Source organism: Trachypithecus francoisi, unplaced genomic scaffold (genome assembly GCF_009764315.1).
Source record: "Trachypithecus francoisi isolate TF-2019V2 unplaced genomic scaffold, Tfra_2.0 Lachesis_group12, whole genome shotgun sequence".
Taxonomy (NCBI): Eukaryota; Metazoa; Chordata; class Mammalia; order Primates; family Cercopithecidae; genus Trachypithecus; species Trachypithecus francoisi.
In genome coordinates, this window is record NW_022681457.1 from 92,963,890 (window position 1) to 93,030,180 (window position 66,291).

Genomic DNA, 66,291 nt, shown 5'->3' on the forward strand with positions numbered 1-66,291 from the left:
CTCATTTGCTCATACTGATAGAGAGAAAGCCCTAAATCAAACACGCTTCATTAAACACCACTGGAGATAACCAGGGTGCAATTCCTTGTCCTGAGAATTAGCAATGGAAAGAAGGAATTAGGCCCTCATCCTGTCATTTTTCTACTATTGCATCTCAATTTAAAAGCCCTAGTTTATGAGGGAAAGTTCTTTATTAAAAAATTCCAGATAATAAATGTGAAAGGATTGATAGGATTAGAAAACCATATTTTTTACAACTCCTAATAAAATGATGGATTCAGGCAATAATCCCCTATGGATGAAATTATTAACGTGAAAGGTTGACGGAGAATTTCATAATGGAGGGATCAGATTGTCACACCTGAGCCCATGGGCCCACCCTAGCACTGCTCTTGTATCTCCTGACATGAAGCCACGTGCAGTATACGGCCCCATGCAGAGAACAGGCTGCCTTAGTTTGGATTGCCCAAAAAAGCAGACTCTATCTGGGAAAAGGATCGGGGTGCAGGTGATTTATTTGGAAGATGATCCCAGAAAGCATCCATCTTTAAGGGAATAGGGAAGTGAGGCAGGGAAAGGCAGAAAGCCGATAAAAAGTGAATTAATGAGTGGGTCTCTACTCCGGGAACTGGAGCTCCGTTCCTCTGGGGGCCCTCTGAAAGGCTATACAGAATATGTTGGAAACCTTCCCTAGAGAGGTGAGGAGCTGGACTATTTAGCCACCAGTCTCCACCCAACGCTGGTCAAAGGCTGCTTGGGGATGTTAACTCCCTGGCTCTTCTCAGGAGCAGAAAATGCCCTCGGGTTGCAAGACCCAGAAGGTCTGCAGGTGGCCTCCAGCACTGACCCACGGAACATGGTGGGACACCAACAGTGCCTGCTCTGGTGCTTTGCCAGGAGAGTTGAATCTGAGGCCGGACTTCTATCTACGAGAAATACAAGGGATGAAGAAGCAACTAAATGATACTACAGTGAGGCAAGTAGATGCACCCAGGCCGTGGGGCTCCACAGGACCAATGATTCCTTCAACGAGGGTGTTCTCTGAGCTGGTTCCCACTATAGGCAACTGGGCATATCCTGCTGGGGCCCCTTGGAGAAACCATGAGCAATACCCTCAGAATTGTTCCACAGAAGGTCGGAAAGCTGACGCATTTATCCATGATTCCAGTCCCTCATTGTTGAGGGTTGCCCCAGGGACATCAGCTTCCTGAACTTTTACGCTGTGCCTGCTGGAGGGTTGAATGGCCTTCTGCAGCTAAGGAGAAAGCCCGGAGGCAGAAAAGCTGAGGGAAGCTGCAGGGTGCATTTGAAATGGGGTTCAAGCAGGGTGCACACAACGGTCCCCCTGAATGCCCTGAGTCAAGTGGGCCAAGCAGGTGTGAGGAGCGCCCCACCAGGGTCTGTACGGTGTCTCAGCAGATGAGTCCCTGCTGCAGGTGCACTTCTGGCCTTCCTAGGTGCCTCCAGCAGATGTGAGAGCTCTGGCCCTCACCACATACCAGAATTTCTCTGTGTGGGCTGTAACGGATGTGTAGGCTCCCCATGGTGTTTGGGCGTGCGTGTGTGCGTGCGTGTGATATGAAAGTGCTTTGTAGCCCTGCCTTGCTCTTAGAAGTACCCGGTATTTCTCAGAGTAGTTTTCCTGGACCAACCCATTTCTTCCTTGCACACAGGGGCTCTCTGACACTCAAGCTTGGTCATGCCACTTCCCTGCTTAAGGTCATCCAAGCGGCACTGATGGCTCCTGAGTTCCCAGACCCTGAGATGCTGGAGTAGGGCTGGAGGATGGGCCATGGCTGGGCTGCCTGAGTCAAGCACCTGGGCCCATGGGTCTTACGGGGTCTCGAGAGGTTGATGGGGTGTTGAGGTCCTGAAGGGAGTACCATGGAGCTGGCCTCCTCCACGGGCCCCTGCCCCTGTCCTGGTCTCTGTCTCTCTCTATCGCTCACCTCTGCTTCTCTTGGTCTCACTTTTCCCATCTCTCTGTCTGCCTCAGTGTCCTCCTCTCTCCCTCCCATCACTCCTCTGTACTGGTTTCCCTACCCCTGGCCCCTCTTCTTTCTTGGTCCTGGCCCTGCCCTCCACCCGCCTCTAACTCCATAGCTCTTTGCACCCCTCCTCCTCCCTCACAAGAGGGTTTTTTCTTTTTCTTTTCTTTTTTTTTTTTTATGGAGTCTCCCTCTGTCACCCAGGCTGGAGTGCAGTGGCGGAATCTTGGCTCACTGCAACCTCCGCCTCCCGGGTTCAAGCAGGTCTCCTGTCTTAGCCTCCTGAGTAGATGGGATTACAGGTGCGCACCACCACGCCTGGCTAAGTTTTGTATTTTTAGTAGAGATGGGGTTTCACCAAGTTGGCCAGGCTGGTCTCAAACTCCTGACGTCAAGTGATCTGCTTGCCTCCGCCTCCCAAAGTGCTGGGATTACAGGCGTGAGCCACTGTGCCTGGCCCCTCATAATAGTTTTCTGCCTTCCTATTGAGAGTCAGTTTTCAAGACAAAACAAAACAAAACCCACCACAACCTAAAAAACTCTTAGAAACACATTTTAATCACAAACATGCAACACAGAAACATTAAAAGCTGGATAGAGGAAAAAATTCATAATCCCTTCACCCTAACTCGGCAGCTGTGGTCAATTTTGATGATTCCCTTTCAACCTTTTAAAATGACTTTTTCAACATAGCATCCTATACTTTGATTTTACATTCTGCTTTTTTAATCTTAATAATAAATCCCTTCAGTGGCTTCCAGTTTCTGAGCCAAACCAAAGTGCCTTTATGATGGCCTGCAAGGCCCTGAGTGAGGTGCCTACTGGTTCCACCTTCCCTCTGGGGATCTCCCTGGTGTGCCCTCCTCTGAGACCCCCTCCCTCCTCCCTGCCACTCTGCTCCAGCTACAGTGGCATCACTTTCTCAAACACGCTAGGCATGGGCTCCTACTTCCCCCCAGGGCCTTCACACTGGCTATTCCCTGTTCCTGGAGTGTCTTCTCCCAAAAATATGCATGGGCCACTTCTCACCTCTTTTATGGGTCACTCAAGGATCGTGCTCTCAGGCCAGCCTATCATGATCCCCACCTCAACGGCATCATTCCCAACTTTACTCCCAATCCAGTTTTTTGTAACAATGATGTTGCAAAACCATTCTACACACACATGTCGGACAGGCCCCTTTGCTCATGACTTTCTCAACCATCCCCTGGTTGGACATTTTGGTTGAAGTGGAATTGCTGGGTTTAAAAGTGTATACATTTAAAATTTCAATGGAATTACCAAATTGCCCTTTCCTAAGCCTTCACCCATGGATAATTCCACCAATGGCAAAGGAGGGTGCTTTTTTCCCTTTTCTGCCTTTTAAATTTTGCCAATTTGCTAAACAAAATGTATCTTATTGTTTTAACTTGCATTTTTCTAATTAGAACAGTCACCGAACATCTTTTCATATACTTACTAGACATCTGTATTTCTTCTGTGAATTCTCTTTTCCATATCTTTTGCCAATTTAGTTATTAGGTTGTTGGCCTCTTTTTGTTGATTTATAGGAGCTCTTTATATATTGTGAATCACTTTAGCCCGGGTAGATTATACCATTATCTAGTTTTACTCAAGGACAGCTTGCAGGCGGTCTTCACTCCATATTACTGCCTCCTCTGTGGGTATCAAAGATCCCACCCTTGGTTTGGGAGGCTGGTGAATGTCCTGAGCCATGTGAAAAGGGAAGGCATTACTAGGGGTAAGTGTGGATGGGGGTCCTCAGCAATGTATCAGGACATGAGTAGGTATCACGCCTGCTGAGCACTCCAGACAGCTGTCAATGAAGGCCCTCGTCAGACAGTGCAGAGCTGAATGGCTGATATGGTTTGGATTTGTGTCCCCGCCTAAATCTCATGTTAAATTGTAATCCCCAGTGTTGAAGGAGGGGTCTGGTGGAAGGTGATTGGATCATGAGGGTGGACATCCCCTTTGCTGTTCTCGTGATAGTGAGTTCTCATGAGATCTGGTTGTTTAAAAGTGTGTAGCACCTCCCCTTCACTCTCTTCCTCCTTTTCTGACCATGTAAGATGTGCTTGCTTCCCCTTACCTTCTGCCATGATTTTAAGTTTCCTGAGACCTCCCCAGCCATGCTTCCTGTACAGCCTTCAGAGCCATGAGTCAATTAAACCTCTTTTCTTTATAAATTACCCAATCTCAGGTAGTTCTTTACAGCAATGAGAGAATGGATTAATACAATGACTAATGTGGCTCTTCAGCCAAGGTGGCCTGTCGTATCCAGCTGAGTGGCCACAGAAGGGTTGCTGGTGATGGCCCAGTCCCCAGGAAGCTCCTCAGTAGTGGTGACAGAGTGGGCTTAGCTGTCTCTGGGCACTGACTCCACTCCTCTCCTTGGGTCCCACAGGTCCAGTTCCCCATCCTGGATCTCCCTGACTTCTTCCAAAGTCATCTCACTCCTACTGCCTTTCTCTTTCCTAGCTCAGTGACCCCATTTACTTCCCTCAGGGAAACACAACCTGGCTCTTCTCCATTCCCTCTCAATCCACCGTTAAGGCATAAATTTTATCTTCAGCTTCCTCCAAGACCTTCCCTTTTGATTTTCAAGAGCATTTTCTTCTCTCAGCAAAAGCAGCCTCTTGCAAATCAAAAGACTTTGCTTTTCAAAAGTGTGATTTCTGATGTGGGCTTCAGTAGACTATCCGGAAAGTTAAAAAAACAATGACATCTAAACACTGACTGTTTCTCTCTCTTTATATTCCCGCTATAAAAGCACAAATTCTCCTGGAGGTAATTTTAAATTTCTGATTGATGTGAGGAAGTGGGAAAAATAAAAGCAAAATTGTTATTATTTCAAGATATGTTTTTGTTGCATTTCTGCATGTCTATGGTGGGTTTGTTTTCCCCACTTGTTATTTGTCTTTTAACTTTGCTCATCGAGTCCTTCTGTTATTCAGAAGTTAAATGTTTTTATGTAGTCAAATCTGCCCATCTTTCTTACTTTTCTTCTAATGATTTTATGGGCTTTTTTATATTGAGTTCTTTAAATTCGAGGGACTTTGTGTGTGTGTCTGATGGAGGCAGAGCTCAAATTTTCTGTTTTTAAAATTGGAGAGCCATTTGTCTTAACGTCATTTATTAAATAGTTTATATTTTCCTCTTGGACTTGAAATGCTACATTTATGATTGATAGATAGAATTTATCTTGTTTTATAAGGTGTCTTTATTTCTGGCTTGACGGTTTTCTCATTTTTATTCATTAAATTTTTTTTCTTGTGGGGAACGGAGAATGGGGAGTTGGTGTTTATGGGTGCAGAGTTTCGGTTGGGAAGATGGAAAGTTCTGGAGATGGATGGCGGTGATGTGGTTACACATCAGTGTAAAGGTACTGAATGCCATTGAACTGTACACTTAAACATGGTTTAAATGATAAATATTATGTTATATATATTTTACCACAATGAAAACTACTGAAAATTTTTTCTTGGATATTCTATTCTTGTGTATTTTCTTTGTATTTTTTTCCTTCCGGATTAACCTGAAAATCAGCTTGTCAAATTCCATTTAAAATGCGTTTATTTTTTATTTTTTTAGAGACAGGATCTTGCTCTGTCTCTCCCAGGCTGGAATGCATGGTGTGATCAGGGCTCACTGCAGCCTTGAACTCCTGGGCTCAAGGGATCCTCTTGCCTCAGCGTCCTGAGTAGCTGAGACTACAGGCTCCTGCCACCATGCCCATTTTTTTTTTTTTTTTTTTTGAGACGGAGTTTCGCTTCACTCTTCTTGCCCAAGCTGGAATGCAATGGTGCAATCTCAGCTCACTGCAACCTCCACCTCCCGGGTTCAAGAGATTTTGCCTCAGCCTCCCGAGTAGCTGGGATTACAGGTGCATGCCACCACACCCAACTAATTTTTTGTATTTTTAGTAGAAATGGGGTTTCACCATGTTAACCAGGCTGGTCTTGAACTTCTGACCTCAGGTGATCCACCTGCCTGCCTCCCAAAGTGCTGGGATTACAGGTGTGAGCCACCAGGCCCGGCCCATGCCCAGTTAATTAATTTTTTTTTTTTTTGTTTTTTGAGACGGAGTCTCACTCTGTCGCCGGGGCTGGAGTGCAGTGGCCGGATCTCAGCTCACTGCAAGCTCCGCCTCCCGGATTCACGCCATTCTCCTGCCTCAGCCACCTGAGTAGCTGGGACTACAGGCGCCCGCCACCTCGCCCGGCTAGTTTTTTGTATTTTTTTAGTAGAGACGGGGTTTCATAGTGTTAGCCAGGATGGTCTCCATCTCCTGACCTCGTGATCCGCCCGTCTCGGCCTCCCAAAGTGCTGGGATTACAGGCTTGAGCCACCGCGCCCGGCCATTTTTTTTTTTTTTTTTTTTTTTAGAGACAGGGTCTTGCTATGTTGCCCAGGCTGGTCTCAAATTCCTGGCCTCAAGTGGTCCTCCCACCTTGGCCTTTGGAAGCATTGGGATTACAGGTGTGAGCCACCATGCCTGGCCAAAAAATGCCTTTGCTATTTTGATTGGAATCACATTAAATTTGTAGATTACTCTGAAGAGAAATGACATCTTTACAGTACTGAGTTTTTCCACTCAGGAGCATGGCATGTCTCTCCGTTGATTCAGATCTCCTTTTATGGCCTTCAATAAAGCTTCATAATTTTATTCATATCAGCTTATTCCTAGATTTGTGATGGCTTGTGTTGCCACTGGGAATGGAATTCTGAGTATGACCCAGGGACTGTTGCTCAGTTCTGTCCTCTGGGATGCATGACTGGCTCCAAAAGACACCTGAGACAGGAAGTACCAGCTGCAAGAGTCATTCACTGTTGCAAGCCTCGGCAACAGGAAGCAGGTGGATCCAAGCTAGAGGTTTGGCAGCCAGAGGGAGGAGAGAGGCTGGGATAAGCTGAAAGAGCTGGCAAGGTCAAGAGGAGGGACCTTCAGGATCAGGGGAACTAGAGCTTATAATTAAGTGGGTCAGAAAGAGGGAGAATCTGAAATGCTGGAGATTGGGGCTGATGCTCAGAATGAATGCTGATGTAGCTCAAATGCCTCTTTCGTGCTGCAGAATAGATTGTGGCTTTGGAGCCAGGAGACCAGAGTTTGAACTCTGACCCTGTCACTCACTGTCTAAGTCACTTAGTTTCTAGGAAACCCAGTCTCCTCACCAGCAAAATAAGGGTGATTTCTAATCATATGTTTAATTGTTTAATTATGTGTCTGTCTTGCACTGGACTGGAGCTCCACAAGGGCAGGGACCATGTGGGTTTAATTCATTAATGTGCAGGGCTGCAGCCAGCCCATGCAGTGCTTTTGAGGGAATTAGAAAAAGGAATCCTTTGGGGCAGATGCTGCTCTCTGAGCCCACGGCTTGGCAAACGGTCCCTGGGCTGGATCTCAGCCCTACTTGCCCCTGGGCTGTGTTCCCTTGTGCCAGGAACAGCCTGCCCTGGTGTTCAGTGCTTAGCACAGGCTGGCACCGGGGAAGTGCTCACGCAATGTATTGAGTAAATAGATGATTAGATGTGGCAGTTTAGAGAGAGAGACAGAGAGAGAGAGAGAGAAGCCAGGTATTTCTGGGAGCCCTTGAGGGGGTTTCACTCATGCTCATCTACTTCCAGGTGCTGATTAACATGGAATTTTCCAAGTGCTTTATTTCATGTATTTCTGCAAGGGCCAGAGATGGTGTCCACAAGTCCCAAGGCTGCAACAGGAATGGGCTAGTCTGATGACCTGATGCGATAGACCCCCATTTGTACAAGGCCTGGGGAGCCTCCATGAAGCATTCTGCCTAGGGAAGGCGGGACCCTGACTTGGTAACAAAGCCTTGAGCAACCCAAGGAAGTGTTACCCAAGTGCCAACCCAAGGAAGAGCAGAGAAGAACATTCTAGGCAAGGGGATAAAAATCCAAAAGCCCTGCTGCTGCACAGAGGTGGCTCGGCTCTTCGGAGAGCCGAACACTGGGCAGCATGGCTGGGCCTCTGCACATCACTTCATAGGACCTTCTTTCATTTGGTGCCCTCTGGAATTTCCTGCAACCGTCCTCTTCTTTGTGAACTTTATGAAGTTGGGATAACTGAGACATACCCACTGCACCTCTGTATCTGCCAACGCATACTCCAGCTCTTTGTATGGGGCCAGCCCAGGGATTGATAGAGTCATCCCACGAAATAGATAAGAATCCCAGCTCCACATATAGATAAGAATCCCAGCTCCACTGGGTATTTCCTGTGGACTTTGCCAATTCCTCTGAGCCTCCTCTATCTGTAGAAAGGAAATAGGAATATCCACCTTTCCAATTTGTTGGGAAGTTTCTGCCCTCAGTAATAAAGGCAGATAGTGTAAGAACAAAAGAAAGGCAATTTAAAACTCCAGGAAAAACATAAAGATGAAGAAAGAGGGAAATATACAAGCACCTTCCTTGACTCAGCAATGAAAAATATGTAGATGGTCACAGGTCTTTCTTTTTCTGTGCTGGTCTTTCTTTTTCTGTGCTAGTAGGACTCTTCAATACAATGCTGAACAAAAGCAGCAATAGTAGACAAGCTTGCCTTATTCCTGACTTTGCAGGAAATGATTCTAGTGTGCACCATTAGGTATGACTGCTATAAGCAATTGTGGGAATAGCTGCATTCTCACAAAATATCTGAACCTTTTCTCATTGCGAAGGTTTCAAGATATCTCCTTGTCTCCTTGAATTTTCCTGCTTCACTCATTCTGTGGCTCCACATTGCCTGCCTATGGGATAAAGTTTGAGCCTTTTTTTTTTTTTTTCCTCGATTGAGTCTTGCTCTGTTGCCCAGGCAGGAGTAAGTTCAGTGGCACAATCTCAGCTCACTACAACCTCTACCTCCCAGGTTCAAGCAAGTCTTGTGCCTCAGCCTCCCGAGTAGCTGGATTACAGGTGTGTGCCATTAAGCCCAGCTAATTTTTGTATTTTTAGTAGAGACAGGGTTTTACCATGTTGGCCAGACTGGTCTCAAACTCCTGGTCTCAAGTGATCTGTCTGCCTCAGCCTTCCAAATCGCTGGGATTACAGGCATGAGCTACCGCATCCAGCCAAGTTGAAGCCTCTTGAAAGCCCATCGTCCAGGCTCTCTCCCTCTTTCCCAACCATGAGCCTTCAAGGTTTACCCATTTCTCCCATTCCAAACACCTGGACATTCCAGATCCCATCCATGATGACAGCTTGGCCTCTGCCTTAGAATATCTGCTCCATGCCTCCATGCCCACTGCCTTTGCTCATGCCCTTTTCTTTTCTTTTCTTTTTTTTGTTGAGACAGAGTCTGCTCTGTTGCCAGGCTGGAGTGCAGTCGTGCGATCTCAGTTCACTGCAACCTCTGCCTCCCGGGTTCAAGCAATTCCCTTGCCTCAGCCTCCCGAGTAGCTGGAATTACAGGCGTGTGCCACCACGCCTGGCTACTTTTTTGTATTTTAGTAGACACAGGGTTTCATCATGTTGGCCAGGATGGTCTTGATCTCCTGATGTTGTGAACTGCCCACCTCGGCCTCCCAAAGTGCTAGGATTACAGGCGTGAGCCACTGTGCCCGGCTGCTCATGCCCTTTTCTTTGCCTGGGATCCCCTTCCTGTCAGTTACTCTGACTCACCTTCAAAGGTCAACTGATCTCTGCAAAGTCACTTCTCCCCCACCCTTCTTAGCATTTGGTATAAGACAGTTTCGGACACAGGGCCCAACACCTTCTTGAGTCTCTTTTTTTTTTTTTTGAGACGGAGTCTCGCTCTGTCGCCCAGGCTGGAGTGCAGTGGCCGGATCTCAGCTCACTGCAAGCTCCGCCTCCTGGGTTTACACCATTCTCCTGCTTCAGCCTCCCGAGTAGCTGGGACTACAGGCGCCCGCCACCTCACCCGGCTAATTTTTGTAATTTTTAGTAGAGACGGGGTTTCACCGTGTTAGCCAGGATGGTCTCGATCTCCTGACCTCGTAATCCGCCTGTCTCGGCCTCTCGAAGTGCTGGGATTACAGGCTTGAGCCACCATGCCTGGCCACCTTCTTGAGTCTTTAAGAATCTGTTTAAGCCAGGCATGGTAATCCCAACACTTTGGGAGGCTGAGGCAGGAAGATCACTTGAGCGGGGAGTTGAAGACCAGCATGGGCAAACTAGGGAGACCCCATCTCTACAAAAAAGTTAAAAAATAAAAAAAAATTAGCCCGGCGTAGTGGCACACACCTGTGGTCCCAGCTACTCGGGGTAGGGGAAGGAGGTGGGAGGATCGCTTGAGGCCAGAAGGTCCGGGCTCCTGTGAGCCGTCATCACGTCATTGCACTCTAGCCTGGGCAACAGAACAAGACCCTGTTTCAAAAGAGAGAAAGAGAAAAAAAATCTGTTGGATAAATGTGTAAATGAACCCCTAAGTAAAACTCTGGGTCACCATAAGGAAAAAAATCCTATTCTTCCAACAAATCCAGACTGTGTGGCTGCCTCAGCCTCCAAACTTCCCACACACGCTCCAAACTTTTGTCTTTTGCCTTTCTCCTTCAACAGCAGTTTGGCTGAAAATAAAATTCTTGAGTCACACTTTCTCTCCTTGATGACTTTGTAGGTATCTCTCTATTATACGCTAATGCTGGATATTGCTGTGAAGAAGCCAGAGGCCAGCCTGGGATTTTTAAGTGACTTGTTCCTTTATGTTTAGATTCTCAAAGGAATCTTTCTTAACTTTAAAATCTAATAATTTTTAAATAGCATATATATATGTGTGTGTGTGTGTATATATATATATATAGTGTGTGTGTGTGTGTGAGAGACAGAGTCTTGCTGTGTTGCCCAGGCTGGAGTGCAGTGGTGCAATCTCGGCTCACCGCAACCTTCGCTTCCTGGGTTCAAGCGATTCTCATGCCTCAGCCTCCCGAGGAGCTGGGACTACAGGCGCCTGCCACCACGCCCAGCTAATTTTTTATATTTTTAGTGGAGACAGGGTTTCTCTATGTTGGCCAGGCTGGTCTCGAACTTCTGACCTCAGGTGATTCACCCACTTCGGCCTCCCAAAGTGCTGGGATTACAGGAATGAGCCATTGTGCCCAGCCAATATAATATATTTTGATGTTGATCATTATATAATAGAATATTGTTTCAATACCATTATTTGAGTTTCCTTCTTCAGTGACTCTGATATGTGTATATAGTTTTTTAGGGTCATTGTATTTTTAGTAGAGATGGGGTTTCACCATGTTGGCCAGGCTGGTCTTGAACTCCTGACCTCAAATGATCTGCCCGCCTCGGCCTCCCAAAGTGCTGGGATTACAGGCGTGAGCCCCCACACCTGGTCCATAGTGCGTCTTTCATTTCATTTCCTTGAAAGCTCCACATCTTTCCTGCCTCAGGGCTTTTTTTTTGAGACAGAGTTTTGCTCTTGTTGCCCAGGCTGGAGTGCAGTGGCACAATCTCAGCTCACCGCAACCTCCGCCTTCCAGATTCAAGCGATTCTCCTGCCTCTGTCTCCCGAGTAGTTGGGATTACAGACATGTGCCACCACGCCTGGCTAATTTTGTATTTTTAGTAGAGACGAGGTTTCTCCATGTTGGTCAGGCTGGTCTGGAACTCGCGACCTCAGGTGATCCACCCGCCTCTGACTCCCAAAGTACTGGGATTACAGGCGTGAGCCACCGTGCTCAGCCCATTTTGTTGTTTTTAGAGACAGGGTCTCACATTTTTTATCTTATCATGTAAACTTTAAAATTTTTTTCTCATTTAATTTTTCTTTCTTCATTTCTATCTTACGTGTTGCATCAGTGTGTTCTCTTTTGTGTTACTTTTGCTTTGACTTCAAGGTCATGGTGAGCTATGCTTGTGCCACTGAACTTCAACCTGGACCACAGAGTGAGCCTCTTTCTTCTGTTCTTTGCCCTCCAGATCTCAGCTGGAAAAGTCCACTCTCCAGGGACTCCCTGACTCCCCCAAACTCAGCAACCTGGGATTCTGTACCTTTTCTCCTGGTGCCCAGGATCAGGACATATTTTCATCCAAGGACGGACACTAAGGGCACTTCATCAGCCCACAAGGCCTTGCTAGGGTGAAAGCGCCATTTCCATTTGGCTTTTTGAAATACCGATAATGGTACTGAGGTCCCCATGACAGGGCGACTAGAGTTCCTAGTCACCTTCAAAGGAAAGGGGAGCCTTGGTGAGAGGGGTGGAAGAAATGCCAGATGCCTCCCATGTGCTTTAAATCCAATGAAGAAGGACAGAAAATTCAGCAGGGCTGTGTCCTGGGATTGTTTGGGCAAAACCCAGGGCATCGGCCAGGAGAGGGTGGGGTTCTGGTCCATGGAGCTCTCTGGAGGAACAGAGACTAAACTGCCTTCCCGAGACAGCTTTGGTTTTTCTTTTAATTGTGTTTTAATTGCGCAAGTGACATTTAAACAGCACGAAAGGCAATGTTTAAAGAGAAATAAAAGCTATTGGATCACATCCATCTTACACATCTGATGAGTTGGAAAGAGCACGGAACTTGGAGTCCAACACACCAGGGTTGGCACGCCTCTCTGCTAATTACTGCCTGCACCTCCTCAGGCAGGTTTTCTTGCCCTTCTCTTTGCCTTAGCTGCCTTACCTGTAAAGGGGAATGACTCTTAGCTCACAGGGAGCTGGGGAGAACTGGAGGATTCAGTGAGACCGTATGTGTGGAAGCCCTGGGCATGGAGTCTGGCCTATGGGGGCACTCAGTAAGGTTTCTCTTTTTTATCAAGGCAACTGTGTTCATTTTCTTATATTCTCTGCCAAGCTTTTATCAAGTCCAGATGAACATTTCGCACACGGTGATCATGCTTTAAGTTTAATTTTGCAATCTGCTTGCAAACTTTCTATGTCATAAACACTTGTTTCAACATTTTCGTAATTATTTTATGGCGGAATACCATGCCATTGAGCCAATATATCATTATTTATGTAACCATTCTTCTGCCATTGGACATTTCTCAGTTATGGATAGTTCTATATTTAATTCTGCATTCTATAATACTGTTGCTATAATTTGTAGCTCATTTGTGGAAGACTGACTATTCTTCCATATTTTACTTACTACTTCTATTTCCTTACTTAAATTGCCTGCTCATGACCTTTGTACCCATCTGTCTTAGCAACTCAGATTTTTTTATTGATGTGTGTAAAATCTTTACATCATGTAGCTATTAGTCATTTTCCATTTTCCCTGCTCCCAGGTGACATTTTAGTTTTAGTTATTTTTCTATTATACAAACTCTAAACGTTTTATCTTTCCATCTTTGCATTTGTGATTTCTTTGATTGAGTTCATACAACAAATATTAAGTGAACATCCGATCTGGATGCCAGGTGCATGAAGAGGTATGAGAGTAAAGGACACCCCAGTTCCTGACTCCAGAAGGCCTCAGTTAAGTTGGGAATACAAACTGGAAAACAATTACAATATTGTCCTGCTAAGTTCTAAAACGGTAAGGAATTGCAACGGTAAGCAGCAGGGGTTGATCGCACGCTCCCTCTCTCTCTCTGTACCAGGCCCCATTCTAAGAACTTGCATATACTATCTCATTTAAAACTCACAACAATCCTGAGACTTAACTACTATTTTTATCCCCGTTTTATAGATGAGGAGAATGAGCCTCAGAATGGCCACATGACTTACCTAAGCCCCAACAACCAATAAGAGCTGAAGCCAGTATTTGAAATCAGGCAGTTGGACTTCAGAGCTTGCCTTTTTAACTGCGGCACAAAACTAGCTTTTAGAGCAAGGATGTGGTGGTGATGCCAACAGAGGTGATAGGCATGGAGATGTACCTCAAGGAAACCCTCCGGGAGGAGGTGAGTCAGAGCTGAGAACAGAAAGACAAAGACAACTTCACCATCAGGCAAGGGGGTGTGGAGGAATGGACAGTCCATAAATAAGGAAGAGCTTTTCCAAAGGTTTGGAGACATAGCGCCTTTGGAGACTGTAAGTTGGCCAGAAGCCTCAAAGTTGAGGTGGTTCTATTATTATTCACATTTCCTTTATCTGTTTCGTTATCACAGGCTCCATGTTAGGTGCTAGAGATACAGCGATGAACAAGATATTCAAGGTACCTGACTACCTGGAGTTTACAGTCTAATTGAGGGACACAGGAAGGAAGCTGTACTGACCATTTATCTTTCACTGCTGCTCAACAGTTTAAAAAATTCCTCTCTGTGAGACTCTGTCTCAAAAAAAGAATAAAATTAAAAGAAAGAATACGTGTAAAACGCTTAGCACATAATATACACACAAGTATTGGTGCTCTTTCCTTTCCTCCTGTTTTCTGGAGGATTTTTACTTATTGTAGAAAAGAAAGCAATCCTTTCAGCATTTCCTCTGTGTGTGTGTGTGTGTGTGTGTGGTTTTTGTGTTTAGAGAGGTCTTGCTCTGTTGCCCAGACTGGAGTGCAGCGGCATGATCATAGCTCACTGCAGCCTTGACTGAATTCCTGGACTCAAACGATCCTCCACACCCCCTTGCCTGATGGTGAAGTTGTCTTTGTCTTTCTGTTCTCAGCTCTGACTCACCTCCTCCCGGAGGGTTTCCTTGAGGTACATCTCCATGCCTATCACCTCTGTTGGCATCACCACCACATCCTTGCTCTAAAAGCTAGTTTTGTGCCGCAGTTAAAAAGGGAACACAGGCCTTTAAACATTTCTGACGCAGTAGGACAGCTTGCCTGAACTTACAGTTGATTGGTTGTCTATTGGCGAGAACTACTTCTAATGAAATTCTCTGGATTTTTTCTTCTTTAAAATAACTTGTTTTTAGCTTAAAATTTCCAACTTCTTTTGCATTTGAACTACTTACTAGGGACCCAAGAAAGCAATCCAGTGGAAAAAATTGAAGTAGGATTCCTGATATCTTGAGTTCCTCCTCAGAGCCAAGGGAGCCTCCCTTGCAGCTAGAGTGCAGGCATGTGACCTCAGTTCCTCCAATCACACTTGCCCACCTGAGACACCAACTGAGAGATGAGTTATGTATGGGAACAGCTATGTGCAGGGCATCCTTTTTCTGCCAGCCTGGTGGCAGCTAAAGCAGTGTGGCCTGGAGTCAGTGACAGCGGCAGCAGGTCCCCCATGAGTCTGATTCTGCGGTGCGCTTCTTGGAGAGGCTCCTGAAGCTGCATCCAGGTCCTGTTTCTCTAACATCCCTAAATAAATTTCCCTTCTACAAAACTAGCCAGAGTGGACTCTGTTGTCTACAAGCAAGAATACTAATAAACATGCAAATAAACAAATAAATATGCACCTGACCCTTGAACAACACAGGTTTGAATGGTGTGGTCCACTCTCATGTAGATTTCCTTCTGCCTCTGTCACCCCTGAGACAGCAGGACCAAGCCCTCCTCTTCCTCCTCTTCAGGCCTACTCAGCATGAAGATGACGAGGTTGTGAAAACCTTTATGATGATCTGTGATCCATTTCCACGTAAGGAGTAGTAAATGTATCTTCTCTTCCTTATGATTTTCTTAATAACATTTTCTTTTCTCTAGCTTACTTTGTGGTATGAATACGGCATATAATATATACAAAACACACAAGATATGTGTTAATCAACTGTTTATGTTATTGGTAAGACTTCCAGTCCACAGTAGGCTGTTAGTGGTTAAGTTTTGGGGGAGTCAAAAGTTATTCACATATGTGGATTTTCAGCTATGCAAGGGTCAGTGCCCCCATGTTATTCAACGGGCAACTGCACACACTGAGGAATTAACGGTTTGAGAGGTTAAGAGTGTGGCCTAGAGTCACCCAAGCTATAGCTGGGACTGAAACCCAAAAGAATGAGAATCTAGAGCTTGGATTTTTATGATGCTGTCAGATCAACGCCCTCACCTGGTGAGAACAGTCCTATAGGGGTTGCTTGTAGCCTCAGGTGATCATCCTGCTCAGCCTGGACAAAACACGAGTTTTGTCTCTGCTTGTTATGTGCAGAGGTTGCAGGTGGCAGGGAAGAGAGCTTTTGCATGTAGTGCCTTGGCCCAAGGCTCCTGAGCTCTGGCAGAAATTTCCCTTGAGGACTGCAATGTGATGGGATTGTGTATTTATTTATTTAATTTATTTAGGGAGAGTTTTGCTCTGTTGCCCAGGCTGGAGTGCAGTGGCATGATCTCGGCTCACTGCAACCTCTGCCTCCTGGATTCAAGCAATTCTCATGCCTCAGCCACCAAGTATCTGGAATTACAAGTGTGCACCACCATGCCTGGTTAGTTTTTGTATTTTTATTTTTATGTATTTATTTATTTTTTGAGATGGAGTTTCACTCTTGTTACCCAGGCTGGAGTGCAGTGGTGCCATCTTGGCTCGCTGCAACCTCCGCCTCCTGGGTTCAAGGGATTCTCCTGCCTCAGCCTCCTGAGAAGCTGGGATTAAAGGCATGTGCCACCACGCCAAGCTAATTTTGTATTTTTAGTAGAGATGGGGTTTCTCCATTCTGGTCAGGCTGGTCTCAAACTCCCGACCTCAGGTGATTCACCTGCCTCAGCTTCCCAAAGTGCTGAAATTACAGGCATGAGCCACCACGCCCAGCCAATTTTTGTATTTTTAGTAGAGACAGGATTTCTGTGTTGGCCAGACTGCTTTCGAATTCCTGACCTCAAGTGATCTGCCCACCTTGGCCTCCCAAAATGCTGGGATTATAGGCATGAGCCACCATGCTCCTTTGTCCAGCCAAAGGAAGAGTTTTAAAAATGAACTGAGGGTTCAGGTCAAGAAAGATTTAAAATAACAATGGTAGGCCAGATGCAGTGGCTCACAGCTATAATCCCAGAGCTGGGACTGTGTAAGCCCATGTCTGGCCAGGACTGTGTATTTTTATTAATGTTATTGTCATGAAATTCCGTATCCATCTCAGGGTCAGAAATGAGTGAGGGACAGGGTTTTGGAGCCTGATAGACCCCTCCCAGGAAGGGAAGGGGAGAAACAACCCAGGAGTGTGGCCCTGAAGTCATGGAGCATCCAGCCCTTGCCTATCTGCTTGAAGGAGGCTGGCTCAGTGGCCCTGGAAGTCAGATTTATGCCCTTTGACATCACTGCTAAGACTCCCTGCAGAAGGGAAAGTGGGGGCTCCTGCCCACAAATCAGGATCTGATTTAATTAAACCAGTGTCTTATCCTGGGTGACAAAACAAGTTGCCAAGAGTGCTGAGCTGATGGCAGGGGAAGTCAATCACACAGAACCACTGGCAGGACCAGCCTGTTAGCAACTCAAGATGTGAAGGGTTTTTCTGTTGATGCATTTCTTTGCATTTTCCCAGGCTGGTGGATCAATAGTTACAAACAGCTAAAATAAATGTGTCTCCCCATACTCTCAGACTGGAAGATAGACTATTAGATAACTCAGGTGCCCATCAGGTGTTACCGCTGTCAGCAGCTGCTATCCATGACCTTGCTGCATCTTCACAATAGCTTTGTAAGTCGGAGCTGCTGTGTCTGTTTCAGAGATATGGAAACTGAGGCTCAGAGAGGGGACACCATTACCTTGAGTCCCAGAGCTGGTTGTTCATCCACCTCAAGGTCTCTGTTTGCTTTTATATATATATATATATGTATGTATGTGTGTTATATATATATCACATATGTGATATATACACATAATATATATGTTATATACATATGTAATACATATAAAAAATCAATGTTGTTAACATTGTCAGTTTCCCTGATGATCCTCTGAGAGGAAACGCTGCTTGCCCAAGGTCACACAGCCAACTGAATGGCAGGGCTAGGGTGAGAAGACAGCGCATTTGATTGCAGAGCTTCTGCTCTGAGCTTGCCAGCCGAGCAGTCTGGCCTCTGCATGCCTGCCCTGGAAATCAATGAGAGAAAGGCCAGAGGCATCAAGATTTGTGTTTCTCTGAGAGGCCCCTGAAGGGAGAGGCAGGCTCCTTCCCTATTCACAGCCCCAAAGGCATCAATTCCCAGCTCTGAAGGACCTACTCCCCAAGGCTGCCGCTCTATTTTTAACCTTGAATCCATCAATAAACAGAGCCTGGCAGAGCAGCCTGCCTGATAATAAGAAGAGAGGAAGGGACCGTTTATTAAGCACTTTCTGTGTGCTGGGCGTTACGTGAAATGCTTGACATGGATTATGTACTTAAATCTCCACAGCATTCCTATAAAATAACTACTGTCATCACAATTTTATAAATAAGGAAAAGGAAGCTCAAAGAGGTTAGGGGACTTGCTGAGGCCAAGCAGCTGAGGTGCAGAGCCACAGTCCCAATGCAGATCACACTCAAGTGTGATGTCCAAGTCCAAGTCCATGCCCCTTCTTCCTAACCCCCGGCTCTAATGCAGCATGACTCTGACCATTGGGCAGCCTGTTTGGAGGTGGGGTGGGATGGAGCAGAGAGTCAGCAAATCATCGCTCGAATTACTAGGGAGGTGCAGGCAGGCAGGCAGGAACTACTCACTCCAGCCGGTTGGTTGGGAAAGGTTTCATGGAGACTGAAACCCAGACCTTGGAGTCCCCAGATGGAGGAAGGAAGGGCCTGGCAGATAGAGGATATTAGGTACTTTTCAGAAGTTATTGCCTGATATCAATAATGGTGATCAATCAGTGTGAGCTATTTGGAGGCTATTACTGCCCCTCTTTTACAGATGCCTGAAAGTGAGGCTTTGAGGGATCAACTGACTGCCTAGGGTCACTAGGATTGGAATCAGAGTCTGGGGGATTCCAGAGAACATGACACTACGCTGGCCAATGAGAGGGTGTGTGATAAAAACAGTTGCAGGCAAATGGACATTTATCTAAAGTGTGGGAGTGGAGAAGATAAGGCAGGTTTGAAAAGCAATAGAGAGGCAGGTCTTTTTGTTTTGTTTTGTCCTTTAAGTACATTTGTTCATATACACTGTAGTTGGCAGCTTTGGCACTAAAGTGATATAAAGCTTTTTGGAGGCTGGAACTGGAGGACAGACAGACTCAACCAGGGGAAAGGGCATTGTTTGTGCGTGGCAGTGGCTGGGCAGGGGGAAGGGCAAGGTTCAAAGTTTAGTGTGTCCAGCAGCTCTGAGATCCCCAGGCCCAGCCAGGGCTCAGGGTCCAGAGTAGCAAGTGGCAGCGGTGAGTGAAGGAGGGATGAATTGGAGTCTCAACGGCATTTGATGTGTGTCATCAGGGGAGTGGAAAGTCTTCAAGGAGGTAGGAAACATATCCCACCCCGTAATAATGGGGACACAACAAAATGTTAAAGAGACCCAGAGCCCCCAACAGCCAAAACAGGAACAGTTTGAGCAACAAACCAAATAAAGTAGCAATGGATTACAACTCAAAATATAAAATCAATACCCGTGAGTCCAGAGTGATATAAATAAGTGATTGAACAAATGATATAAATAAATGAATGAGAAGAGACAGATCTCCCATGCAGATTCCAAATAATTTATGTAGATAGTCTACCCTCAGGGAGGGTGGCACATGAGCCCCCACTGCTTAAGCGTGGGCTGTGCATAATGACTTCCTTCCTAAGGGTAAGTATGGAAGGGAGCGTGGTCGGGAGAAGAGTCACCTTCTCAGCAGCACCTGGCAGCCTCAGAAAAGGGCCACTTTTCATGAGCACACACACATACACCCACAGCAGCCAGTGCTCCGGTTTCCTCCTGGCTGTGTCTGTTCACGTGCCCTCGGGACAAGGATCAGGAGTCTTGGAGCATCTGGCTGTGTCCATAGCAGCTAGCAGCTCAGAGGCACAGGAAATCCAGCCACCTCGGCTGCAGCCCAGGACTTAGAGGTGCAAACCAGGTTCAGTAGTGTCTGCACAGAGCACTGTCGGAGGCACAAACAATGCCCAACACACTCACCAGTGACCCGCAGCTACAGTTAGCAGTGTCCAGGGGCAGCAGGCATGACCTTCGGTGCAGAAGAGCAAGGGCCTTGGGAGGAGGCCCCAAGGGGCAGGGGCACCTGACAGCTTCAGAGGGTCCTGGTGCTGGTGGCCCTGGGGGGCAGTGGTGTCCATCTCTAGGCAGGAACTGAGCCTCAGGACACGGAGTTGCAAGCCCTGTAACACTGAGCCTCTTGCTTGGGGCCCTGAGGATCTGCTCCAGTTTTCCAGTTCATAAGATAGACAACCATGAACATGTCCTTTAGCAAATCAGAGAACCTGGGAGGCGGGGTGACAAAGTGAGCTACGGCATGTTGGGCTGGGTCAGTGGAGCTATGGACAGCAGTGGTGACTGCTGGCTGAGTGGCCCCACTGCCTTCTGCTGAAGGGCCTAAAAGGGCCTGGCATGCACAGTGCAAAGCAGTGGTGCCTGCTGCTTGCTGGCCGAGACTAGGTGGGCACAGGATGGGCAGGTTAGGGAGTGCCCCGGGTTAACGTGATTTGCAGAGACTGCTCTCCCTCCAGAGTTCACCTCCTGGCTGCTCCGTGTGGTCCAGATCCGCCCCCCTTCCCTCCTTCCCACAGCTCATGAAGCCAGGTTGAGGGATGTGCACAAAGGCATCCACGGAAAATGAAATTTTGCCCTCCCCACCCTTCCCCAGCAGCTTGAGAAGCCAGTTCCCAAATATCAGTGCATCTCAGGAAGGCGAGACTGAGAGTTCCCCTCAGCTGAATCCATGATGGTGGATCCTTCTGGGAGCCAGAGGGAGCCAGTGAAGTCCCCAGCCTCCTGCGCAACGGTGGAAGGGAGTCCCGCCAGATGAGAGCTGCCTGAAGCTGCCCGAAGGCGCCCCAGGCCCAGGAACCTCCTGGAAAAAGCAGAGTGAGGCTGAGTCCATACCCTAGATGGCTGCTGAGTTGGGAAGGCAAGGCTGACACCCAGATTTCTGGCTGGGAGAACACAGTGGAAGGACCCCAGGACCTGAGATGGGGACGAAGGAGGAGGAGCAGCTGGGGTAGAACTGGGCACTGGCCACACGACATAAGCAGACGTGGCTGGAAGTGGAGGTGGCTCCTCTTGGGCAGGACAGGACAGAACGCATTTCTGCCCTGACTTCACTTCTGTTCTGCTGGACCTCAGCCGAGGAGGCCCAGCCCCCACTCTCATCAATGGCAATTTCCTTGCCTTGGCAGCAGCACCTCAGCCTCCTCCATCATCACCCTCACCTCTCGCTGACTCACAGGATCCCCTTTGTTCTCCCTCTCTAGAAACCCGCTCTCATCTGGCCTCCCTGAGACTCATGGAATTCCAAAGCCTGCAGCCCACTCAGCCAAGGGTCATTCTTGCAGAACCTCCCAGCTTCTGGATCTGGACTGGCTTCAGCCACAGACTCTTTTGGTGGAAGAAGGGAGAGAGAACTAACTACCATGTGTTAAGGGACTTCTGGTCTAGGTGCTCCTCCGTCTTCAGCCTCTCTGACACCTCATAACCGGCAGCCCTGGGATTTGAATCTGCATATATCTGACTGCAAAGTCAATGCTCTTTCCTCAAGAGGACTGTGATGCCCCCAATTACTCTTTTTTGGGGGTGGGGGTACAGAGACTTGCTACATCACCCAGACTGGCGTGCAATGGTGCACTCAGCTCACTGCAACCTCTGCCTCCTGGGTTCAAGCCATTCTCCTGTCTCAGCCTCCTGAGTAGCTGGCATTACAGGCATGTGCCACCATGCTTGGCTAATTTTTGTATTTTTAGTAGAGTCAGGGTTTCACCATTTTGGCCAGGCAGGTCTCAAACTCCTGATCTCGTGATCCACCCACCTCGAACTCCCAAAGTGTTGGGATTACTGGCGTGAGCCACCTCACCTGGCCCCCATTGCTCTTAACATGGAGTCGGCCCCTTACTTCTGCTTCTCCATCACCCTCTCCTCCCTGGCTCCTCCTCATGTCACTATAAACTTAGTTCTTCCATTTCTAGACATGCCCTCCACCTGACCTTGAAATCTTATCCTTCCTTTGGCTACCAGAACTCGTTACTTGGCTCTCTTCTGTTGCATCCCTGGTGTCCCGCCTCTTATCCCCTTGAGGTTTCATCAACCTCCCTCCCCAGCCAACCACTCCCCCAGAGTCACCAGTAACCCGGGGCCTCATGATGGGTCCTTTCTTAGTCTTTATATTTCCAGGGCCCTCTGCAACAACTGACACTCTCAACAGGTAAACTACTCCTTGAAAAAAATAAGATTTCTTTCTACTTCTGAATTAAACACACACACACACACACACACACACACAAATGCATATTTATGAAAGATAGAGAATGAAAGAGAGAGAAAACTACCAAGAGCCAGAAATTGCTCATTAAGAAGCCCGATGCACTTTGGGAGGCCGAGGCGGGTGGATCATGAGGTCAGGAGATAAGACCACCCTGGCCAACATGGTGAAACCCTGTCTCTACTAAAAATACAAAAAATTAGCCAGGTGTGGTGGCAGGTGCCTATAGTCCCAGCTACTTGGGAGGCTGAGGCAGGAGAATGGTGTGAACCTGGGAGGCGGAGCTTGCAGTGAGCCGAAATCTCGCCACTGCACTCCAGCCTGGGCAACAAAGCAAGACCCCGTCTCAAAAGAAAAAAAAAAAAAGCCTAATGACTGGGCATGGTGGCTCATACCTGTAATCCCAGCACTTTGGGAGGCTGAGGCAGGAGGATCACTTGAGCCTAGAAGTTCAGGACCAGGCTATGCAACATGGAGAGACCTCATCTCTACAAATAATTTTTAAAAATTAGCCGTGCTTGGCCAGGCACGGTGGCTCATGCCTGTAATCCCAGCACTTTGGGAGGCCACGATGGGCAGATCATGAGGTCAGGAGATCGAGACCATCCTGGTGAACACAGTGAAACCCCATCTCTACTAAAAATACAAAAATTAGCCCGGCACGGTGACGGGTGCCTAAGTCCCAGCTACATGGGAGGCTGAGGCAGGAGAATGGCGTGAACCCGGGAGGTGGAGCTTGTAGTGAGTGGAGATCGCACCACTGCACTCCAGCCTGGGCAACACAGCGAGACTCCGTCTCAAAAAAAAAAAAAAAATTAGCCAGGCCTGGTGGTGCATGCCACCAGTAGTACACCTGTAGTCCCAGATTCTTGGGAGGCTGAGGTGGGAGAATTGCTTGAGCCCAGAAGGTAGAGGCTACAGTGAGCTGTCATCGTGCCACTGCACTCCAGCCTGGGAGACAGAGCAAGAAGACCCCATATCAAAAAATAAAAAATAAAATAAAAGGCCAGCATGGTGGCTCATACCTGTAATCCCAGCCCTTTGGGAGGCCAAGGCAAGTGGATCACCTGAGGTCAGGAGTTTGAGACCAGCCTGGCCAACATGATGAAACCCTGTCTCTACTAAAAATACAAAAATTAGCCCCACAATCCCAGCTACTTGGGAAGCTGAGGCAGGAGAATCGCTTGAACCCGGGAGACAGAGGTTGCAGTGACCCGAGATCGCACCACTGCACTCCAGCCTGGGCGACAGAGCGAGACTACATCTACAAAAAAAAAAAAAAAAAAAAAAAAAAAGCAGCAGCAGCAGTCTGACAGTACCAGGTGTCAGAGAGGATATGGGTTCACTGGGTTGCTCAGAGGCTGCAGATGGGAGTGTAAATTGGCACAAGTGCTCGGGAAGACAGTTTGGCATGAGTCTATAAAGTGGGACATTCTCTTATCCTCTCTGGCAGCTGTCTCTGGTGCCAGCATCACCTCTCCTTCACTCACCTCTAATTTGTCTCTGAAAAGAAAACTCCACTGCCAAATTACTACTTTAAGAATTTTAAAGGCTGGACACAGTGGCTCACACCTATAATCCCAACACTTTGGGAGGCTGAGGCGGGCAGATCATTTGAGGTCAGGAGTTCGAGACCAGCCTGGCCAACATGGCAAAACCCCATCTCTACTAAAAATACAAAAATTAGCTGGGTATGTCGCTGGGCACCTGTAATCCCAGCTTGTTGGGAGGCTGATGCAAGAGAATCACTTGAACCCAGGAGGTGGAGGTTGCAGTGAGCTGAGATTGCACCTCCAGCCTGGCCCAAGAGTTAGAGGCTGCAGTGAGCTGTAATCGTGTCACTGCACTTAAGCTGGGTGACACAACATGACCTTGTCTCTTAAACAAAAACAAAAACCCACAAAACTGTATCAGCTAAATACTGACTACAAGGAAGCAGTGTACCAATATTAATATCAGAAAACCGAATTAAAGCAGAACAACATTAACAGGAAGAAAAGGCACATTTGGCACTGATGAAAGTTATAATCTCCCAAAAAGATGTAAAAATTTATGAATTTGCATGCTACTAAAAAAGTGTTTTTAAAAACATATAAAGCAGGAACTTACAGAGGTAAAGGAAAAAATTGACAAGTCCATAATAATTGTGTGAGATTTAAAAATTTTTTTTTTCTTTTTTGAGATGGAGTCTCACTCTGTTGCCCAGGCTGGAGTGCAGTGGTGCAACCTCGGTTCACTGCAGCCTCTGCCTCCCGAGTTTAAGCTATTCTCTTGCCTCAGCCTCCCGAGTAGCTGGGATTACAGGCACCTGCCACCAAACCCAGCTAATTTTTGTATTTTTAGTAGAGATGGGGTTTCGTCATGTTAGCCAGGATGGTCTCGAACCCCTGACCTCAAATGATCCGCCCGCCTTGGCCTACCAAAGTGCTGGGATTATAGGCATGAGCCACTGCGCCCAGCCGATTTTTAAAAATTTTTATTTAAAAGTTTTTTTTAGAGATAGGGCCTCATTGTCACCCAGGTTGGAGTGCAGTGGTGCTATCATAGCTCATGGAAGCCTTGAACTCCTGGGCTCAAGCGATCCTCCACATCCTAGAATGCCTTCCTGCAGAGGACAGAAAGCCAAAAGCTCTTTCCCAGATTCCCTTACAATGAGTGTGTCAGATGTAAATTATTTTCCACCACTTAGTGCTATTGTGCAAAATCTGAAAAGCAGATGAGAGGCCAAGACCACTGTCCTTTTCCATGGGCTGTTACTGCTTCCAAGCACAACTGTGGTGCTATCGAGTTTGCCTGCATCGATGTCTGGCCCCTAGTGTTGTGCATGTGGGCAGTAGAAGCGCAGTGGCGGTGCCTGTTATTAGATCTTTGTATTGTTACCCTAGCAGTGTATTTATAAATACAGTTCTAATGTGTGTTCTAGGCCCATCCTCGGGTCCACTCCTACAGCCTCCCAATGACTTTTTTTTTTTTTTTTAGATAGGGTCTGGCTCTGTTGCCCAGGCTGGAGTGCAGTGGTGTGATCTCGGCTCTCTACAGCCTCTGCCTCCTGAGCTCAAGCCATCCTCCTACCTCAGCCTCGTAAGTAGCTAGGACTACAGGAACGCGCCACCACATCTGGCTAATTTTTGTACTTTTTGTAGAGATGGGGTTTTGCCATGTTGCCGGGGCTGGTCTTGAACTCCTCTAAGTACAAGCAGTCCATCTGGCTCGGCCTCCCAAAGTGCTGGGATTACAGGCTGGGATTACACTGCGCCTGACCTCCCAATGACTTTTGAAGCACCCAGTGTATTAAACTTCATTCTGCTTAAAATACCTAGGGTAGTTTTTGTTTTCTGCATTGAACACTGATTTCTATAGATTCAAGTTACTATAGATTACTATGGATTTGAAAAACATGAGTAAAAAGCTTGAGGTAAGAAAAGCTTAAACGGTTGGCTGGGCATGGTGGCTCACCCCTGTAATCCCAGCACTTCGGGAGGCCGAGACTAGTGGATCATGAGATTAGGGGTTTGAGACCATCCTGGCCAACACGGTGAAACCCCCGTCTCTACTAAAAATACAAAAATTAGCTGGGCGCAGTTGCAGATGCCTGTAATCCCAGCTACTCGGGAGGTTGAGGCAGGAGAATTGCTTGAACCAGGAGGCAGAGGTTGCAGTGAGCCGAGATCGCACCACTGTACTCCAGCCTGGGTGACAGAGCAAGATTCTATATCAAAAAAAAAAAAAAAAAAAAAAAAAGAGAGAAGAAAGAAAAGAAAAAAGAAAAAGAAAAAAAAGGAAAAGCTTAAATTATTAAACTGAGAATTTCAATCATTTTTCAAGCATACAATGAATGTTAACGATGACTGACAGTATATCAGATAACAAGGAAATCTTAAAAACTTTTTAAAAATCAACATTATATAGACAATTTTAACTGATCACAATGCAGTAAAAGTATATTTTCATTTTCTTTTCAATAGAGAGAGGGTTTCGCTATATTACCTAGGCTGGCCTCAAACTCCTGAGCTTGGGATCCTCCCACCTCAGTCACCAGAGTAACTGGGATTACACACATTCACCATCATGCCTGGCTGAAACATTTATTTATGTATGATTTATTTATTTTTATTTAGAGATGGGGTTCTCACTATGTTGCAGGCTGGTCTTGGACTCCTGGCCTCAAGTGATCCTCCTATCTTGGCTTCCCGAAGTGCTGGGATTACAAGCATGAGCCACCATGTCTGGCCTGAAACTACATTTATTTTTAATAATAATAGGTAGCCACTAGGTGTGGTGGCTTATGAATATAATCCCAGCGCTTTGGGAGGCTGAGGCAGGAGGATTGCTTGAGCCCTGGAATTCAAGACCAGCCTGGGCAGCATAGAGAGTCTTCGTCTTCACAAAATAGAAATGTTAGGCACTAATACTCTGTTTCCCTAGAGACCCTGTCGCTAGGCTGGGACTACATGCATGCACCACCATGCCTGGCTAATTTTGGTATTTTTTATAGAGACAAGGTCTCTATGTTGTCTAGCTTGTCTCAAACTCCTGGATGTAAGTGATCCTTCCATCTTGGCCTCCCAAAGTGTTGGGAGTGGGTTACTTTGGGCCACAAGTTTGAGACCAGCCTGGGCAACATAGTGAGACTCTATCTCTCCAAAATAATTTAAAATAATTTAGAAAATTAGCTTGAGGCCAATTAGTAGGCGTTTAAGGCTGCAGTGAGCTATGATCACACCATTGCACTCCAGCCTGGGCAACAGAGCAAGACCCTGTCTCTTAAAAAAAAATGAAAGAACAAGAGTAAACCAAAGGAAGTAGAAGAAAGTAAATAAGAAAGGTAAAACCAGAAGATAGTGAAATAGAAAATATAATAACAACATCATAAAAAAACAGAGATAAAAAGGCAAAAATCTGATTTAACAAAAAACCCTAGGATAACTGAGAGAGAGAAAGAGAGAGAGCAAGCACAAATAAATAGTATTAGGAATTAAAAGGGGACTGTAACCGATACAATAGAGATTTTTGAATCACGAGAATACTATGAATATCTTTATGACATTAATTTTTATTTTATTTTCTGTATTTATTTTTTTGCAACAAGGCCTCACTCTGTCACTTAGGCAGGAGTGCAGTGGCACAATCTCAGCTCACTGCAGCCTCAATCTCCTGGGCTCAAGCCATCCTCCCACCTTAGCCTCCCGATAACTGGGACTATAGGGAGTATAGGACATGCCACCACTCCTGGATAATTTTGTAGTTTTTGTAGAGACAGGGCTTCACCATGTTGCCCAGACTGGCTCCACTTCCTGGGCTTAAGTGATCTGTCGCCCGGGCTTCCCAAAGTGTTGGGATTACAGGAGTGAGTCACTGTGCCCGGCATGGTGGCTCATGTCTGCAATCCCAGCACTTTGGGAGGCTGAGGTGGGAGGATTGCTTGAGCCCAGGAGTTTCAGACCAGCCTGAGCAACATAGCAAGACGCTGTTTCTACAAAAACCCAAAAATTTAGTCGGGTATGGTGGTAGGCACCTGTAGTCTCAGCTACTCAGGAGGCTGACGTGGGAGAACCATCTGAGCCCAGGTGATCGCACTACTGCACTTCAGCCTGTACACAGAGCGAGACCTCATCTCAAACAAAAGAAAAAAGAAAATGCAATAAAAATATTAAAGAATAGAATAATTCAATTAAAATGTGCAATATTTTGATGAAGGAAAATCACAAAAATGAATTGAAGGCCTGAAAGAATGGAAATAAGGTACATTTATGGATGAGAAGACTTAGTATTACTCAATTTTATCCCTAATCTGTAAATTTGATGAAATTCCAGTTTAAATCCCAACAGAATTCTGCAAGGATCTTGACAAAATGATTCTACAGCTCATATGGAAGAATAAAGGTATATAGTTAGCTAAGACGATAATAAAAAATAGAAACCAAGTTGGGGGGGTGGAGCTTGCTCCCCAGTTAGCAATATTTATCACAAAACCATAGAACTAAAACAATGTTTATCAAGAATAGACAAATCGATCAATGGAAAAGAAAAGAAAGCCAACAAATAGGCCAGGTGTGGTGGTTCACACCCGTAATCCCAGCATTTTGGAAGGCCGAGGCAGGTCAATCACCTGAGGTCAGGAGTTTGAGACCAGCCTGGCCAACATGGTGAAACCTCATCTCTACTAATAATACAAAAATTAGCTGGGCGTGGTGGTGGACACCTGTAATCCCAGCTACTTGGGAGGTTGAGGCAGAGGCATAATTTGAACCCAGGAGGCAAAGGTTGCAGTGAACCAAGATCCCACCACTGCACGCTAGCCTGGGCAATGAGAGCAAAACTCCATTTAAAAAAGAAAAAAAAGCCAAGAAATAAATTGCATTCATTCATGGGAACCAGGTATAGTAGCAGAGGTGCTGTCATGAGTCAATGGAGCAAACAGCTAATGATGGGGTAAATGACATTAGGCCAAAACCTGGGCAAAATCTTACTTTATTCTTTTACGACAATGAGACATTTTAGAATACCAGGAGATAGGCCGGGCCCAGCGGCTTACACCTGTAATCTCAACACTTTGAGAGGCTGAGACGGGCAGATTACTTGAGGTCAGGAGTTTGAGGCCAGGCTGGCCAACATAGTGAAACCTCATCTCTACTTAAAACACAAAAATTAGCTGGGTGTGGCACACGCCTGTAATCCCAGCTACTCCGGAGGCTGAGGTAGAAGAATCGCTTGCACCCGGGAGGTGGAGGCTGCAGTGAGTCGAGATCATGCCACTGCACTCCAGTCTGGGTGATAGAGTGAGATTGTCTCAAAAAAAAAAAAAAAAAACTAATAAAAAAAAAATAGAATACCAGGATATAGAGAAACTGGCCAGAGACTGGCTGGTTTCTAAAACCAGTACTTGCTAACCTTGAGCAAATTACTTAATCTCTTTTTGCCTATTTCCTCATCTGTCAAATAAGGATAATAACAGTTCTTACCTCACAGACTTGGTGTAAGGATTGATATAGGTAAATTAATATAAGCAAATACAAGATTAACATAGGTAAAGCATTTAGACCAGTCCCTGGCTCAAAACAGCACTACATGTTAGCCATTCTTTATCTCTATACCATGTGGTACTGACAACATCTCCACTCCCCCTTTCTCTGCCTAATGTGGGCGACTTCTACTATCCAAATGGACCAGAATGGCTTAGTTCACTGGTCTTAGGGAACCTGGTCAACTCTCTGCCATCATGACCAAGACATTCGTTAGAGGGAGGGCTTCTTACTTACAAAAATTATTTCCTTAGAGCAGTAGTTTTGGTCATCGGTGACATCCAGTCTCTCCTCTTACCTCATCTGTACTCCAACGCCATATCATGACAGTGTTCAATATGGATTATCCAATAGCTTGGTTTGTTTTTTGTAACAAACCTTGTTTTTTAGAATAGTTTTAGATCTACAGAAAAATCTGAAGATTAGTACAGGGAGTTCCCATGTACTACAGACTCGATTTCCCTTGTTATTCATATTATGTTGTTTTTAAAATTCCACATGATGTCATTGAGATACATTCATGTTGATATATAGATTTAATTTATGTAGTCTAACTGTGGTTTAGTATTCCATTGGCCTGGAAGGTTCTCACAGTCTCACCTGGCACAGGTTTAGTGCCAGGGAATTCCATCTCCCTTGCAATCAGACTTATCAAATCCCTGGTTCTGGCTGGGTGTGGTGGCTCACGCCTGTAATCCCAGGCCAAGATGGGAGGATCGCTTGAGCTCAGGAGTTCGAGACCAGTCTAGGCTACAAAGTGAGACATCATCTCCACCAAAAATTAAAAAAAAATTAGCTGGGCGTGGTGCTGCATGCCTGTAGTATCAGCTACTCAGGAGGCTGAGATGGGAATATCACTTGAGCCTGGGAGTTCGAGGTTGCAATGAGCTATGATTACACTACCACAACCCAGCCTGAGTGACAGAGCCAGACCCCATCTCAAAAAAAGCCAAACACCCCTGTTTCTGCAGTAAAAGTATTTACATAAGTGTATTTACAAAACATTATAAATGTCATTTGGTTTTCAATATTAAGAATCAATCTACAGGTAAACAATGGTAAACTGAATTATCTTTACCGAATGGAACGTAAATGCTATAAACCTCAGTGACACAAAAGTAAAAGCTTAGTTCATGGATGAAGGCAGAAGCAGGGAGGGGACATCAAGGGAAATTACCTATTTCACACGGAGAAGAGTCAAGAGATACAATATACAGAAGAAACAGACATTTAAGACTATTATTAAAAGTGATAATAGAAACCAATAGTAAAACTTAAAATATAAATATAAAAAAGAAGGCCAGGCATGGTGGCTAATGCCTGTAATCCCAGCACTTTGGGAGGCTGAGGTAGGTGGATCACAAGGTCAGGAGTTCAAGACTAGCCTGGCCAGCATGGTGAAACCCCATCTCTACTAAAAATACAAAAATTAGCAGGGCATGGTGGTGCATGCCCATAATCCCAGCTACTCTAGAGGCTGAGGTAGGAGAATCGTTTGACCCTGGGAGGCAGAGGTTGCAGTGAGCTGAGATCGTGCCACTGCACTCCAGCCTGGGCGACAGAGCAAGACTCTGTCTCAAAAAAAAAAAAAAAAAAACCATATATATATATGAAAAATGGAAGAGAAAGGGGGAAGGGTGGTTAATAAAATCACCACAGCAGGAAGTCAACAGATAGATACAACAGACATAGTTATAACTAATAAATCAAGTAATAGAGGTATGAGTATATTATTCACAGTTATAAAATTAAAAAAACTAACATGACAACAAACATGATTAAAAACAAACAAAAAGGCCGGGCGCGGTGGCTCAAGCCTATAATCCTAGCACTTTGGGAGGCCGAGACGGGCGGATCACGAGGTCAGGAGATCGAGACCATCCTGGCTAACATGGTGAAACCCCATCTCTACTAAAAATACAAAAAACTAGCCGGGAGAGGTGGTGGGCGCCTGTAGTCCCAGCTACTAGGGAGGCTGAGGCAGGAGAATGGCTAAACCTGGGAGGCGGAGCTTGCAGTGAGCTGAGATCCGGCCACTGCACTCCAGCCTGGGCGGCAGAGTGAGACTCCGTCTCAAAACAAACAAACAAACAAACAAACAAACAAAAAAACCATAGTTTTTCCAGGAGTTGGGGGATTGGCAAATGATAGATAGCTTTACACTTTTTATTTCTAACCTTCTACTGGGCTTGAATCTGCATTTCCATCTACATTAATTATATCTGAGATAATTTTTTTAAAATTAGGCAAGCACTATTCACAATAGCAAAGACATGGAATCAACCTAAATGTCCATCAATGGCAGATTGACTAAATAAAATGTGGTACATATACACAATGGAATACTATGCAGCCATAAAGAAGAACAAGCTCATGTCCTTTGCAGGAACGTGGATGGTGCTGGAGGCCATTATCCTTAGCAAACTAATGTAGGAATGGAAAAACCAAATATTGCATGTTCTCACTTATAAGTGGGAGCTAAATGATGAGAACACGTGGACAGAAAGAGAGAAACAACAGACCCCGGGGCCTACATGAGGGTGGAGGGTGGGACGAAGTAGAGGATAAGAAAAAATAAACATTGGGTACTAGGCTTAACAACTGGGTGATGAAATAATCTGTACAACAACCCCCGTGACACAAATTCACCTATATTAAAAGCCTGCATATGGACCTCTGACCCTAAAATAAAAGTTTAAAAATAAAACAAAATAAAATTAGGCAAATAATCTAGATAAGTCTGACATTACTCTACTGGCTCAGGGACTATTGCGGTAGGATCAAGTTAAACTCTCAGGCAGGCAGCCAAGGCTCCTCGCTGCCACTTGCCCCCACTTACCTCTGCTTGGGAGTCACAAGCATTGGCACCTCCTCCGGGAAGCCCTCAGGAGGAAGAGGGCGCCCTCTGCCGGGGTAGGAACGCCAGCACGCCTGGGGAGCCGCCCTTTGCGCACCATCAGGGACTCCGCCCCTATCCCTCAGCGGAGGCCGCCCTCCCCCGCGTCACGTGATCCCAGCTCCTTTTCAGCTAGTGGGTGGAACCTCAGGAGGGAAAACCCGGGGAAGCCCAGGTGAGAGCGAAGACCCATGGGGCCCGGGTTTCCTGGATGCTGGGGGACTGTCCCAGTAAGGCTTGGGAACCTGGGTGGGGTGCCTTTCAGAACGGGACCGAAGGGAGAGAGACGGGGAGGGTTATGGGCACGAACCCCGTTCAGTATCTGCTCCTTGCGGAGTGTGAGAACTGGGAGAGAGACTCCTGGCCTTTCCACTTTCCTATGCACCCTTGGGTGAGTGTCTTAACGTCTCAAAATCTCTGTCCTCACCTGTGGCTGCCAGTATGCAATGAAATAAGCACATAAGTCGTAAATAAATGGTATCCTAGTCGGTCCCATTTAAGCGAATTCGTGAACTCTCAGAGACAAGAAGACCCTGGAGGCCACTGTAGTTCGGCCCTGTTTGGAGGCAGGCCTCTCCACCCTCACTCAGGACACCGGCTCCTGCTGGGTGCTCCCCTCCCTGGAGTGCTCACCCCTAGGCCTCAGGAGTGGAAGGGTCTGGGAGCGCTGGCTGGAAGAGGGGCTTCTCCCAGCTCCCACTGAACGGGCTGACAAGTCGGACTCTACATAACAAAGTCTCCTCTTTCTGCCTCCACACAGAGCCCGTGTTGTGCTTTTGGCCCAGGTAGGTGGACAGACATGTCCCAGGCGGGGGACATAGAAGGCCCCGGCACAGGAGACGCTGTGCTGAGTCCTCAGCACAACTGTGAGCTTTTAGAGAACATGAAAGGAGCCAGCTCCACGCCAGGCCTGGCACCACATGGGCCAGGAGCAAGCTCTGGGCCCCGAGTCAGGGCTGGCAGCAGAAGGAAGATCCCCAGGAAGGAGGCCCGTCGAGGTGCCAGCTCCCAGGCTGCGGGTGCGGCTGGGGTCTGCCCAGGGGTCATGGAGCTGCTAGCTGTGGGACAGAGCCGGGGCTCGATGCCGGGTCCTGGGCTCCACATGCAGCCGCCCTCGGTGCCTGCTCAGGGGAGAGATCTGACCTCCAAGAGGCTCCAGGTTTCTCTGTGTGACATCTTAGATGACAGTTGCCCCAGGAAACTTTGTAGCAGGTCTGCAGGTTTCCCAGAGAGAGCTCTGGTCTGCAGGGAGAGGCTTGCAGGGGTGGAGGAGGTGAGCTGCCCCAGGCCTGGGGAGGCCAGAGACGGTGGAATGAGTTCTCCAGGGTGTGACAGAAGAAGCCCCACACTCAGCCAAGAGGAGCCCCCTGGAAGGCCCCTGATATCCTCACCAGGCCCAGTTCCTGTGAGGGTAAGAAAGAAATGGAGGAAGCAAGGGACTAATTCAGAGGGCTGGGAAGGGGCTGGTGGTTTCCTGTGGCTTGATCAGAGCCCTCGTGGGGACAACCTCCTCTCTGTGGGAGACCCTCCCCAAGGTGCTGACCTGCAGTCCTTGGGAGTCCCCTGCAGACCTCCTTCTCCAAAAGACACTGGGTCTGGGCCTGGAGAGCCAGGTGGAAGTGGGGCAGGATGTGCCTCAGGGACTGAGAGATTTGGATATTTGCCCGCTACAGGGGGTGGGGCCCAGCCAGGCAGCCCCTGTGGCCCTGTCTGGTTCCCGGTGCTCAGTGGAGGGGAGTCTGTCAGTTCAGCTGCACAGGCTCCTCCACAGAGCGCAGCACTGTGCCTGGGGGCGTCAGCACAGGCCTCTGCAGAGCAGCAAGAAGCCCTGTGTGTCGTGCGGGCTGGCAGCGATGAAGGCCGGGCTCCAGCACAGGACCAGGAGGAGCTGGAGGCCAAGGCTCAGCCAGCATCCAGAGGAAGGCTGGAACAAGGACTCGCTGACACCTGTGCCAGCTCCTGGGAGCACTTGGGCAGGCTCAGCTCCTCCCTGGACCCTGAAGCCAGCATGGCCTGCTCAGGCCCACTCATGGAACAGAGAAGATCCAAGGGCACTAAGAACCTGAAGAAAGGTCCAGTGCCTTGTGCCCAAGACCAGGACGCAGACGGAAGCTCAGGCAACTCCCACCAGGACAGGCCAGAGGAACCCAGCCTAGGAGGCTGCCCCAGACTGGTGAGCTGAGTCTGAGAGTTTGGGATAGGAAGGGCCTGGCCATGTTTCTCAATACCATGCTTGGTGGTAGAATTTAATAAAACTAAGCGAGATGGACTCTTTGTGAACATTCTCTCTCTCATCCCTATTAACCAAACTGGGTAAAATGATGCCCACAAGCTGGGAAAGAGAAAGTAAACTACATTCGCTGAATCCTTGTGAGGGGTCATTATCTTTTAGAGTCAGTGAGTCCTGGATTGGAATCTTGCCTCTGCCCACTTCCTAGCTAAGTGACTGCGGGGTGTTTTTTAACTGCTCTAGGTTTCCTCCTTGTAAAAAAAAAGGATACTAATTTCAGCTTCATGGGTTTGTTTCAAGGATTAAATGAGATTATGGTATAAAATAATGTACCTAGGCCTAGTGCAGTGGCTCACGTCTGTAATCCTAGCACTTTGGGAGGTGGAGGCAGGCAGATCATGAGGTCAAGAGATCGAGACCATCCTGGCCAACATGGTGAAACGCTGTCTCCACTAAAAATACAAAAATTAGCTGGGCGTGGTGGCACGTGCCTGTTTCAGCTACTCTGGAGGTTAAGGCAGGAGAATCGCTTGAACCTGGTAAGCAGAGGTTGCAGTGAGCTGAGATCATGCCACTGTACTCCAGCCTGGCAACAGAGCAAGACTCTGTCTTAAAAAAAACAAAGGTGCCTAGCACAGCACAAGGCACAGGTAAATTGCTTAATTCGTGTTAAATTTGCTTTTCTTTTAGTGTTCACAGTTACCCTGTAAGATAGGCGTTAGCCCCATATAACCAGATGGGGAAACTGAGGCTCGGAGGGTTAACAATATTCTCCAGGCTCACACAGCTAGGGAGTCAGTGCCCAGCTATGTTCCCTGTATCACCACTTCCCTTTCCTTTGTTCTTTTCCTTTATCGTCATCATCATTTTATTAATAATCATAGCTAACATTTATACACCAAAGGCAGAATAAGACTCTACTTGTTTTTGGTGCGTATTTCTCACATAGTTGAATTTTCATCACGTTTATTGAATGTGCATGATGTGTTAGGTGTTTTTGATTTAATCTTCACATGATGTCCACGGAGGTGAGGTAACAGACCCAGCTGGTGAATGGGAGCAAGGGTACAAGCCCAGGCTGTCTGTCTTGAGATCTCACTGCACTGCCTTCTCTGTGTATCTTCTGTGTTATCAGCACAGTCGTAACAGCATCTGGCTTACTTAACATGTACTGGATATTGTGCTAAGCCCTTTATCTGCAATCTTTGTAACAATCCTATGAGGTAGACACTATTGACATATACCCATTTTACTGATCTGAACACTGAGACTCTGAGAGGTGGCATGAGTACTCAAGGCCAAACAGCCAATTAGTAAAATAGAACCAGTGAGCTGTTTTCCACTATGCATCAAGTCTTTTTATCTATAGATAGGCTCCTGTTATGCCTTATTGTTCCAGGACTTTGGTTGGTTTTGTAAGTTCGGTAGTATTTGAAGGTCTTTCCCAGTGGGTTCACCTTGTTCTGCCGAATTTGATCTTTTCCTGAGCCCTGCGTCATCCGTGTCTATGGATGTATTTGTCACAGCCACAGGTGCTGTCAGGATGAGGGCTGGGACTTCCTCTTCTCATTTCTAACCACTGTAGTCTAGTTAGGAGCATGAGCCCTGGAGGCCAATAGGCTAACATTCAATCCTGACTTTGCCGCTGTCTGAACAACCGAGGTGAGTGGCTTCACCTTTTCAAGTGTAATTCATCTGCAAAATGTGGGTATGAAGAGTACTTACCTCCTAGGGAGGTGGTGAGGATGAAATGAGATGACACATGTTTGACATTTAACACAGTGCTTGGTGCAAGAAAAATACCCAAATAGGTTACCTGTTAGCGACATAAGCAATTTCGTCCTGCTGTAAATAATGCAGAGGTGACCATCCTTGTGCGTCTGGCTTCTCCCTTCTTCATGTGATTTATTTGGAGAATTGGGATTCCTGGGTCTGCAGCCTTTGAGGGGGCTGGTTTGAGTGCGGTGGTGGAGCCAGCTTCCTGCCTGGCTTGACTGGAAGCAGCCCACGACTGCTGGCTCCTCCAGGCTCCATCCTTGACTCTGCGGCACAGCCCATCATCCTACAGCTTTCCAAACAACTCGTTGCCATGACAACCAGTACCAGCTGAGGGAGAAGTATTGAGTCTGGGCTGTGACAGGGACGGGCGGGTGGTTGCAGACAGGGCTGAGTGGGGCCTGGGCAATGGGGGGCACAGTGCCTGACTGATCTGGAGCCCCGTTTAGGGCCTTAGCACCTTCCCCTGGAGACAGCCTGGCTTGTAGCAGGGGCAGACAGAGAAATTCAAGGTCAAGCTCTGCCTCTTACTCCAGGGTGACTTTAGACCTGTCTTTAGACATTTAGATGAGTTTAACTTTTTTTTTTTTTTTTTTTTTTTTTACTTAAGCTCAGTGGCAAGAAGACTTTATTAGTTTTTTTTTTAATTTACTTTTTTTTTTTTTTTTTGAGACGGAGTCTGGCTCTGTCGCCCAGGCTGGAGTGCAGCGGCCGGATCTCAGCTCACTACAAGCTCCGTCTCCCGGGTTTACGCCATTCTCCTGCCTCAGCCTCCCGAGTAGCTGGGACTACAGGCGCCCGCCACCTCGCCCGGCTAGTTTTTTGTATTTTTTAGTAGAGACGGGGTTTCACCATGTTAGCCAGGATGGTCTCGATCTCCTGACCTTGTGATCCGCCCGTCTCGGCCTCCCAAAGTGCTGGGATTACAGGCTTGAGCCATCGCGCCCGGCCTACTTTTTTTTTTTTTTTAAGATGGAGTCTCGCCCTGTCACCCAGGCTGGAGTGCAGTGGAACAATCTTGACTCACTGCCACGTTCGCCTCCTTGTTTCAAGGGATTCTCCTGCCTCAACCTCCCGAGTAGCTGGGACTACAGATGTGGGCCATCATGCCCAGCTAGTTTTTGTATTTTTAGTAGGGACAGGATTTCATTATGTTGGCCAGGCTGGTCTCGAACTCCTGACCTCAGGTGATCCGCCGCCTCGGCCTCCCAAAATGCTAGGATTACAGGCGTGAGCTACCGTGCCTGGCTGCAAGAAGACTTTAGACATTTAGAAATGTGTCCCTGCTCTGAATCTGAGTTGCCTCCTCTATAAAGTGGGGAGAATGAACTGGGCCTCAGAACTGCCAGGAGTCTGATATCAGAGGCTGGCCATGTTGTATTCTTCTGGCATGAACCAGAGACTCTTGGAGGAGAGATGGGAGGGGGACTGGATGCCATTCTCTTGTCCATCCTGGGCCCCACAGTGGCCAGTGATGTTTAGAGCTGCTCTATGGGTAGGAGAGCAGTGGGTGTGGGGAGGGCAGCTCTGTCAGTGACCCTGTGCTGCTCGCAGTCCGCCCGTCATCACCAGGGAGGCACACAGCTGCTCTGGCCTGACCCAGAATCCCTGGTTCAAGGTATGCTGTCTGCAGCTGCGAAGTGTCAGGAGATGAGTGAAGGAGGAGCGTGTCTTCCCAACAGATGAGCAGCCTAAGAGGAACTCGTTTCATTAGTGTGCTTACTATAGACTGAGAGCTTCATGTATGTCATCTCATTTAATCCTCACATTAACCATTAAAGGTCAATGTCGGCCGGGCGTGGTGGCTCACACCTGTAATCCCAGCACTTTGGGAGGCCAAGGTGGATGGATTGTTTGAGCTCAGGAGACCATCCTGGGCAATGTGGCAAAACCCTGTCTCTACAAAAAATACAAAAATTAGCTGGGCACGGTGGCGTGTGCTTGTAGTTCCAGCTACCCGGGAGGCTTAGGTGAGAGGATCACCTAATTCCAGGAGGTCAAGGCTGTAGTAAGCTGTGCTGGTGCTGCTGCCTTCCAGCCTGGGCAACAGAGTGAGACCCTGTCTAAAAAAAAGAAAAAAAAAGTCAGCATTAATATCCCCATTTTACTGAGTAAGAAAACTGGGATTCTGAGAAGTGAAGTGACTCACTCAGGACACATACCGAGTAAGTGGCCGAGCCAGGATTTGACTCTAGTCCTGCATCACTTGGGTGTTTATGGGGCTTTATTATAATTTGTTGAACAAGGAGGGGGTCTCGTCCAGGGATCTTACAGTCTAATGGGAGGAGAAAGCCACTAACCAGAGGATTGAAATACAGACTGAAGCCCAGTGGACCATGGATGTCCAGAGGGGAGGGGAGGGCAGAGGAGGGGGCTGTCTGAACTGGGTCTGGGCAAGGGAAGTAGGTGTTCAGCAGGTGAGAAAGTAGGAGAGGCTTGCTAGGAAGAGGGCAGTGCTCTGCAGGGCTGCATTGCAGGAGGCAGCTTGGAGTGTTGCAGGAGTGGAGGGATAGGTGGGAGTTACAGGTGGGACAGGAACCAGGTGGGAGAGACCAGCAAGGGCAACATTGCTTGAATGGAAATGGAGAGCCTGCAGGATGGTCAAGTGTCAGGATGGCCTTTCTCCAGGGCAGGGACCAAGGAACTTTATCAACACCAGCATTTACAGAGAGAGCTTGTTCTGTTCCAGGCACTGTTCTAAGAGTCTCGAATAATGATAATGATCCTTGCCCCAACACCATGAGGTAAATACTGGTATTATCCTCATGTTACTGATGAGAAAACTGAGGCACAGAGAGATTAAGTAACTTTCCCAAGATCACACAGCTCCTAAGTGTTGGCACCAAGTATCCCCACTGCATGAATATGCCCGAATTTATTTATTTGTTGACTCTGTGTGGACATTTGTTTTTTTTGTTTTGTTTTTTTTTTGCTACTACATGTGGTGCTGCAGTGATAGTTTTGTATGGGTTTTGGAACATATGGGCAAGAGTATCTCCAGGGAATATTTTCTGGGGTGGAATTGTAGGTTATAGGGTGCACACATCTTCAACTTAAACAGTGCCAGATGTTTTCTAAAGTGGTTGAAACAGTATACACCCCCACCAACAGTGTATGAATGTTCCAGTGACTTCTCATCTTTGCCAACCCTTGATAGTTATCAGACTTGGGTTTTTTGCTGAAATGGAGATATGCTGCAGTGTCTTAATGTTGTTTTAATTTTCACTGCCCTCTTGCTAAGGAGCATCTTTTCATGAATTTTGGTTATTCTTGTTAAGTCTTTTCCTTAAAAAGTTTTTGTTGTTTAACTTTTCCTTATTGATTTGTAGGAGGAGTTTTTTTTTTTTTTTTTTTTTTTTTTTTTGAGACAGAGTCTCCCTCTGTTGCTCAGGCTGGAGTGCAGTGGCATGAGCTCAGCTCACTGCAACCTCCACCTCCCAGGTTCAAGCGATTTTCCTGCCTCAGCCTCCTGAGTAACTGGGATTGTAGGCACCCACCACCATGCCCGGCTAATTTTTGTATTTTTAGTAGAGAAGGGGTTTCATCATGTTAGACAGGCTGGTCTCAAACTCCTGACCTCGTGATCTGCCCGCCTTGGCCTCCCAAAGTGCTGGGATTACAGGCGTGAGCCACCGCGCCCAGCCATTTTTTAATTGTTTTGTTAGAGATAGGGTCTTGCTCTGTCACCCAGGCTGGAGTGCAGTGGTAAGATCATAGTTCACTGCAGCTTTGAACTCCTAGGGCTCCAGAAATCCTCCTGCCTCAGACTCCCAAGAAGCTGGGACTACAGGTAAGTGCCACCATGCATGTCCAGCTAATTTAAAACTTTTCTCTTTTTTTTTTGAGATGGAGTCTTGCTCCTTTGCCAGGCTGGAGTGCAGTGGTGTGACCTCAGCTAACTGCAACCTCTGCCTCCTGGGTTCAAGTGATTCTCCTACCTCAGCCTCCTGAGTAGCTGGGATTAGAGTTACCCGCCACCATGCTTGGCTAAATTTTTTTTGTATTTTTAGTAGAGACAGGGTTTCACCAGGTTGGCCAGGCTGGTCTTGAACTCTTGACCTCAGGTGATCCACCTGCCTCAGCTTCCCAAAGTGCTGGGATTACCCCCTGGAATGAACCCTTTTGTACTCACACTCAACCCTAGCCACCATGTGTTATCTTGCCTGAAAATCAGCAAATATTCATTTAATATCCAAATTTGCAATAGTTTCATAAAGATGACAAATTTTTTAAAAATTAATTAATTAATTAATTTTTTTTGAGACAGAGTTTTGCTCTATTTCCCAGGCTGTAGTGCAGTAGCACGATCTCAGCTTACTGCAGCCTCCACCTCCTGGGCTCAAGCGATCCTCCTGTCTCAGACTCCTGAGTAGCTGGGACCACAGGCATGTGCCACCACGCTCAGCCAATCTTTTGTATTTTTTGTAGAGATGGGATTTTGCCATGTTTTCCAGGCTGGTCTCAAACTCCTGAGCTCAAGCAGTCCGACCACCTTGGCCGCTCAGAGAGTTGGGATTACAGGCGTGAGCCACCGCACCTGGCCAACAACTTATTTTTATAACTTGTCTTTTTAAAGTCAGGATAGTAATAAGGTCCACACTTTGGGATTGGTTGATGTTTCTTTTAAGCCTCTTAAACTATAGGTTCTCCCTCCATATCTTGTTTTTTCTTGCAGTCTTTTTTTGTATGTATGAAGAAATTAGATTGTCCTGTAATTTTTGCATCGTTGTAGTATAGTTAAACATGTTCCTCTGTCTTCGCTTTAAGCTGTGAACTGGTGGTTGAATGTAGAGGTTTGATTAGAATTGGATGCAGTTTTTAGCCTGAACTACTTCGTAGGTTGGTGGTGTGTTCTTTCCATCAGAAGTACATGTCTCCTTGTACTACTTTATATTTATTCATGCTATTTTATATATATGTGTGTGTGTATATATATATATATATATAATATTTTTTTTTTTTTTTTTTGAGATGAAGTCTTGCTCTGTCACCCAGGCTAGAGTGCAGTGGTGCGATCTCAGCTGACTGCAACCTCTGCCTTCTGGGTTCAAGCAATTCTCCTGTCTCGGCCTCCTAAGTAGCTGAGACTACAGGCACCCACCACCATGCCCAGCTAATTTGGGTATTTTTAGTAGAGACGGGGTTTCACCATACTGGTCAAGCTGGTCTTGAACTCCTGACCTCAGGTGATCCACCCGCCTCGGCCTCTCAAAGTGCTGGGATTATAGGCATGAGCCACTAGGCTCGGCCTGTTTTGTGCTTTGCATATGTTTTGCATTTCTACACTTTCTCCCATGTAAAAACACAATTGAGTTTTGTTTATTGGTTTTGCATCCAGAAATCTTGCTTTTATTAATCTATATAATTTATCTATTTGGATTTTGTTTTCTATGTAGACAATCGTATGTAGACAAATGACAGTTTTTGTTATTTCCTTTCCAATTCTTTACATCTCTCTTCCCTTCTCTTTCCTTATTGTGCTAGCTAAGACTGTTAGTATAATGTTACATAGAAGTGGTGATAGCAAGGAACCCATGACTTGTTCTGGATTTTAAAGGAAATGTGGTCATCATTTCACCTTAAGTATGACACTTGCTATGTTTTTTATGTAGATGCTCTTTATCAGGTAAAGGAAACTCCCTTTCTTCCTGGTTTGCTAATTATTTACAATTATTATTATAATTTTTACAATTACAATATTTACAATTATTACTATTGCACAGTGCATTTAATCAAATATGTTTTTTCCATTTCTGAGATAATAATATGATGTTTATCCTCGAATTTATTAACATTAATTTAAGGAGTTAGTTGTTTTTTTTTTTTAAATATTCAGCTTTTTTGAATGTTAAGTTCTTGCCTTGCTGGAACAAACCCAATTTGGTAATGCTATATCTTTTTCATATTTTGTGAATTCAATTTCATGTTTTGTTTGGGGTTTTCAGTGGGTGAATTAACTGGCCTGAAATGACTTGTTCTCCTACTACCCTTCTGAGATTTTGGTATCAGGGTTTTGCTAGCTTCATAGAATGAATTGTGGATTATCTTTTTGTTTCCTATTCTCTGGGATAATGTAATTAAGATCGGAATTATTTGTTCTTTGGACATTTTAATAGAATGGCTGGTTAAAAAAAAGTATGGACTGATGTTCTCTTTAAGGAAGGTGTTTCCTTCCGTATTGATTCAATTTATCTTGTGGCTATAGGTTTATCCAGTGTTGTTTTTCTCTTGAATCAATTTTGGTAAGTTATACTTAAGCTACCTATTTGTTTCATCTGAGTTTTCAAATTTATTGGCATGTTGGCATACAGTATTTCACAATAGCCTCTTTAAGGACTGTGTACTTGCAATTATACATTCCAAATATTAGCTAGTTACACCTCCTCTCTTTTCCTTTTTTTTTTTTTTTTTTTTGAGACGGAGTCTCGCTCTGTCGCCCGGGCTGGAGTGCAGTGGCTGGATCTCAGCTCACTGCAAGCTCCGCCTCCCGGGTTTACGCCATTCTCCTGCCTCAGCCTCCCGAGTAGCTGGGACTACAGGCGCCCGCCACCTCGCCCGGCTAGTTTTTTGTATTTTTTAGTAGAGACAGGGTTTCACCGTGTTAGCCAGGATGGTCTCGATCTCCTGACCTCGTGATCCGCCCGCCTCGGCCTCCCAAAGTGCTGGGATTACAGGCTTGAGCCACCGCGCCCGGCCTTCTCTCTTTTCCTTAATCAATCTTGTCAGAGAATTGTCAGTTTTTTCAAAGAACCGATTTTTGGTTTGTTCATCTCCTCCGTTGTATGTTGTCAATGTCACTTTCCTTTCAGTTTATGCTACTATTTATAAAGTCTTAAAAATTATGCTTAGTTTATTAGTTTTCTGCCTTTTTTCCTTTGTAATAAGTCATTTAAAGCTGTAAAGGAACCTTTTAATTATCGCTTTTGCTGCATTCATAGAATTTACATACAGTCTTATTATCATTCAATCTCAATATTTTATCATTTTTAATCACAATTTTTCTTTGACCTGTGTGTTCTTTAAAAGTTTGTTTATTTTGTTTATTTCTTTTCTTTCTTTTTTTTTTCTTTTTTTCTTTTTTTCTTTTGGAGACAGAGTCTGGCTCTATCCCCCGGGCTGGAGTGCAGTTGTGCTATCTTGGCTTACTGCAACCTCCAGCTCCCAGCTTCAAGCAATTCTCATGCCTCAGCTTCCCGAGTAGCTGAGATAACAGTTACCACCACATCTGGCTAATTTTTGTATTTTTAGTAGAGATGGAGTTTTTGCCATATTGGCCAGGCTGGTCTCAAACTCCTGACCCCAGGTGATCTGCCCACCTGGCCTCCCAAAGTGCTGGGATTACAGGCATGAGACCCCACGCTCGGCTAAAAGTGTACTTCTTAATTTCCAAACATAAGCTTTTGTTGCTTTTGCCTTTATTGCCTTCTAACTTAGTAATATTGTGGTCTGAGAAGTTGGTCTTTATCTGAGTTATCCAGTCTGATAGCCGCTGGCCACTTGTATCTATTAAGCACTTGAAATCTAGTTAGACCAAATTGAGATGTACTATAAGTGTAAAATATACGCTGAATTTCAAAGACTTAGTACAAAAAAATGTAAACATTTCATTAATAGTTGTTTATTGAGGCACTGGGCACGGTGCCTCACGCTTGTAATCCCAGCACTTGCGGAGGCCGAGGCAGGCGGATAATAAGGTCAGGAGTTTCAGACCAGCCTAGCCAACATAGTGAAACCCTGTATCTACTGAAAACAAGCAAACAAACAAACAAAAAAATTAGCCAGGTGTGGTGGTGGGCACCTGTAATACAAGCTGCTCAGGAGGCTGAGGCATGAGAATTGCTTGAACCTGGGGAGCGGAGATTGCAGTGTGCGAGATCACACCACTGCACTCCAACCCTGGGCAACAGTGTGAGACTCCATCTCAAAAAAAAAAGTTTTCCTATGAATTACATGTTGAAATGATAATACATTGGACATGGTGAATTAAATAAAATACAAAATTAATTTTGCTTTTTAAAATGTGGCTACCAGAATATTTAAAAGTATACATGTGGCTTCTGTTTCTGTTGGGCAGTGCTAAGCTAAAAAAGTCTTTTGAAATGTGTTGATATTTGCTTTTTGGCCCAGGCTTTGCTCAATTTTTATATATATGTTACATATACTGGAAAAGAATATGTATTCTCTAGTTATTAGGATTAATATTCAGTGTATATTTATAAATATGTACAGATTAAGCTTGTTGATTTCATTAATTATTTTTTATTCCTACTGATTATTTTCTCAGCTTTATTTATCAATAGTTAGAGATACATGAAATTTTTGTGCTATCATGGTGGATTTGTCTTTTTGCTTATAGTTCTACCGTATTTTGCTTTATAGTTTTTGAGCTTATGCTATTAGATGCTTATAAGTTTAGAGTTGTTATAGCTTCCTGGTAAAACTACATATCATTATGTAGTCAAGTCTTTGCCTCTAATGATTTGTTGCCTTAAAGTCTGTTTTATCTGATTATTAATATAGCTACAAAGCTTTATTTTGGTTGGTGATTTGCCGGTCCATATATTATTCCATTTTGTTATTTTAACCTTTTTGCATCATTATGTTTTAGAAATGGGTCTCATGAAGATTTTATAATTGTATTTTCTTTCCTTAAAGGTCTGATAATTTTTGTATTTTTCTGAAGTATTAGTTCATTTACATTTGTTATGGTTACTGATTTATTTACATCTACTCCTACCATTTTATTTCGTGCTTTGTTTTGAGACACAGTCTCACTCTGTTGCTGTTGCTCAGGCTAGAGTGTAGTGGCGTGATCATAGCTCACTGCAGCTTTGATCTCCTGGGCTCACAATTCTCCCACTTCAGCCTCCCAAGTAGCTGAGACTGCAGGTGCATGCCACTGTGCCTGGCTCTTGAAAAAAAAAAATTTTTTTAGTAGGGCCAGTGTCTGGCTATGTTGGCCAGGCTGGTCTCGAATTCCTGAGCTCAAGCAATCCTCCCGCCTCAGCCTCCCAAGGTGCTGGGATTATAGGCATGAGCCACCGCACCCGGCCTATTTTGTGCTTTGCGTATGTTTTGCATTTTGGCACTTTCTCCCTTTCATTGCCTCCTTTTGGATTATTTTTTCATACTCCTTTTTATCCCTCAGTAGTTTAGATGTTTCCTTTCCTCAGTTTATATATTTTTTTTTTTTGGTGGTTCTCTTAGAAATTTGAGTACAGGCCGGGCTCGGTGGCTTACACCTGTGATCCCAGCACTGTGGGAGGCTGAGGCCAGCAGATCACAAGGTCAGGAGATTGAGACCATCTTGGCTAACACAGTGAAACCCTGTCTCTAATAAAAATACAAAAAAAAAAAAAAAAATAGCCGGATGTGGTGGCGGCCGCCTGTAGTGCCAGCTACTTGGAAGAGCTAGGCAGGAGAATCGCTTGAACCCGGAGGTGGAGATTGCAGTGAGCCGAGATCATGCCACTGCATTCCAGCCTGGGCGACAGAGCGAGACTCCATCTCAAAAAAAAAAAAAAAAAAAAAAAGAGAAAGAAAAGAAAGAAAAGAAAGGAAGGAAGGAAAGGGAAAAAGAGAAAGAAAGAGAGAGAGAAAGGAAAGAAAGGAAGAAAGAAAAAAGAAATTTGAGCACAAATAACTAACTTATCAAAGTATAAGGTAGTTACAATGTTTATCTTCCTCCAAAATGATTTAGGGATCTTGGAATGCTCTACTTCCAAGTGTGTACCTTTCCAATTTATGTGTTGTTATTATCCAGTAATTGGTCCTATCTCTCTCTTTTTTTTTTTTTTTTTTGAGACGGAGTCTCACTCTGTCACACAGGCTGAGTGCAGTGGCATGATCTCGGCTCACTGCAAGCTCCGTGTCCTGGGTTCACGCCATTCTCCTGCCTCAGCCTCCCGAGTAGCTGGGACTACAGGCGCCTGCCACCACGCCCAGCTATTTTTTGTATTTTTAGTAGAGACGGGGTTTCACTGTGTTAGCCAGGATGGTCTCGATCTCCTGACCTCATGATCCGCCCGCCTTAGCCTCCCAAAGTGCTGGGATTACAGGTGTGAGCCACCGCGCCCAGCTTTTTTTTTAAATCCCCAAATTACACACTGTTATTATAGTTTCATACAATCAGTGTTTGTTTGGATTTAACAACATCTTCATCATTTTCTTTGCTCAAAATTCTTCCTTTTGTCTCAGCTTTTCTAGCTGGGATTCTTTTTCCTTCCTTCTGCCTCAGGTTTATCTTTTAGCATTTTGTTTATTGAGCAAAACAAAATTATCAAGAAAAATAACAGCTCTCGATTTTTTTCTATATCTTTATTTCTTTCTTATTCTTGAAAAGTATTTTGTCTGGGTCCACAATTGATAGTTATTTTCTTTAAGCACATTGAAAATACTATTTTTCTATGTTTTGCTTTTCATTATTACTATGAGAAAGTAGCTGTTAGTCTAATTGCCATTCCTTTATAGGTAAAATGTATTTTGGTGAATGGGATCATAGAATAGTAGTTGAAAGTATGGCCTCTGGAATCAGACTGCCTGGATTTAAATCCCAGCTCTTTGGTTTTCTAGCTGTGTGACATTGGGCAAGCTGATTAACCTCCCTGTGCCTCTGTGTGCCTTAGTTTCCTCTTTTGTAAAATGGGGGAGATAATAGTACCAGTATCTCATAAGATTGTGGTGAGGATTAAATTAACTAATATGTAAGCACTTGCCACAGACATAGCACATTTTAAGTGCTATTCAAGTGTTAGGTATTTTTTCTCTTTATGCGTGTAAGGATCTCCTTATCATGAGTGTTGATGTGTCTAGGTATGAATTCCCTTTTATTTATTCTGTTTGAGATTCACTGAGTTTTTTGAATGTGTAAATTTTTGTCTTTTATCAATTTTGAAAAATTCTTAGCCCTATTTCTTTAAACACTGCTTCTACCCATTCTCTTTCCTCTCTGCTTCTGGAACTTTAGATTTTCCTTCCTTCCTTCCTTCCTTCCTTCTTCCTTCCTTCCTTCCTTCCTTCCTTCCTTCTTTCCTTCCCTCCCTCCCTCCCTTCCTCCCTCTCCCTCCCTTCCTCCCTCTCCCTCCCTTTCTCCCTCTCCCTCCCTCCCTTCCTCCCTCCCTTCCTCCCTCCCTCCCTCTCTCCCTCCCTCCCTCTCTTTCTTTCCCCCCTCCCCCTCTTTCCTCCTCTCCTCTCCCCTCCCCTCCCCTCCCCTCTCCTCCCCTCCCCTCCCCTCCCCTCTCCCCTCCCCTCCCCTCCCCTCTCTTCTCCTCCCCTCCCCTTCCCTCTCCTTTCCTTTATTTTGATACAGCATCTTGCTGTGTCACCCCGGCTAGAGTGCAGTGGTGTGATCACTGCTTACTGCAGCCTTGACTTCTCGGGCTCAAACAATGTTGCCACCTCAGCCTCCTGAGTAGTTGGGACTGCAGGTACACAGCACCACGCCTGGCTGTGTTTTTTTTTTTCTTGTTTTTGTAGAGACAGGGTCTCGCTATGTTTCCCAGGCTGCTGTCGAACTTCTGGCCTCAAGCAATCCTCCTGTCTCGGCCTCCCAAAGTGCTGAGATTACAGGCGTGATGTGTCTCTTAGTGCTTCACAGTGTCTGTGTGAAGATTCTGGATAATTTATTTAAATGTGTTGTCCAGTTAGCTAATTTGTTTCAGCTGCATCTAATATGCTAGTAAACCTATATGTTGAGTTTTAAATTTTAATTAAGATTGTTACATTTTTCATTCCCATTCCCAGAAGTTGTGTTTGGTTCCTGATTGTATCTGCCTGGTGTTTTTTGTAGTTTTTTTTGTCCTTCACTCATGTGTTCGTTTCCTCCTTTTATTTCTTCAAACTTATTATACATATGTAGTTTGTATTCTGGTCTGATAGTCCTTCACTCACCTCATTCTCCTGCCTGTTGTTTTGGAGCCTCATAATGTGGACATTAGGACCCCTGAGACAGGGGCCAGCCAAAGGCTTTGAACTGTGAAGGGCTGGTCTTGATATTTTTCCTGTTGCTCTTCTTCACACACCCCTGTTTTCTTTGTTTTTTCTCCCTCTTTCTCAATTTACTTTTTTGAAAGGCTGATTCATTTCCATGGTTCCAAAACACAAAAAAAGTGAAACTCATCTTTCCCAGCACCCAGTCGCTTCCCTACGGGCAGCCTGGGTTATATAGGTTTTTGCAGATACTTCCTGTGATATTGTATGCGTATTCAAGCAAATGCAAATTTTAAAATTCATTCTGCCTGTAATGCAAATGGTAGCATACCACACATATTGTTCTTAACTTGTTTTTAATAAAAAAATATGTTTCTGGTTATAAAAGAAATACATGCTCGTTTTGAATAACATGAATACCCATGTGTCTACAAGTAGAAAGTCAAAGTCTCCCTGGAATTCCATTCCCCAGAGATAACCTCTATTATGTATCTATAAATATGTATTTACATAAATGGGCTTATGCAACAGATGTTGTTCTGTAACCTATTTTTTCTTTTTCTCCCAATAATACTTCATGACATCTTTCCATGAATCTTTCCACGTCTCCACATAGCCCCACAGCTAAGTGCTTGGGCTTTGGAGTCAGACAGAGCTAGGTTCTAATACTAGCTCTGTAGCTTAGCAGCTATAGGACTTTTCACATCCTCTCGGAGCCTCAGTTTCTTCATCTGTAAAATGGGGATAGAAATAGTATATACCTCATGGTGTCGTTCTGAGACCTTAATAGCATGAATGATGTGCTTCCTGTGGGGTCAGATACTTCACAAGCCCTCAACAAGTGGTAATTTTTATGATGACTTCCTTACCCTTTATAAGCCACATAGAATTCATAGTGCGAAGTGTCACCATTTATTAACCATTTCCCTTTGATGGGCCTTTTTTTTTTTTTTTGAGATGGAGTCTCACTCTGTTGCTCAGGCTGGAGTGCAGTGGTGCAATCTTGGCTCACTGCAACCTCCGCCTCCTGGGTTCAAGTGATTCTCCTGCCTCAGCCTCCCGAGTAGCTGGGATTACAGGTGCCTGTCACCATGCTTGGCTAATTTTTGTATTTTTAGTAGAGATGGGGTTTCACCATGTTGGCCAGGCTGGTCTTAAACTCCTAATCTCAGGTGATCCACCCGCCTCGGCCTCCCAAAGTGCTGGGATTACATGCATGAGCCACCACACCCAGCCTGATGGACTTTTTTTAATTAACCATTTTCCCTTTGATGGACAACTTTTTTGCTATAAGTACAACTCAGTGAACACTGAACACATACCCTTTCAACACGAATGTCTTCTTTTTGTGAATTCCCTGCCATGGGGTGGCTGGGTCCTGTGGATTCTAATCTCTGCATCCTCTTTCTCTCCAAGGAGGAAGTGAAAATACCCCATGGAGTGAAGCTTGTGTGTTACGTAGGTTTTTACGTTTTATTACTGCTTTTCTTCCTCCGGTAGGGTGGAGTGGCAGGGCTCCTCCACAGTAGATGTGGAGATCCTACCCCCACCCAGCCTGCCCTCCCCCAGTGGATCCTAGTGCTCCCCTCCCTCTATAATGTTGGATGTTAGACTTTTAGTTTCCTGCAGACCTTGGAACCTGACCATTTCATGATCATTCATTCAAGGATTATTAGTCTTCAGACTCACCTACTTTTAAAACAATCCCCTATGGTTTGCAATAAGTGAAAAGAATTGAAACACACTTAAAATGGGCTAAAAGCCTAAAGAAAGCAAAAAAAGAGGAAGGAGAAGGGGGATCTTGTTACAATAATACCTTACTCTCTACCAATCCTGGAAAGGTATACCTGCCAGGCTCAAAGTTAACACTGAGCTTCCTGGCAGCCATAGCAAAAAGGGGAGCAGGATAGATTCCATAGTTCATTAGAAGAACAAAATCTGTGCACCTTGAAATGGTCATGAAAGAATTTCTTTTATCGGCAATAGAGGAGTGATCAGCAGCCTTACAGAGTGTAAGCCTTACAGATGACTGCATTTGGCTGCTTCAAGGGAGAGGCAGACAAGTCAGTGACCCCTGAAAGGGTCACGACAGAGCTTTGAACAGGAGGAGGTGGAGTCAGAACAAGGCGTGTGCCTTCTGATGAGATGTATCTGTGGTCAGAAGGAGGGTGAGAGGGTCCTGGCACAGAGTCCAGTTAACTGTGATTGTGACTGGGGGTTAAGGGGGAAGTTGAGAAAGGATGGGGATGGAGACAGGCTCCTCTCTTGGGACAGAGGCTAGCCAGGTAGTAAGCATTCACTGAACACTATGTGCCAGGCCTTTTCCAAGCATTGGGAGATCAGGGGGAACCAAGGCAGGCATATTCTCTATCCTCACGGAGCTTATAGTCCAGTGGGAGAGAGACATTCAATAATTACAGGTGAGGCGAGCACTCTGAAGGCGGGGACAGTGGCTGGCCCTGCTTGCTTCTGAAGTGCGATCTCCCTCGCAGCTGGGTTCCGGGCCAGTGATCCAGCTCCTGGGGGCCGTCAGCCACGGCCAGGCAGCGGGGCAGCTGCCGCCAAAGCTGGAGGTTCTGGAGGACTTGATGGAGGTCAGCTCACCCTCACCTGCCCAGAGGCTCAGAAGAAAGAAAAGGCCCATGGTGCAGGGCCCTGCTGGGTGCCAGGTACAGAACAAGTGATGTCATTTAATCCTGCTGAGAGAGGCACCTTCACACCTGATTCACAGAGAGGTCCCTGAGGCTTAGAGAGAGGGTGCCGCTTGCTTGTGGTCATTCAGAATAGCCAGAGGCAGGGTTAGGCCCCAGCCTGCATGGCTGGCCTGGGCTCCATGTGTACTTCCTTCTGCAGCTCTGAATTCAGGGTGGACTGGAGGAGGGAGGGGCTGGGCCTCCAGTGCATCTGGGGAGGGAACAGTCCCTGGCCTCCATTTCCAGCTAACTAGCTTGTCTGCTCCCCGCCCCAAGGTTTTCCAGCCTCCTCCAGGAGGCACAGCAGGGGAACCTGGTGGCCTCTCTCACCCCTTCTACCCTCCAAGAAGTGGTTCCCTGGCCCTTGGCAACCCCACCTCGGACCCTGCGTGTCCCCAGCTGAGTGCTTCTGCCCTGGCCACGTGCCTCCTTCACTGGAGCATGGGTCAGGGAGGATGTGGGAGTGGGGAGGTGACTAGAGGAAGCAGTGTCCCCTGGGCTGGAAGGCCGGGCCCACCAGCACAGCTTCAATTCCTCACCCCTCCCCCACAGAGTGGCCCAATGGAGGCTGAAGAGGAGCCTCTGCTGGAGTGGGCAGAGGACTCAGGTGAAGGGCCCTGGAGGGAGCCTCCTGTGCTGGCCCCTGGCTTCCAGAGACTGCTGGGGTCTGGGGAGGACAAGGGCCCAGCTCCTGGCCCCAGCCCCTGCGGCGACTCTTCTCTCCCCACATCCCATCAGCCTGTAGCTCCTCCCCGAAGGGGTGGGGGCCACTGGCTGCCTGGTCTTGGCTCCCAGATGGATAGAGGGAGGGGTCTAGGTCTTCGAGGGTGGGACCCCTCTCCGGTCTGCCTAAGCCCCTCAGTCTGGAGTCAGCCCCCTCCCCTTCCCACTGGGCACCCTTGGGAGCTTGTGACACTTTCTCCCCACAGCTCAGCTCCAACAGGAGAAGCCATCCCTGTATATCGGGGTGCGGGGCACTGTTGTCCGTTCCATGCAGGAGGTGCTGTGGACTCGGTGAGACCTTGCTCCCCACTCCCCGGACATCCCAAAGGCTGCCCTCACATGCCCCCGTCTCCGGGGCCCTGCCACGTTCTAAGGGCTTCTGGGTGTCTGGCTAACCCTGTTTGGTAGCTGTGCCAGGTCTCTTGCCCACACAAAGAGCCAGTGGAGAGCTGAAATTTGAAGCTGGGTCTCTCTGGCTTTAAGGCTGTGCTTCCCCACTCAGCTGCTGCAGTTCTCAGCCTCGGCTCAGGTCCATCCACGTCAATATCACCCGCAGCAAATACTTTCACACAGTGAGAGGCTGTGCTGGGAGCGGCTCAGAGATCTGAGCCCAGAGCGCTCATTTGCTGATGGGGAGACCAAGGCCCAGAGAGGGTCAGACTTTGCAAAGTCCACATAGCAAGTCAATGACAGATGACACCGAGGGCCAGGGCTCCGTTCCCTCCCCCTGACTCCTGCCTTACTCTGACCTGATCCCAGCTTCCTCCCCTCCATACATCCTATGGGCCAGAGATGGGGCACGAGCTGGCGAGTCAGACAATCGGGTTTCAAATCTTGCTTTTGCCACTAATTACACGGCTGTGAGTAAGCCCCTTATTTTCTCTAAGCCCCAGTAACCCCATCTGTAAAAGGCGAATGATCCTATTTCCTCCTCACAGAGTAGGGGTGAGAATAAGTAGGTTCCTGCAGGGAACACCCATGACAGGAACAAGTTGGCCCAGACCCTGCTGCCCACCCATTTGCCTCCCTCTGGGACTAAGTGCCTGGAGAGCCTCCCGGGCTCAGTGCCCCCCCACCCTGCCCTGGCCTCCACAGCCTTCAGGAACTCCCAAACCCAGTGCTGAGTGAGGAGGTGGTGGAGGGCATTGCTGCTGGCATTGAGGCAGCCCTCTGGGACCTGACGCAAGGCACCAACAGCCGGTACAAGACCAAATACCGCAGCCTGCTGTTCAACCTGCGGGACCCCAGGAACCTGGTGAGCAGGGCTTTGGGCTGGGCCAGGTCCCCTCTCTGAATCTCAGAGCCCCCGCAGGATGCTGGAGTAGGGGAGCTCTTTCAGCGTGTGGTGCAGCCTTGCCCCCTGCCCCCACAGGACTTGTTTCTCAAAGTGGTTCATGGAGATGTCACCCACTATGACCTGGTACGGATGAGCTCGATGCAGCTGGCCCCTCAGGAGCTGGCCCGCTGGCGGGACCAGGAGGAGAAAAGGGTGAGTGCTGAGCCCAGTCAGGATGGGTGAGGGGATGTGGGGGCAGCGTGGGTGACCTGAGGTTGGAAGAGGGAGAGACAGAGACAGGGAGCGAGGGAGGAGGAATTCAGAAAGACAGAAACAAGGAAACAGAGAAGGCAGACAGGGAGTCAGAGAGACCCTCCCCACAAGAGAAACAGGAGAAGGGGTGGAGATGAAAGGGACTGGGGTTGGAGAGCTTGGTAGAGATGTGACACACTTGGTTTTCAATGGAGCTGGACTGTGGGGTCGGGGGCTGGGGGAGGACTGTGGTGAGACCTGGAGTCTAGAGTCCTGAGGTGCCTCTCTTCCTATCCCAGCTTCAGATGCCCTGGAAAAGACTGGAGTTCTTCCTGGTACCCCAGGTTGAGGGAGGGGCCCCATATCCCCCGGGATTCACAGCTGTGTCCCCATGTACCCTGTGGCTGTGGGTCTCTCCCTGCCTGGGGTCTGCTCTGGGACAGGGAAGCTGTGGCACTGAGCGGGCTTTGGAGAATGCTCACCTCATATTTGTTGGTAGCCCAGTGAGAGAAGAAGGGACTGATTTAGGGGCTGAGGCCACTGGGGTGGGGCGAGGCACTCCAGCCCCTGCTCTGGAAGACACTGAACTGATTAGAATGAATAACCAGAGTCCATCAGGTGAATCCATCCACTATAGGCTGAGCTTCTGTCCAGGCTCTGTGGGGACCAGGGATCAGGACCAGCTTTGTAATTTGCGGGAGCCAGTGCAGAATGAAAATGTGGGGCCCTTTGTTCAACAACTGCTAAGAATTTCAAGGTGACAATAACAGAGTGCTAAACCAAGCGTGGGCCTCCTTGTGCAGGGCCCTGAGCGATTGCACAGATCTCATGCCCACGAGGCTGATCCCACCAGAGAGGAGCAGACCTCCTGTCCTCCAGGGGTGGTTAGAAAAGGAGACACAGGTTTTCAGGAAGCATTGCAGGTAGAGTGACATTGATCAACAGTAAGACTCACAACTAGCATTTACTATGAGCCATGTTCCAGGCTAAGCACTCTATATATGTTGTTTAATATAGTGCTTTTAATTAAATTCCTACACAACAGATAAACTGAGGCTTAGAGCAGCTAAGTGCTTGCCCCAGGCCATACCATCTTATGAATTTTATTAATGGCCCAGTGGGAACTCCAGAGCCTGCACTCTTTCAGCAACACCACACCCTTCTCAGAAGAGGATGAGGTACAGTCAGAGGTTGAATTGACCTGGGGTGAAAGCAAAATCCAGGAAGGCTTCCTGGAGGTGGCAGGACTTGAAGGGTGAATCAGTGGAATATGGAGAGGTAGCGCTAAGGGTGGAGGGCTTCCCAGGGGAAGGGTATGACGGAAGTAGAAGTGTTGAGGAGGGGGAACCACAAGAGAGGGGCCTCAAGGGAGGAAAGTGAGCACTTGGGCTTTTGATGGCCAGAGGTCCCCTAATTGGGCTCAGCTTGGGCTGCTCCGCCTCTTCAGGGCCTGAATATCATTGAGCAGCAACAGAAGGAGCCGTGTAGACTTCCAGCCTCCAAAATGACCCACAAGGGCGAAGTAGAGATCCAGCGGGACGTGGATCAGACGCTGACCCTGGAGGATCTGGTGGTAAGTTGGGGCCTGACCTGGTGCTGGGCCGAGCCAATGCTCTGAGGGTCCCACGCCTTGCCTCACCAGCGGTGTGGCCTTGGGTATGTCACCTGACTGCTCTGAGGCCCACTTCGTTTGTGATAAAATGGGGACCGCGATCCTTAATGCATAGGGGAACATGGGGTGGGACAGTGCTGCTGGCACAGGCCTGCCAGTGCCTTGTCACTGCTGGTCCTCCTCCTTTTGGCCTCACCCCAAGGCCCCCACATGAGTGGTATTAAGTCCCATCATCATAGTCATCCCCAACCTCAGGCATTCTGCCCAGATCTCTGCTGGGAAGCGGCAGGCTGCGCTGTTCCAGGCAGTGACTTTTTCAGATGGAAGGAATGAAGACCCACTGTATTCAGTGGATTGGTTTAGGGATGCTCCAGGCAGGGAACCACCCGGCGCCCTGGCAGTTCATCCAGAGGGCCTCCTGGAACTTGTCCTCAGACCTGGAAAGCCAACAGGAGTAACAAGAGTCTAGGGCTCTTGGCGCTGAGGATCTGCTCCATCCTCATGTCCATCCTGCTCCTTCCTCCCTCTTGGCCCCGGCTTGCACATAGCCTGACATGGTGACTCAGCAGCCCCAGAATCCATGAAGCCATCATCTCAAGACTCCTGCAGTTGATTAGAACTTTCCCTTGGCTCCCTTTGGTCATTCTCAGAAGGCCACTCTGGCTGTAGTTGAGTGTTGTGTGGGTCAGGTGTTCACCTGGGTCTCATTAGCTGCGTGTTCAGGAGAGGGGTGCAGGGCAGGTCCCTTTAACTATATTCAGTCAGTCAGTACATTTATGGGCACCTACCAGGTGCCAGGCACGGGTCTAGGCACTGGGGAAGTGACAGTGAACAGACAGAAATCCCTGCTCCCCACTCCTACCACTAATATTCAGGCCAACGACTGGGAGAACTTCTGCCTGTGCCAAGAGGAGCCCCAAGGGGTGTGGCTGCTCCCCAGTCTAAATCAGTTTGTATTCCCTGAACAAACTGAAGGCAATAGAGGAGAAAAACCTAGATAGCCCCAGAGAGGAAGAGAGAGAGGAGGTGGGAGGGGAGGGGAGGGGAAAATAACACATGATAACAAGCTTTACTGTTTATTGAACACCTGCTATGTGCCCCTTTACAAGCAGTGTCTCATTTACATCTCACAATGGCCTAGGAGGTCGGTGCTATTCCCTGGCCATTTCTGGGGTGTGGAACCTGACACCATTTACACAAGGTCACATACGTGTGGTGGGGAAGCTGAGATTTGAACCCAGCCTGTCTGACTCCAAAGCCTGTGCTTTGAGACTGTTCTGGAGGTGGTTGATAAGAGTAGAGTTTCAAAATCTTCTTAAACCATCCTAAAGCAATGATTGTTTTATGTTTAAAGCTATTTCTAGTATGAGGAAAAAAAGTGATTTGGCAATAGACGTCAAGAGTCTTTAAAATGTTCCTTATCCCTGATTCTGTCATCTGCTTCTGAAATCTTATCCTAAGGACATAATTTAAAGTTTAGGAAACTACTTTCTGCACAAAAATATCCTCAGTGCTATTTAGTAATAGTGAAAACCTGGAAATGACCCAAATGCATAGCAACAGAGGTGAGGCGTCCACTCCAGTCTCACTCCATCACAGCAGTGTCTATGGGGACTATATGACGTGACAAACGCCTCTGCTATTATTAGTGGACAAAAAGAGAACACTAAGTTGAATATTTGATCCCAGCTATTTTAGGAAAAGGACCCCCAAGCCCTGTGTATAGAAAAAGATTATAAAGGGCCGGGCGCAGTAGCTCACGCCTGTAATCCCAGCACTTTGGGAGGCCGAGATAGGCGGATCATGAGGTCAAGAGAGCAAGACCATCTTAGCCAACCAACATAGTGAAACCCTGTCTCTACTAAAAATACAAAAATTAGCTGGGCGTAGTGGTGCACGCCTATAGTCCCAGCTACTCGGGAGGCTGAGGCAGAAGAATCGCTTGAACTCGGGAGGCGGAGGTTGCAGTGAGCCGAGATTGAGCTACTGCACTCCAGCCTGGGCAACAGAGCGAGACTCCATCTCAAAAAAACAAACAACAAAAAACCAAAAACCAAACAAACAAACAAAAAACAACAACAAAAGGAAAAGATTATAAAGGAATACCTAGAATATCAACAGTGGTCTCTGAGTGGTGGGACAAGAAGGGATTTTCTTTTTAATTTTCAAGTTTTGGTGTTCTCCAAATTTTCTTTATGAGTTCACAGTATTTTGGTAATAAAACAACATTTATTATTGAGAAAAATAAACCATATCCTGGGGCCCTCTACCCATGGAGGGCTCCTGGCATCCCCAGCCACCTTCTCAGCCTACCCCTCTGTCTTCTGCCTCCCAGGGATCGCAGGTGTTCCTGGACTGCAGCCCACAGGCCCTGCCCATCGCATCAGAGGACACCACGGGGCAGCATGACCACCACTTCCTAGACCCCAACTGCCGCATTTGCATGGGTGGGAGGGGACACGGGAGGGGTGCAGGGGTGGCAGCCAGGCTGGGGCTGAGCATGCAGTTCAGCAGCAACAGGGATTTGTGGCCTGGGGAGAGGGTGGCAGAGCAGGGGTGCCTGTGCCCCAGGTCACCTAGAAAAGCACCTGGTTCAACCCTGGCTCTAAAGCCCTGGACTGGCTTCAGTGCCGCTGCTGCCCTTGTTTCAGCTCCTGCCTCTGCTATTTGTAGACCGGGAGTCCTCGAATGAGCTGCTAGGCTCCTTCAAAGCCGCCAAGAGCTGCGGGGACAATATCTTCCAGAAAGCCCTAAGCCATACTCCTATGCCTGCTCCAGAGATGCCCAAAGCCAGGGAGATGCCTCCCACAGAACCACAGGACAGGTGTGGGGTTGGGAGCAGGGAGGTGGATAATCCAGCGGGACTGAGTGGGAGGCCACCAGCTGGGGCAACAGACATAGCACTGGCTTTTTCTGCGTGGCCTTGGGCAAGTCTTCCCTCCCTTGGGAGCCTCACTTTCCCCATCTGTGCAATGGAACTAATCATCCCAGCCTCCTGGCTGCCCCCTGCACAAGACCAAGCTTGGGCCAATGTTCCAGTCCCCACAGTGGGGACACAGGATCTAATCTGAAAAGAAAGGAGGTGCCGGGAAAGTCCTCATGGCCTGCTCTGTCTTCTGTCCCTCCCTCTAGGGTCCCTCCATCTGGGCTCCAGGTGCCTGCTGCACCCACAAAGGCCCTGCCCTGCATGCCACCCTGGGAAGGTGTTCTGGACATGTTCTCCATCAAGCGGTTCCGGGCCAGGGCCCAGCTGGTCTCGGGACACAGCTGTCAGCTTGTCCAGGTGCACCTGCCCTCCTTGCCAGGGACTCCCTTACACACTGACCAGCCTAGGCAGCCTCTCTCTTTTCTTTTCCTTTCCTCTCCTCTCCTCTCCCCTCCCCTCCTCTCCCCTCCCCTCCCCTCCGCCTCTCCTCTCCTCTCCTTTCACTCACACATTCTAAAACAAGTCACGGACACTCCTCTCTGTGCCTGGCCCTGTGCGAGGCATGGGAGTAAATGAGATGTTGGTCCCATTCCTACAGAGACAAACAGGGTGAAAGACTCCCTGTCACCCAAAGCACATAGCAAGAAGGGCCCCAAGGAGGGTTTTAAGAGTGATCGTTGAGTGACTTAATGATCAGCTAAAGTGTTGGATGAGGGCAGAGGATAGAGGAGGGAAGGAGGGGCTTCGGAGAAGTTGTAGATTAGCCAGGAGAGGCTGCAGACCTCCATGGGGCAATTAGAGCTTTCTGGGTAGCCATCGAGGGTACTGGAATACTGCCTGCCCATCTTTGCCATAGGCTGCAACCTTCCAGGTGGCTGGGAATGCGTCCACCCCGAGTGGGTGGGAAGCTGGGGTGCTGACTGGCCATCCTTCCTGCCCCCAGGCTCTGCCCACCGTGATCCGCTCGGCAGGCTGCATCCCCTCCAACACTGTCTGGGACCTTCTGGCCAGCATCTGCCCAGCCGAGGCCAAGGTAACTGCCCACTCTTGGGCATCCCTTCTTTTCCTAGCACCTTACTCCTACCCTTGTGCCCACTCCCTCTCCATATGGGGACATACTTTCTTATGGGGTTCTCAGGGGTTTCAGGGAGCCCAGGGGTGTTGGCAGGAACAGAGGATGACTGCGCTTACAGCTGCTCTCCTGCCACCTCAGGACGTCTGCGTGATCAGACTGTGCCCACATGGGGCCCGGGACACCCAGAACTGCCGCCTGCTCTACTCGTACCTCAATGACAGGCAGCGCCACGGCCTGGCCTCTGTGGAGCATATGGGGATGGTCCTACTGCCCTTGCCTGCCTTCCAGCCCCTGCCCACCAGGCTGCGCCCTCTGGGGGGCCCAGGTGAGTGCCCAGTCCCCATACCAGACCCTGCCTCTGCTCACTTGGTGACCAGACCAGGCGTGGTTGACACAGTCACCCAGCAGAGGCAGGCACATCTCAGAAGGGAACTCCTTACCCAGCCAGGCAAATGTGAGAACAATGACAGCAATAGCTGACGCTTGGATATCATGAACTGCGTGCCAGCCATTGTTCTAAAAGCTTTACCTAGACAAATTCTTGTAGTCTCAAAATCACTCTATGAGAATGGTAATATTAGACTAGACTCTCCATCTCATAGACGAAGAAACTGAGGGAGGAAGAAGGCAAGTGACTTGTCGAAAGTCACACAGCCAGTCAGTAGCAGAACTGGGCTTCACTCCCAAGCAACATGGCTTCAGAAACCTGGCCCCTAACCACCATACCACACTGCCTCTCAAGGTAGGCACCCTTGAAGAGAAACTCCTGGGACAGCCACATTTGATCCAGGCAGCAGGACAGAGGCAGGACCTACACACACTTGACTGTAACTGTCACCTCAGAGAGGAGGGAGAGATGTTTCACCACAGCCACGGGGGGCCAAGCTCAGCCTCTGTGCACAGACACCCTCCGCGGTGTGGCTCCGGAAAGCAGCGAGGGTGGCGGTGGGGCTTTACCCACTCCTGAGCAAAGCGCTTGGCCTTTTGACGCTCCATGTCCTGAGACAGTGAGGTAGACTTTGAGTCTGTAGAGTCTTCAGGTCAAACCATCCGTACCCCAGCCTCAGCCGGATGAGCCTTGATCCCGCAGAGCTCAAATCTTCCAAGACAGTCCCATCTTCTCACTTACTTTTCCCAGCATCTCATGGGCCCCATCTCACTGCAGAGAAGCCCTTCCTGGATCTAGCCTCCAGATCTGCTGCAGCTAAGCTGAACACAGTTCTCCCTCACAGGCCTTTGGGCTCTTTCTGTCTCCCCTCTTCTTTTCCCAGGTCTGGAGGTCACTCACTCAAGTCTGTTGCTGGCTGTGCTGCTCCCCAAGGAAGGGCTTCCAGACACAGCAGGGTCCAGCCTCTGGCTGGGGAAGGTTCAAAAGATGGTCTCCTTCAACAATAAGGTGGAGAAGAGATACTACCAGCCAGATGACAGGAGGCCAAATGTGCCCCTGAAGGGCACCCCTCCCCCAGGAGGTGCCTGGCAGCAGAGCCAAGGCAGGAGCAGTATAGCTCCAAGGGGAATCTGTGCTTGGCAGAGGCCCCCCAGAGGCAGGGGGAGGCTCTGGCCAGAGCCTGAAATCTGGCAGGGTCCTGGGCGAGGGCAATGGCCCCCAGAACCAGGCTTGCGCCAGTCCCGGCATCCCTATTCAGTAGCACCAGCTGGTCATGGCTTTGGCTGTGGCCAGCACCTCCACAGGGACTCCTGTCCCCAACAAGCCCTGCTCCAGCACCTTGAATCCCTGGTGACCATGAGTCACCAGCTCCAAGCCTTTCTGTGCCCCCAGGACAAGAGCTCCATCTCCTGCCCTCTGCAGTGTCTGTCCAGCCCCCTTGCAGCTCCAAAGCCCCCTGGCCCAGCTCTTGACGCCTCTTTGGGGACTACAGATGAAGCTGGCTCTGAGTGTCCCTTCCCTAGAAAGGCCTGACCCTCCTTACCCACCAGAACGGGTTTTGATGCCCTCACTAGTGTTGAAGCCTGTTCCAGAGAGAGATGGGGCTGCAAGGAGAGGATGGTTGGCTCTACCCACCTGCCCTGTTTGAGCTTCTTGTTTGACAGTGTTTGCTGTTGATTTTTTGTTCAATAAAGAATTTGGCAAAATTGGGATTGCATCTGCTAGCTGGTCAGGAGAGCCCCTGGTCCTGGTCCAATGGTTGGGTGGGTGTGTCAGTGAGTGTCTTGTGCACAAATGTGCAGCCTTGCTCATTGCTGGTCTGAGGTCCTGAACCATCACTGTGCCCCAGGGCACAGCTATTGCCACGGTAGTTTCTGGAGGCATTTTGCAAGTATTCTGAACTGGAAGGAAGAGGAAGTGGTGGGAAAGACAGTAGGACCAAGGTTGGGGGTGGAGAGAGAAATGGACAGAGCCTTTTGGAGGATCACAGACATCAAGAGATTGCTAGAGAGAAAAAAAGAGCAAGTTGCAGTGGTTTTTAAATTTTTCAGTTAATACTAAGATTTTTTTCCTTTGACTAGATGGGGAAGGACAGTACATACCTCCACCATATTCCCTCCGAGTCTCTGTGTCTATGTGCTTCTGGGGGAACTCTGTGCATGGGTGTGCCTGCAAGCATGCGTGAGTATCCGTGTGAGTTTCATGGCCTGCCTGTATGTAGGTCTCTGTTGAGGAAGTCAGGAGATCCAGATTGAGTGACTCCTCTCTTTATCTCTTGCCAGATCCCAGAGACTGGTATTAGAAAATGTCAAAGGTCTTAGCCTTGGTGGTGGGCATTCAGGGTGGGGTTGGAGACTGGTATTAGGGTTGGATGGTGCTGCCTTGCCTTGGGGCTAGAATAATCTTCTAACAGCAGCTGTAACTGTCAAGTGTCTCATGTGGGGTGTAGGTCGTGAGAACTGAATCTGTGGACTGATGGGGGAACCAGCTGCCAGGGCCAAACCAACCCAGCGTGGGGAAAGGGGCCTGGCTTCCAGGAGAGAACCTCTCTAGAACCCCACCCTTCACCCCGTGGCCGGAAGGGCCCTAACTCCCTCCTTGCCCACCCCTTCTCAACGTCCACCCATGTACAGGCCTCTCCCTGGACCCTGCCGGACTGGGAGGAGTGGGGCGATGTTCGGTTAGGGGAGCCCCTCTTCTCTGCCCCATGAGCTCTGCGGCTGCCCTACCGGCGGAAGACAGCAGAGGGGGCCCTCGGCCTTGGGATGGAGGTCGGGGCTGGCAGGACTGGAGTCAAAGCGGGGGGTGGGGCGAGGTGCGGGAACTTAGCGGAAGGAGTTAGAAGCGGGGGTGGCATGGGATGCGGGTGGGGTGCGGGTGAAGGGTAGGGAGAGAGGGCTGGACAGTTGAACCGGGGGAGGAAGCGGGGCTCCTTCGGGAGCTTTTCCGGCTCGGAATGGCCTGGGAGTGCCGCAGCCTCCGCACTATATGCAAATGACGCAAATTACTATGCAAACCTACAGCTCCGTTCTGAGCCCACAGTTTGGGTGGTTTTCCTAATGCAGTTGGTACGGAGGGAAACAACTGTGCACCACCTCCCCTCCAGGCCCAGGACTTCCTCCAGAGAGCTGCCAGAGCCGCTCTCCTGGAGCACGCAGGGAAGAGCGCGCTCTGTACTCTGGGCAGGGATGTCCTTTGGGAGCTTCAGTTTTCCCCTCTGTAAATGGGGGCGATAACGCGGCTCTGTAACAGCTCGCCCGTGGAAGGGCTGTAGGTGGGCCCTGAAATCCTGCAGCCTGCTAAACATGATACCCTCCCCCACCCTCGCCACCTTTTGGCCCCAGTCCACGAGCCCCTTGCCTCTCTCTCTTGGCAAAGGCCTGGAGCGAGGATTAGGCATGACGTTGCTAGGGGGCGTGGCTGGTGGTTGCTAGGCTCCAGGGACGTTGCTATGCAACGCTGGGCGGGTCTCGTTGCTAGGCCGGAGCTGGAATCGCCCGGGACCCAGAAGGGACACCTTGCGCCCTGGGTTTTAGTGGAAGGCGCCTCAGGCTACCAGGGATCGCGACGCTGTTCTCCCGGTGACTTTCTTCGGGCCTAAGCTTCCCCCAGCTGGACGCAGTTTCTGAGGGTCCTTCCGGTTCACACACTCTGTCACTCCGTGATCCTCTTGGCTCCGGAGTGAAGAACGCTGCGTCTTTGTGCACGTGTCTGTGCGCCTGCCTGTTGTGGGGTGGGGGCGCGGAGCGGGTATCGCTTTTGGATTTCCATAGCAACTGCTCCCGTGTCACCCCATTGCTCCCAAAGGTTTGAGCTGTTGCTTGTACAAATTTACATATATCTGCATGTCATTAACATAGAGGCGGGGCCGGAACTTGTTTGGGCAACTATCCCTGGACGGTTCTCTTTGCTGCTTCCTTATCCCGTCTGATGGACACGTGGGCTGCGCATGCGTGTTTCGCCTGTCCGTGTTCTCATATGTGGGGTGGATGAGTGAGCTGTGATAGTGACCATCAGTTCCCTTTCCCCATGTCCCCTTATTGAACCCTTAGCATGAATCCATCCAGAAAGCCCTGATAGAAGACACTCAGCTTCCCAAGCAATGCCAGGCCTTGTTGGCACTCCAATTCTGCCCTTTTCTGGCTGTGTGGCCTTGCACACGTTTAGTTGCCCTCTCTGTGGCTCAGTTTTTTTCTCTGTAAACAGGGATACTAATCCCTAACTTACCAGGTTACGGGAGGGTTAAACGGGATGCCACTTTTACACACACCGATTGCTGCTTTCTGGCATATAGTGTAGCAGGACGAGCCGCAGACAAAACCCCTCAGACACCGGATTACAGAAGGAAGTGGTTTATTTGGCTGGGAGCGTCGGCAGATTCGCATCTTAAAAGCCGAGCTGCCCGAAAAAGAAATTCTTGACCTTTTTAAAGGCTTACAACTTTAAGGGGTCCACGTGAAAGGGTCGTGATAAATCAAGCAAGCATGGAAAACATGACTGGGGGCTACATGCATCAGTTAACAGAACAGAAAGTTTTATAATGCTTTTTTCATACAGTGTCTGGAATTTACAGATAACACAAATAGTTTACGTCAGGGGTTGATGTTATTATTATTACTTTTTTTTACCTCCTAGGGCTGGGTGGTGGTGCCAAGGTTGTCTGGCTATTTCTTACTTTTGTTTTTTCCCAACTTTTTGCTTTCTCTCTTTCCTCCTGTCTTGTGAACTGGGCAAAGTTGGGGGGAGGAGGGCGACAGGAGTAGTAGTGGTCTCCTTTCTTAATAGTAGGCACTCCGTGGTACTCCCTTCCTCCTTCCCTGGGGCCTAACTCTTCTCGGAACCCAACCAAAGCAAATCAGCTTCCACTGCCGCTTAAGACATGCCAACTAGACACCAGAAGAACTTCCAGATGTCAGGGCAGACTGGATTTGACGCACAGGATGAGGACTGTTGGTTTCCCTATTTGTCCTTCTCGGAAGCTGGAGGTCAGGTTGGTGAGTGTGGACCCTCCTCCTGCCTCCCCCTTACAGCCTTGTCTCTCTCAGGGTGCCCACTGGTTTCCAGAAAACTTGCTTTCTTGTTCCAAAGGCCTGGAGCCTGAGACGGCTGCAGCAGTGACAGCTGAGCTTGGGAGGCCCGAAGACCAGGGCGGAGCAGGTGGTGGCTGAGGAAGTACCTTCCAGGACTGAGGTGTTTGGGATGAAGCAGGACTGGGGTGGAAGGGAGACTGACAGCAGAAACTGCTTGGAGAGCCACATGTCTGTACCTTTACCAGACAGGACTGGGGAACCCTGGGGCCACCCCCTTGCCATTTCTGAGCCTGAGTTTCCCTGTTGTAGGCAGTAAGGACTCCTCTGTTGCAACTTGTGTGGGGGGTAAGAAGTCAGCTCAGTATGGAGAACCCTCTCGTTGCTGCAGCTATGGTAACAGTGCTGCAGAGGGAGTTCCCTGTTCTTTGCGCTGTGCAAGCAGAAGCTGAAAGGGACCCCTAAAGTGTGCTGGATAGGAGCAGCAGAACTCCTGGAGGCTCTTGTTCATTTAAAAACTGGGGTTGGCTCCTATCCTAGGTAGAGGAAGATTGTTGGTGATGGACAGGGGTATAAGAACTGGCTTCCAAGGGACTGAGTGGCTTCCTGGAGGAGATGGGACTGTATGGGGGCCATACTCTGCAGTTGTCACTCTGACTGCTGTATGCAAAACTGCTGTCTGCTGGTGGATGGCCGTGGGCCAGCCACCTGTGCTCCACAGGTGAGGGTTCCAGGGACAGGCTGTGAGCCTGGCAGTGCCCGGCTGGCCCGCCTGTGTCCCACTCTGGGGGCCAATTAAGTCTCCATCCCTAGTCGTGCCGATTAACAGTTAATAAGGCAGCAAACACCTGCAGCTATGGAGGCGAATTAAGAGCAACAGTCGGCATAATACACAACCCAATAAGTGAGCAATTAACAACCGGAGAAAGATTAATAGAAGCAATTACGTCCTACTCGGAGCTCTGTAAATACAACTGTCAACGGCCAGGGTATTCAGTTCAGTCCTGCCTGGCCCCACCCCAGGCCACAGCCTCTGTTGGCAGGGGTGCCCACTGAGCCAGACTGTGGATCCTGGACCGCAGAGGCATGTACACAGGCAAAGATATGCAAATGCACACAGAGATAAACACATCCAGACATACTCAGAGAGGTGGCCCACAGAATGCAGTCACAAAGATATAAAAATTCCCCACTGTCTCACATACTCACATTCACACAGACGAGTACACACAGCACACATAGGGCCTTCCAGAAGCATACACAGAGATACACAGAAAAATACCTACAGTGTCACAAACATACACTTTCACAGAGCTAGAGCCACACAGACTACCAGTGGCATTCACATATACAGACTTAGACGTGTAGACACAGCTTTCTACTCATAGGGTCACATGTGCATACAACCCTCCTGTGATGCCCTTCAGAGGATTGTCCATAGTGGGTGAGGGCAGCAGCAGGGCACTGGACTGAGAGAACTGGCGTGAACTGGAGAGAATTGGACTGAGAGAGAACTGGAGGGTGGGAGGGGACACAGGAGTGACAGAATGTGTGTGAAAACATGCAAGTGTGTCTGCATGCATGTGACTGTAAGCATGTGCATCTTCACAAGAGTGTGTTTCACCCACGTATGGGCACATTCCTGTGTGTAAACATGCATGTGTCTATACATGTGTGTGGCTACACGAGGTGAGCGTCTGTCGTGATGCCTGGGTAAATGTATGTGTGCTGTGCCCAGCAGATCTGTGACTACACTTGTGGGTGACTGGATCACATGTAATCATGCTGTGCTAGTGTCCATGTCTGGGTCATTGTGTGCCTGTACTTCCGAGTGGCTTTACATGTATCCTGTTTCTGTGCTGGGGCCGGCGAGGGATGCTTGCCTGGGAAGCCTGGGGTGGTGCCTGAAAGCAGTTGTCTCCCCACTGCGCACCACCGGAATGGGGCTCAAGGACAGGCAGGGATGCTCTCAGGCTGACTTGGCTTCCTTCACAGGGACTTCCAGCCCCTTTCAAGAGATAGACATAGAGGTTAATTTCTCCTGCTTGAAAGCTGAGCCAGGAATTCACTGAGCACCTTCCTCTTAAAGCCACAGCTCCAGTCCCCACTGGGCTCAAGCCTTCCCCACCCTTGTCTCCACCCTGAGCTTCCCTTGGAAAACCCCCAGACGTGAGACCCACGCACTTTGCTCACGTTCTGGGGCGTACACTGTCATGCACAGAATACAGTCATGCAGACACACAAACATGGCCAGTCGTGAATACGAACACATCAAATGCTGCTTATTGTCACACCCCGACCTAGCCACTGTGTGCACTGGCTGGCCGCACACACGAAGGCCCACACAGCTGCACCCCCACATGCCCACTCGTCCATCACTCTCTGAGATGAGCCGA

The 66,291-nt window shown here is 47.9% G+C and overlaps 1 protein-coding gene and 1 long non-coding RNA gene across 2 annotated transcripts; both read left to right on the forward strand.

Moving 5' to 3' along the window:
• Positions 1 to 11,661: 11,661 nt before the first annotated feature.
• Positions 11,662 to 14,384, forward strand: LOC117092962. Its single transcript, XR_004440982.1, has 3 exons — positions 11,662 to 13,424; positions 13,578 to 13,791; positions 13,999 to 14,384. It is a non-coding gene; the product is annotated as an uncharacterized LOC117092962 (long non-coding RNA).
• An 18,368-nt stretch (positions 14,385 to 32,752) lies between these two features.
• SPOCD1 (SPOC domain containing 1) lies at positions 32,753 to 60,580 on the forward strand. Its single transcript, XM_033227346.1, has 15 exons — positions 32,753 to 34,162; positions 49,340 to 49,381; positions 50,416 to 50,592; positions 50,893 to 51,021; positions 51,169 to 51,223; positions 51,546 to 51,630; positions 52,435 to 52,594; positions 52,712 to 52,828; positions 54,315 to 54,440; positions 56,815 to 56,926; positions 57,153 to 57,303; positions 57,612 to 57,762; positions 58,349 to 58,438; positions 58,619 to 58,805; positions 59,752 to 60,580. The coding sequence occupies exons 1-15, from the start codon at positions 32,789 to 32,791 to the stop codon at positions 60,399 to 60,401; spliced, it is 3,606 nt and encodes a 1,201-aa protein (XP_033083237.1). The 5' UTR covers positions 32,753 to 32,788; the 3' UTR covers positions 60,402 to 60,580.
• The last annotated feature ends 5,711 nt before the right edge of the window (positions 60,581 to 66,291 follow it).

Excerpts from the sequence above, each read along its gene's own strand:
- SPOCD1 (XM_033227346.1), top strand. The coding sequence starts at position 32,789 with ATGTCCCAGGCGGGGGACATAGAAGGCCCCGGCACAGGAGACGCTGTG. Across the intron at positions 51,022-51,168 it reads CTGCGTGTCCCCAGCTGAGT|AGTGGCCCAATGGAGGCTGA; the intron begins GCTTCTGCCCTG and ends CCTCCCCCACAG. Across the intron at positions 54,441-56,814 it reads TGACCCTGGAGGATCTGGTG|GGATCGCAGGTGTTCCTGGA; the intron begins GTAAGTTGGGGC and ends TCTGCCTCCCAG.